Genomic DNA, 72089 nt, shown 5'->3' with positions numbered 1-72089 from the left:
GGCCCATGCTCAATCCACTGAGCCACACCAGCCAGGGCTATTTGTATGTTTTCTATGTCCATTTTTATGTTTCCTATCTCTTTGCTGAAGTTCTCACTAAGTTCATCAACTCTTCTCCTAAGTTTATTGAACACCTTTATAACCAGTGTTTTGAACTCTGTTTTTAGTAGATTGCTTGCCTCCATTTTGTTTAGTTCTTTTTCTGGAGTTTTAATCTGTTCTTTCATTTGGGACATGGGTTTTTGTTTGTTCTTTGTTAATCTCTTCTCATTTTTGCTGCTTCCCTGTGTATGTTTCTATGTATTAGGTAGAGCTGCTACATATCCTGGGTTTGGTAGAGTGGCCTAATGTAGTAGGTGTCCTCCAGGGTCCAGTGGCACAGCCTCCCCATTCATCTGAGCTGGGGACTCCAGGTACGTCCCACCATGCCCCACTCCATTGGCTGTGTACATCCTCTTGCTGTAGTTGAGCCTTGATTGCTGTTGGCATGTTAATGAGAGAGATTGACTCCCAGGACAATCAGCTGCAAAGACTGGCTGTGACCACTGTGGAGGATCAGCTGTGCAGGGGCCCACCCCATGGAGCATCACTTACTTCAGCAGGACTCTGGTGTCTGCTGAGTCTGCCCTTTGAGTTTCTTGCTTGTGGAGGTGGTTGGGTGGTGGTGCTTCAACATGGTCTGAACTTGTCCACTGAGTGGCTCTGGTACCTCTCAGAACGTGCATGCCAAGGTCAGCCACCACCTGTGTTCTGCCTGGGGGCCAGCAAGCATGAGCTACAAAACAATCTGCAGCTGCCTACTACTTGTACTGGGCTTGGAAGTACCCAGCAGAGGCCAAGCTGCAAACCAAGGCCAGCTGCCTCTAGTTCTGAGCCTGGGGCCACTTAACAGTAGTTACAGGGCACACTGAGACCAGATGCTGACTGTTTGAGAGATTTTTAGGAAAGGCAGAAGGGTGAGCCAAGAAGGTCATTCATATGGAAAAGCCACTGGAAATAGCTTGGGTGGGACCACAATTTTGTAGGGCTGGATCTGAGGGAATCACCAGGGCAGGGTGAATAGTGATAGCCAAGTTGATGGGGATTCAGATATGGCACTGAGCTACACCAGCCAGGGAGGACTAAATGTTCCCTTTTTTTTCCTTCTTGATGAATGCATACATTTTCTTAAGTCTTTGAGAATATTGTTGGTCTTGTAAAGTTGTTTTCTTCTGTGTGCATTACTTCCTTTTCATTTGAGTTTGTTTATTGACTGTTTTATCCTTAGAGGCCTTTTACTAATGTCTTGGCCAGAGCCAGTGCTACAGTGAGGCAAACAGGACCCCTAAGGAGGCACTCAGTTTTCAGACTGACGCAGGTGCAAGGTCAGCACCTGAGAGTTAGTATGTCCTTGAATTTTGCTCCCTGGCCACCTCATTCGCCTCACTCTAGTCCCAGTCCTGAGTATTGATCCCTATTTGGGGCTGAGACAGTGAAATGCTGACTGGAAGCTCTGTGGCATGGGTGGAGCCTGTGCACTGCTTCAATCTAGAATGATTGGCGCAGGACACAGACATTTCATTATGGCCTCTCCTCATGAAGAATACCTTAGTTTGGGTTCCCTTAAATGTAGAAACTGAGAAAAGTATTTGAGAGCCAGTAGTTTATTTGGGAGTTGATCCTGGGAATTTGGAGTGAGGGAGCTGAGAGAGTGATACAAGGGGAAAAAGCCAATATAACAGTGTATTATTGAGGTTACTCCTGTGGGAACCCTGGTCCTCCTTAGAATCATTCAGAGGCCACACAAAATTGACCAGTGAAGAACAGGAAGCTAGAGCATTTCAACACCAGCTCCCTGTGGAAGGAACTCTGGCCTGCAGAATCCTCCTGTCTGCCGCGGATGAGAAATAAGTCATCCCGGACACAATCTTGCTGTTCTTGAGGGAAAGGGGGTGGCAATTCCCTCTAATGGAGAACGCCCTGAGCCCTTCTCCCGAATGGCTTTCATTGGGAATGGTATGAGTAGGTGTACACAGCATACCTGCATAGTTCATCAATCAATGTCAGAAGGCTATAGTCATACAAAAACAGGTATTATCTATAGATAACAATTGAAGGAATACAGAGATTTGTCATAGATCAGGGTCTGTTAGTCATGCTGACGCCAGAGGGTCTTTAAGAGGTGTTTCATGAGATAAGGCATTTATACTCCTCTGCCTTGTACTTAAACATCCTGTTTATATCACCAGGGCTACACAAAACAAAGCACAGCAAGCTTCAAAGGATACAATGTATTTATCAGGCCTGATTCCCACAGGAACCCTTGGTGTTAAGAGTCAGGTCATGCCTGCCACCTGCGTTTTTACCTGGTTTTCCAGGGAGACTTACTAGCCCCTTTCAGGGCTGCTCTCATGGGGCTGCAGTCTTGGAAACCACACAGAGTGGTCCCCAACAGCTCCCATCTCCCCATCAGTTAAGGGTTAACCCTAGGGTGTTAATTGACCACATTCATAGGCTGCTCTTAAAAGTAAGCCAGGTAGGCTCCTACAGTGTTTTATTCAATTCAGGCTGATAAAATACCATACACTGAGAAGTTTTTCAACAACAGAAATTTATTTCTCACATTGCTGGAGGCTAGAAGTCCAAGATCATGGCACTACAAGGTTGGGTGTCTGGTGATGACTCACTCCCTGGTTCACAGACCGCTGTGGTTTTTTTTGTTTTTGTTTTTTTGTTTTGTTTTGTTTTGTTTTGTTTTGCTGTGTCCTCACATGGCAGAATAGGCAAGGGATCTTTCTGGAGGCTCTTTCATGAGCACACTAGTCCTATTCACGAAGGCTGCACCCTCTTTACTTAATTATCTCCCTAAGGCCCCACCTTCTAATACCATCACCTTAGGGGTTAAGTTTCAACATATGAATTTGAGGTGGGAAGGACACAAATGTTTAGACCATAGCGCACAGTATTAGATACAGCCTTGAAACTGAAAGCAGAAAGAGATCTAATGTTTCCTGAAGGTCAAATGATGCCAACACGAGGTCAGTCTGATCTTGTATCAAATGGTGCACTTATGCAAGCTGAAATCAAATGTGGCTCAAGGGGAAGGGACAAGAGGCACCTAGAGTAAAATCCAATCTCCTGTCTGGGGGATGTAAACCAGGTTGCCAGCATTCTGGGTGCACAGTGAGAAGAGGAGGCTGGGTGTGAAGGTGGTGGAATTAATCATTCTGATTTGGGTTTGGCAAATAACTCCCATCAGCTACATTGTGTTATCAAGAACAGATCTTCCTTAATTCATCCCCACCCCATACTGATGCCTGCTTTAACCCTTTTGGGCCCAGGCACCTAGTGCTAGGGACCGCCTGTCCACACGCAGGTCCCCTCATGGCCAGCTGAAATTTGCTGAGGTTTGTGTCCCGCATGTAGGTGCAGAGGGTGGTGAGCATCAAGGAGGCGCCCTTGCACTCCCCTAACTAGTCTCCCTGTCCAGGTATCCAGTGCATCAGGGCACAGAATTTTAAAGACCCTTGGGAGGTCACCCTTGGGTCTGAGCATTTAGCCCTTCTCCCTCAGACTCAGCCCAGGCAAACCCTGGTTGTGACCCTTAATGCACCGCCCTGCCATGTGCCATCCCCACAGCCATTGGGAGGGACCTTTGAGTGGGGCTACTCAGAGATCAGAGGTCGTAGGGACCTACACCAGCTCTGCATTTTGGAGGATGCTGGAACCCCTGGGCACCTGTGGGTTGTCCCAGCTCACCCATGTGGTCCATGCAGGTGCCCTGTGATTAAATCTTGAGACCTCTTGGAGTCTGTTTTTGTCTCTTACTGGCTGTGCTGGGCCAGGGAGGCTCTTCCCTCCCCCCCCCCACCTGCTTCCACAGCCAATAAAATCAGAGGACTGTTAGTGGCAGATCACAATGCCCGTGAGTAGCTGAAGAATGCAGCTAGCTTTCAGAATTAATATCTCTATGAGTTTGACTGCTCACATAAATAATATAACTCATATAAGTGGAATCACACAGTATTTGTCCTGTGATTGGCTTCTTTCACTTAGCATGTCCTCAAGGTTCATCCATGTTGTAGCATGTCAGAATTTCCTTCCTTGTCAGGCTGAATAATATTCCATTGTATAGATAGATCATGTTTGTATTCATTCATCTGTCAATGGACATTTGGGTTGTATCCACCTTTTGGCTATTGTGAATAATGCTGCAATGAACACTGGTGTACAAGTACCAACTTGAATCTGTGCTTTTCATTCTTTTTGTGCCCATACCCAGAACTGGCATTGCTGGATCATATGGTAATTCTATGCTTAATTTTTCTGAGGAACCGCCATGTGGTTTTCAACAGCAACTGTACCATTTTACAAAAAAAGCACAAAGGTTCCAATTTCTCTGTATCCTTGCCAACACTTATTTTCTGTTTTTTTTTTTTTTAGAGTAGCCACCCTAATGGCTGTGACATAAATTTATTTTTAAGTATAATTTGATTTCACTATGGTAAACACAAAGCCATTTTCACTTGCCACAAATTAAAGGAAACTGAAAATAAACACATAGTCCTAAAAATTTTAAGTTTTCCTATTTATGGTCTAATCATCCCCTCACCTACCGCCAATACTGCTCATACATTACTGCACTAGGAGTGTGACTATAACAGGTTCTCTGTTCCCTTCACCTGCTGTGTCCCTTCTCATCCTCACTTTTTAAGGTCCTGAAGCTTAATTGCACATCAGACCTATGCTACAAGAAGTGATAAATCACTACTGGCAAGAAGGAGTGTCCCACTTATCAATAGATGCATAAAAGCCACCCCAAAACTTAGTCTCTTAAAACAACAACAGTTATTTACTTTGCTTAGGAATCTGATCTGGCAGGGATGACTTGTGATATTTGGGGACTCAGCTGGGATGGCCCGAACTGCCAGGGACTGGGACAGTTAGGAGTTGCCCGACATCTTTCTCTCCTTAGTGGAGTCTCAGGGCCTCTCTGTGGCAACTCTCCATGGTTTCTCCAGCACAAGTCTCTCAGAGTAGCTGGACTCCTAATTGGAAGCTCAGGGCTCCAAGACACCCAAGTAGAAGCAGCAAGGCCACTTCTGCCACAAGGGGCAGCAAGTCACCTAGGCCAGCCCAGATTTGAGGGGAAAGGACCTCATAGCCCAGTGGAAGGAATGTCAAAGAATCTGTGGCCACCTTTAATCCACCAAAGGGAGACTTATTTGTTTTGCAGGAGCTCCACTCTGAAGAACACGAGTATCCTAGGCAAATAGAACATCCCAATTTGAGTGTGAGGAGCAGGATGAAACCGTGACTTGGGGCAGAGCGAGGTAGATAGGAAAATGGGAGGCTGATAGATTGAGAGTTCTTGTTTTTTCCTGGTTGCCCCTGTGAGGCCAATTTTCACAAGCTGAGGGCTGAAAACAATTATCAAGCAGCAGTCTGCCCTGTCTTTTGGACTTGCAGTTTATTCATGATTGCCTTTGAACTCTTTCTGGTCCTGAGCTGAGCCTGTGTGCCTTTCCAGTCTTTGTGGGATGTAACAGTGCTATTTTACACACCCATGGTGTGAAATAAATGGATGCAATATCTGAATCTTGTGACAGGCTGGACTGTGGCTTTAATGACTCATGTGCTAGAGAGTGTGTGGGAGCCAGATGCAGTCAAGCAGGCAAGACTTCCCGGAGCTCTAGAAGGAGCATGTTCAGTTCCAAATGACAGAGCATGGAATTGCAATATAGTGCTGTTTTTATTTTATAAATATTCTGTCATCTATTAGGAGCCACTTCAACTTGGCTGTGACAACAGCCCCTTTGGTATTCTTCAGATGAGTAGGTGACAATATATTTCATCATGGGACACTTTTGAAGGTAAAAGAGGATGCTACTGATAGTAATGACAATAAAATAGGCCTAAACCAGGACCGTCCCCAGAACAGAACTTCAGATATTTTTATCCCTGAGCCATTTTCACAATCAGTCCCTTCAACAAGCCGGGGTTGAGCATCCCCTCTGCTGTGACAGGCACCCGGGGGTGGTAGGCTCCATGCAGGAGGTGGAGAAGGGGACACTGGTTCTTGCCCTTATGCAGCTTCCTACTGAATTATAGGAGGCACCGCTGAAAAAATTCATATTTACTGTGAGTGAGTGCCTGGATGTGGGTGTTGCAGGAGTTCAAGGGACATTCTGCATGGTTGGAGGCAGTGGAAGAAGTCCTCTGGAGAAGGAAGCACTTAGAATGAGTCTCAAAGTTGCAATAGGCTGGGACAGGGAGAGGACAGCCTAGGCAGGAGTTCCTGTGGGTCTTTGCTTCAGCTAACATGTTCTGGTCAGTGACATATGCATTATGTATGCAGGTAAACGTCTGGGAAGCACATAGGCAAAGGACAGGAATATGGAGCAGACCAGCGAAAGCTGAACCAACAAATCAAGGATAATGGGGGAGTGCTGGAAGAACTGTGCCTGGAGCACTTCCTGGAAGCACTTTATTTTCCTTCAAAGTTAAGTTTCATCTCAGGGACCTTGATTTAGGTATGACATCCTCTTCATGAGGCTATTTCAAAAATGGAGCATGTCAAATTCCCAGCCACTCCAACCTTTCGATAGTTACTTTTTCCAATCTGGCCTGCCTCAAATCTAGATTTCTATGAAAGATCATGTGATTCCTCTGCTCAAGAATTTTCAAAGACTCCCCCTTGTTTATAGTATAGACTCTCTCTGGTCCTTAGCCTAGCATAAAGTCTCGCATGATCTGGAAGGCAGCACTGTTTCAGTTGCAAGTGACAGAAGCACATGCCAATCAAGAATGTAAACCTGAGAGCAGGATTATTGTCTCTTTTCTCCACAGCTCTATTTCCAGACCCTAAAATGACGCCTGGCATCAGAAGGCACTCAATAAGTATTTGTTAAATGAATAAATGAAACGAGCTTAAAGAAAAAGGGACAATACATACATGCCCTTGTAACTAAGAGACATAGGACCGTAGCTGATCTCAGAACTACCCGGGTCCAGAGATTCACGCATCGTCATTCCTCTATCTATATCTCTATTTCTATCTCTAGCTCTAGTTCTATCACTCTCTGTCTCACTCTCCTTCCCTCCCATGTGCTTCTGTGTGCATGCTGTTGTCATTCTCTCTTGCTGAAGCTGGCTTTCCTCCAGGTGATGGACATGGTAGAGCCAGTGCATGAAGGCAAAGCCGCGTACAGCTCCAGGCTTAAACTGCAGAAGAAAGGCTGTCTCCATTAATGATTTAAAAAAATTCCCAGGGAAGTACTCTCATTGGTTAGGCTAGGGTCATATGAGATTTCTCTACCACAATTAATGTGGAAAGGGGCATGGGAGACCATTGCCCTGACCTAGGTCATGTGTCTGGTGGGAGGCTCAAGCAGTGTACTGTGATTGGGGCCAAGGAGGAGCAGTTCACCAAAGGAAAGAGCTGTTATCAGAAGTTGAGGTCATTGGTACTGGCAGGAAAAACAAATTAACCTCCAAATATCTAGAGACTAGTGCATAAATACTCCCTCAGAAGGAGAGTTGGGTGGGAGTTCTGGGACAGCCCACAGGGCCTACAACAAGCTTAAAATGTCTTTGAGGTCCCAGTTTTATCTTTTTGAATCTGTGCTTGTTTTAACAGAAAAGTAATGCTTTGAAGAACTCACTATTGAATCAAATCTGTGCCCTAGGAAGTTGTGCCATTAAGTATTCTGTGGGTTTTTTTTTTTTTTTTTTTGCACCTCTTTGGACACTGTCTTGTATCCTACAAGGTCTGTATAGCCCACCTTGAGAAGCCAGACTTGACCTTAACTATTTTCTCCAGGCCTATTTCCTGACTGCCCTGGAGTCATGCTACATCCATTCTCCCCTCTCTGGATTGTCCTCCCTTGCCCTCTCTGCCTCTTCTGGCCCTGCGCACCTTCAAGGTGCTCACCCAGTCCCACATCCTTTATAGTGTCTTCCTGGGTCACTCCCTCTGTCTTTTAGACATAGCACATTATGGTGGAAAGGGCCCTTAAGATCAAGGTTCAAGTTCTAACTTTGTCACCAGTTCTCTGCATGATCTCTCTGCAAGTTATTTCCTCTCTCTGTAATTCAGCTTCCTTTTCTGTGAAATGAGGGACTTCATTGACCCTGTTAGTTAACAAAGGGCAGCTTCCAGCGCCTTCTGTGCTTGCCCAGGTGCTCCCCATTGCCCCATCCCATCTTGGCGATCTTTCAACTAGGAGGATCATTCTCTGTATTAGCCAAATTCTAGGACACTCTCTTGGTTTAGAAATCCAGGGGCTAGAGGTTTTTTTTGTTGTTGTTTGTTTTTTTTGTTTTTACTGGTAAATGTAAAGAATTTAATGTTACTTTATATTAGGGATCCCTCCCTCCCTCTCTCTCTCATTTAGGAAGAGGGCCCTCCCACACTCTTCCCCTTTCCCTAGTCTTTTTCTAGCAGGGACCAGAGTGAAGCCTAGGAAAGGAAGGACACTAGATAATATGGCTAAGCCAGCGTGTTCTCTGTGTGATCCCATCTGGCTCAGAAGAAGGTCAAAGCCCCAGCTGACTCCTGCTCTGTACCTGGTAGCAAAGGATATTCCTGTGTTCAAGGCTACTCTGGCTCAGTATCACCTTAGCCTCCTCTTCTCTCCTGTCTCCTGTCTTCTCCCCTCCCAATAAGTAGCACAGAGCTAGGCACCCAGAAAATGTGTTCTGATTGATAGAATGTGGCAGAGAAAATTGCTTATGAAAGATTTAAAGAGGAGCACAGAATTCACAAAAGGACAAGTTTGATTTTATGATTATTCATTCTCAAGCAGAACAAGGAAGGGCATGGCATCAGGAAATTGGAAGAATGTTCTCAAAAGTATATTTTTGCTTCAAAACTTCAGCTTCTGCTTCTAGGAATAGAATAGACATATACTATGAAGTGATATCTAGTGGTATGGACTTGCTACAGAGTACAAATAATTATCTGGGGGAAAATGTTTCCCCAGAGTGATTCCAAAAGGATGGGAGGGAACCTAGGTTCTCTTCTAATGTTGTGTCTCCAATGGAATACTTCTAGGCCAGGGGTGTCATACTCATTTTCACCAGGGGTCACATCAGCCTTGTGGTTGCCTTCAAAGGGCCGAATGTAATTTTAGCACTGTATAAATGTAACTACTCTTTAACAGTTAAGTGAGAGCTTGGCACTGCCACCGGGTAGAAACAAGGTGCGGGGCCTGGATAAAACAAGGTGGAGGGCTGGATTTGGCCCATGGGCCTTGTGTTTGCCACCTGTGGGCTAGGCTGTAAAAAAGAAATTTTTACCCTTTGCAACAGTGTGGATATACCTGGAGTACATTATGCTAACTAAAATAAGCCAGTTGGGGAAAGACCCAGCATATACCATATGATTTCACTCATATGTGGAATCTAATGAACAAACTGCACTAACAAGGAAAATAGGGACTGACTCATAGATGGAGAGCAGGATGACAGCTAGTGTGGGGGGTGGGGAAAGTTAGGGGGTGGGAGGGATTCAGCAAAATGGAAACAGGACTCATGAACATGGACAACAGTGTGGTGATTGCTGGGGGAGGGGGTATAAGGTGACTAAAAGGTAATATAAAAAAATACAATAAAGCCCTGGATGGTGTGGCTCAGTGGATTGAGTACCGGCCTGAGAACCAAAGTGTCACCAGTTTGATTCCCAGTCAAGGCACAAGCCTGGGTTGTGGACCAGGTCCCCAATAGGGGGTGCAGGAGAGGCAACCACACATTGATGTTACTCTCCCTCCCTTCCCCTCTCTGTAAAAATAAATAAATAAAATCTTTAAAAATACAATAGAGATTATACTAATCTACGAAGATACTAATGTGCTGTTGCTGCTCAAGTCAGTGCAACCAAGAAACGTTCAAAGCCTTGGTCGGTGCCTTGTCAGGCCGTGGGCCTGCTGTGTTTCCAAATGGTTGTATGTTTCTTAACAGAACATGGAAAGCCTAAATTCGGGAGTCAGATGTATTCTCCAACACCAGGGTTGTCATGGAGTTCAGCAGAATTGGTAGGAAAAGACAGGGGACTTCATCTGCAACTGTAGAAAGTTAGCTAAATGGAATGAGACTTTTGGTAAGTTGTTTTCCTGACTCAGGCATGTCCCAAACTGGCTACTGTGTCTTGAGGCCCTGGGCAAGCATCCAAGTCCTGCCGTCCTAAATTGCTCCTACAGGAAAAGGAGCCTGTTTCAACTCTCTGTACTTCTTAAAGTGTTACTTTGATTGGACAGGAGATAGCAAGGAGTCTGTTTAGAAATATTGCTATTATTACTCTGTCATGGTTATATTTTTAAATTATACTTTCTTTTTGCTTTGCCAAGAGCAAATGATAACACAGATTTGCACTGCAGAGCCAACCAAAGCTGTGTAGGGTTTGCCCAGACAGGTTTGAAAATGTATTCTAGGCCCATTGCTGCCTAAACAGAAAGCCTCTCCCCACCTCCCCATCCCCAGGTCAGGGGTCCATGCTTTTTATTAAAAAAAAACCCAAAACTCTTTTAAAACATAAAATAAGTTTTATTATCACTATAAAAGTAATACATTTTGTTGTTTATACCAATATTACTTGGAAAATACATAAAAGTATAAAAAGAAAACCAGATATCATCTATAATACCAGAACACAGAAATAACAACTATTAAATTTTGGCATATTTCTTCCTAGCCTTTTTTTTTTAATAAATATTGATACAAAACTATAGATGCAAAATGTTCCCAATACACTTATATCACATATTCAGGAACATATTGCAAAAATAATTTTGTACCTTACTTTTATCACTTTGTCATATCACAAACCCACAAATAACAATTATAAGATTTTTGGTTTATTCCCTCCAGCCTTTTATGTGTATACTGATACAAAACCATGCATGCAAAATGCTCCCAATATATTTATACTGCATATTAGGAACATATCGCAAAAATAGTTTAGCATCTTTCTTTTCATAGACTTTTGATGTAGACTTCCTCCTAGCTGTCTTCCCATATTATTGATACAAAACTATGAATGCAAAATGTTCCCAATACATTTATATTAGATATTAGGAACACATCGCAAAAATAGTTTAGCATCTCTCTTTGATCACTTAATATTCCACAGCTTAGAAATAACCACTATTAAAGTTTTGGTATACATCCTCCCAGCCTTTCATCTGTATGTTGAAACACAGCTGCATGCAGAATGCTCCCTAGATACTTAGATTGCTTAATGGGAACAGTGCAAAAATTTTGCACTTTATATTTTTATTGTTGTTCAAGTACAGTTGTTTCCATTTTCCCCGCACCACCCCCCCACCCCATCCATCCTCACCTCCCACCCTCGATCCTACCCCCTCTTTTAAAATCAGCAAATATTTCATGAGGAGCACATTCTTATGTCACTTATTAAAGGCACCATATTTTATTAACCCAATCCTTTGTTGTTGGTCATTCAGGATGTTCCTAATTTCCATCCTTAAAAATACTGAAATGAACATTTTTATGTATTCTTTTTCTGTGATGTTTTGTTCATGTAGTTTTAATGTTTTTTTCCTCACCACTTAAATGAACCCAACATATTAAAGATGACCCTGTGCCTTCAATACTTATGGCTAATGTTTTTCCAGTTGTTGTTTGCCTGAACATAAATTCTTTGTTTTAACATTCTAGCATGAATATAAAATCCTGTGCCTTATGTAAGTTTCAGTTCATTAAAAAGAAACTTAAAATAATAGTGAAGGACACAAACGGTGACCCCCCCCACCTCCCATTAAACTATGAAAATACAACTCGTGTTCCCCTCCTCCCACCACGGTGACCATTTTCTTCCTTGCTCAGGGCCCATTTTTCTCCCGATCTTGTCATTTGATTGGTCTTGTAATACTTACCAGTTATTCTGCTATGAAGATAAGTGGCTCCCAGACCTTTCAGTTATCAATCTGTCACAAGTGCACAGTGGTATCTCGTGACATGATGATCCCCGAGATGTCTGAGGTCTGTGCATCCTTGACCCATGGTTTCCATGTTGCCCATGACTCCTAAAGACTTTTTAGAGAATCATGTTTCACAGTGTTACAAAAAACATGGCATAACAAAAACACGTAGAAAAGAAAGGAAAACTTCAGCTCAAATCCCATCACGTTAAGCAACCAGTATGTTTATTGCATGTCCTTTCCTGTTTTCAGTGGTGTCCATGTGATTTTATGTCTCTGATTTTTAAAAGTTGATTATCATAAACATTTTACAGGTTTCTATATAGTCTTTATAAATATTATTTGCAACGACCGAAAAAGTTTCCATTGAGTAAGTTAACCTTTATGGTTGAACATTCCATTTGGTTGAAACTATAGAAAGTACCAAATATGGGCCAGAGATTTTAAATGGAGTTAAATCATGCTTTTGGGGTGGGAGGGGACTTGTGCATGTGTACTTGTACACAGCTAGGTATTTTACAGTCACTACTTAGTCATCCTGGGGCCAAACTTGAGACTCCCCCAGGAAGTGTACAGTGTATAGGCAAAAGCCCGTTATAAAACTAATCAGTTTCACATTGAATTTTTCTAACCAAACTAATTCACCTCCATTTCCTGCTCTAGTCACTAATGTGCAGTCCCTCCGACACAAGGTCTGGAGGAAGAGGCCTCAAACAAATCGTTAAACTCCAGAAGTCCCACTTTTCTTGTCTATGTTGTTTATTTTGACTGCGTTATCCTATTTATCTCTTGAAGTTGTTGCCAGTAGAAAATATGAAAGCATTTGTAAAAGCAAGATGTTGGAATTATGATTTTCATTATTGTGGTTTTTGTGACCAGGCCTTTAAAACGTCTGCTCTTGGGATACCAGTGTGGTCTAGGGAGGAGGTAGGGGTGGGGATGGGGAACAGGTGAGGAAGCTGCATTGGGGGAATCACACTTCAAAACAATCAAGACTCTCAGCACCTTGGTTCTCTGCTCCCAGGGCCACCTCCCAAACTCCCACCACTGCTTAATTTATAGAGCTCCGCACCGAGTGATCAAGGGAAATGGAAGTCTTCTCTCGGGGCTTCTCCCTAACGGATAAATTTACAGTCCTCACAGGGGTCTAAGCCGTTTTGAATGTGCCAAAGAGATCAGTTGTGGAGCAGGGGGAGGGAGGCAAAGCCGGCAGATAGGTGAAATATTAGGAAAGAGCTAGCAGATCTTTGTTCATTTTTTGAGCAGTAACTAATGGGCGGGGATGAGAGGTGTAGGATGGCAGAGAGATACACATTTGCTATAACTGGTGTATATATACTGTTTTTCCATTAAGAGTAATGTAAGTGTTCTAAATACGAATGCAAATATAAAGTTCCAGGGTTACGGGATGACTACATTGCAGGGCAATGGGAAAATGGAGCTCTAAAAATGTCTGCCAACTTGGATATATCCCCTGACTCAAGCCTTTAATTCCTATTGATAACCTTCCATCAATCTCCCCAAAATGCATTTGGAATCTATTTTTATTTTCATGTTGCACAGTCTCTCAGGAAAGGTGCCTAAAAGTTAACTCCCAACTCCCACCTGTGTAGGATCAGCTACTCTCCCAGTGTTGCCCTGAGCTGTGTAGTTCAGGATGGGGGCGGGGGGGGGTGGGGAACACGGAACACATCCAGCTCCCTGCTGCCCGGTCTGCCTTGATGACTTGACAGGTATGGTGTTTTAAAACAATCCGCAAAATAATTTGCACTGCAGAGTCCTTATTAGGTTTTTTTAATTGGACAGTTGCCCTTATGAACGGAAATGAAAAGCAGCATACAGTCATTCAATCTCCCAGCACTGGAGTATATCCAACTGTTTTCCTGTTTTGTTTGGGTTCCACTTTAGTCCTTGTCTGTATGCACACATAAATTTTTACAGAGTTGCAACAACTGCCTTTTTTGTGGCCCTGGTTATTGGCATCTAGTTTTCCAAGTAACATTGACACACATCTGTTCAAATCAATTGACGTTCCCATCATGACTGACTCATTTGGCGGGAAGAACAAGTTTACGTGCCAATTGGAACAAAGAAGCATGGGTATGGGAGAGCAGCAGGGAGAAATGGTGGGATAGGGTTATTTCGACATATAGATCATAAAACATTTTCCAATAACATTTTTAAAGGATTTATAATATTACAGTGAGTGATTGATTATATTGTACTCTGTTCTGTGGGACAATTGGGTGGTTTTCAATATCTAGTGAGTTAAAATGCATATAAATTATAGACTTTGAGAGATCATTGTATTGTCTTGAAACAGGAGTCTTCTGTGTCCAGATCCAGGTCAAGAGTGTTGATGTAGTGTTCCTTTGTTGGAAAAAAAGAGTCAGTACTCCTAACTGGAGGTGCTGGATGCCTTAAAAGTATTTCTATGATTACATTAAAACTTATGTTCAATGCTAGCTTATGAAAGCAACCTGTATATCTTGTCCCACAACTTGTAGAAGTGTCAAGTTTTAAATTTAGAACTAAACCAAGCTTTTCCTAGTTTAAGGGCCACACCTGTCTAATAAATGTAACACAATGCTGTATGCAGTTAGCGTTCTCACTAACAAATAACATGTGTTGGGAGAAAAAACACTGAGAAAACAATGCAAAGGTGCCTCTGTGAAGATGGTAATATTGGATCATTTAATCAGCTGACTGTAAATTGACTCCCTTTACACAAGTCTCTCACACATTATGATGCACATTTAGCAATGTTGAAAAACAATTTAAAAAATACCTTAGAGAGTTGTTAAAGAGAATTTATAGTCTGGAACGAATTGCCATATTCTTAATTGACACAGAAATGTTTGGCTGAAATATTGCTTTATTCGCATTTTTGTCCTTGGAGGAAAATCTAGGCACAGTGCAACTTCGATCTCGTGAATAATGGTGCAAACTGACTATTTTAAGTCCGAAAAGGGCACCGCGCAGTCAGAGGGCCGTTTGGTCGCCCTCAATCTCGATGCCTCTTGGGGGCCCTGGGCAAAGGGCCGCTGAACTGGAAGGCAACGCCCCCTTGTCAGGATCACTTGGTCCTCGTCCTCAGCCCCTCAGTCCCCAACCCGCCGGGTCTCTCACCTGGGTCCTGCAGGCGCCCACTGGAAGGAGCTCGATGGCGCAGGCCAGGTCCTCCCGGAGGGCTGGGTGCCACCGGGTCTCCTCCTGGGTTGAGGGGGCCGGTACAGAGCAGGGAGAAAGGGAGAAGGGAAGCTGGTGAGAAGCAGGAGGGCAGCGTCGAGATGCCTCCCCACTTCCAAGTGCGGGGGCGGGAACCTGTTCTCCAGCTGGGCCTGGGGATCGCGGGCCTGAGGGAACGTGGGGCAGCCCGAGAGGTCGGGAGCCCACTCCAGGGCTTCCCGGCCTGGGGATCGCGGTTCTGCGGAGGGGTGACGGCAGCGGCAGGAAGCCATGCTTGGCCAAGTTGTCTGGGTCCTGGCGCCCCTGGGAGTCTGAGGGTCCGCGGCGGCCGGAAGGGCCCCAAACCGTCCTGCGACTGCCCCCGCCGCAAAGGAGTCTGGGAGAGCGGGCGTTTCGGGCGGCTGATCCCAACTCCCACCCAGCTCCAGGCCCCTGAAACCTCCTCCTCCCTAGACGGGAGCCATTCTGGGGGACCTGCTCCCGGCCCTCGGTAGGATCAGTTCCAGGCAGCCCATCTACACCAGAGGGGGCTTTCTGTTTTGTTTCTTTTAAGAGAACAAAGTGTGGACATGTTCCACACCTCCCTTTGTCTGCCAACAGTCCTTTACCTCCCGGTTCACCAGGTCAAAAATAAATATCTAAGACTTAGATTCTAAGTGATTTTCACAGGCAAAGGGCGCCCTTAGCCAGAATATGAGCCCTGTCTTTCCTAGGCTGACGGTCAAGCTCCTTAGCCTACTGGGACCCCAAGTGAGAAGAAGGACGTGGCTTTAGAGGTCGACAGATGTGCAACAGTGATTAGTAACAGTATCCAAAAGCTTGGACGTAACGAAGGGCCCCTCAGTGATCATCTGACATGCTGTCATTTTCTCCAGAACTGTCAAGCGAGTGCCTTGTACTTCTGCGAGCCTTGAAACACAACTTTCAGAGTGAAATTCCGCGACCATTTTGGGAGAGACAGCAACAGCAGCTACAAATGCAGGGCCTCATTCAGGGGCCACCCTCTCAAGTCCCCGCTCTCGCTGCAGGCCTCAGATCAGGCAGGTCAGCCACTTCCCACGGCTCCTGAAAGTCACTGGCTTGCATGGGCCCTCAACTCACAGCATCCTCCGCTGCTCGAGCTCGAGGGCAGTCCCTCGAAATACAGCTAGAAGGAAGGGAGACGAAGGGGACACAATCCTTCATCTTTCTTGGACTCCAAAATGCTTTCCAGGCGCAGGACGTGAGGCCGTGTACCAGGAGCTACGGAACGGCCTGCGCACTGCTTGCAGGGCGTCACCCCTTGCTGTCCCCTTTACTCTTTTCCTATCCCCCCGCCCCCATTTAGTTGTTGGGCTCTGAGGTAGTCTTTCTTCGTTTTTGTCGTGTGGGAGGCATTCTAAGTGTTCAGGAAGGGAATTTTTTCAATCGCTTAAGTTTTCCTTGGGCAGGGAATGGGGGCTAAAATGAAGCACCTTTCACTTATATCTATTTACATATTCAAAGACCGGCAAACGTTTGATGGAGGACAAGCGCGCAGCTCCTCAGGCGGACACCGCAGGCGCTGCACTGGGACTTACCTGGTGGGTGGACTCGTGCGGGAGTCCCAGCCTTGCCCGGGCAGCAGAAACAACACTCCAGATTACCTATCACCCACTGCAGTACTGTTCCCGCTGCTAGGGCACGGCTGAGTGCAGGCACGGCGTCCGTCTTGGCGCGCCCCACCCCTCCAGTCCCCAAGCCCCAGCAGAGCGACCTCTCCCCAAATCTGCTGCTGCCTCCTAGGAGGAGAAGGGTGAGGACTGAAGAGAAAGAGAGACCCGAAGCCCCCCACCCACCCACCTACCTGCTGCTGAGTTGGCTTTGGGAGTGGACGCCTCACAGGAACACACGTCCAGCAGAACCCCACCTTCCAAATTCCCCGCAAGGGGGTATAGCAGCGCCTCACGTTTTGAACAATGTAAAGCACTTCAAAACATGAATTGCTGCTGTATCCCCTCGGAGTCAACGAAGGGGGATCGCTCTGGGGTGCCTGCAGGTTGAAAAGACACCGTGACTGCAAGGAAGCCCCATCCTACCCCACCCACTGGCCAGAAATAAAGCAAAACTTGCGATGAAGACACTTCGTTCCAAATAGACGTACTTTTTAGACGTCACCATTAGATTTCCTGGATTGGTATGTAGAGTGGAGGGGGTGACTCTCAATTTCTTTTCCCCACCCCCGAGGATTAATCTTGGAAAAGTATACAGGTGAAAACAAGACAGGTAGGAGATAGGAATTAGGGCGGTAAAATAATCTTACCTCTGAAAGTAATAATAAAGTAAATTGAGGCAGTTTGACAATATCTGGATTACTCTTGCCAGCTTCAAAGTCTTGGCGAAAGTTCCTCCTGATGCACATTAGAAATCCTAACTCTCATTGAATATCCCCATTAAAAAAAATGGTTTCATTTATTGACTTATAGGAGATTATCAAAACATCTCTGGCAGCTTCAGCTGATTCTAACATATAGGATAGCGGGGGAATATAGAGCCCTCCATCCAAGCATCAGAATCCCCTTTAACCAGCCACTACTTTATTCTTACAGCAAATACCCTGCTTTGAGTTATTTTTAAAGGTGTCAAAGAATAAGAGATAACCGTCATTAGATGAAATACTGGCTCTTTACATGTGAAACTGGTCACTCAAACTTATCTATAAATAATTTATACTTTTCAATGTCACCTATGAAAACATCAATCAACCCATTTAAATGCTTCATGTCAAATTACTCCTTCCTTTCTTAAGCAGCTCCACACAAACTCTTTCACATCCTGAAATGGCTGGCACTGTGCATATTCCTTAATGAATAACTCATTAGATACCACTTTTCCTTTTTAAAATGGACACACATTAGCAGTAAGTTACACACATCCTCCCCCACTGTTTAAACGAAATAGTCAATTAAGCACAGAAGAAACTACCCAGTAACCCTCAATCACAAACCTGAAAGTTAAAACAACAAAAGAGGCACCACACTCTAATTAATGGCCTTGAAAGTTGAAATAAATTTCAATAGAAATAATAGACACTTAAAGTAGCCAAGTCTGCTTAGTGTTTTGGTTCATTTAAAAGTTATATCGTTTTTTTCAAAGTGATGTTGTGTCCTACTTGTAAGTAAATATCCTGTGCAGAGTATTTAATGAGATTAAATGCAAAATTCATCACACCAGTTTCAGACCCAGTGTTGCCAAATACACTATTTCTGTAATGGTAAACAAAGTTATTAATAATAATAATTCCACTCCCTAAATTGAGAAATACAATTAAGTGTATGTAAACTCCTTCTTGTTTTGGCCATGCTATTTACAACTTTTACATTGACTTTTGGGATTAATGTTGAAAACGTCCTTGGTTGCCCTTAAAAAGAAAAAAAAAAACATGTTTAGCAAATGTGCAATTACACTTTCAAACTCCACAACCATCTCCCATTTAAATATTTAAGTTCCACACAAATATGTGAACTATTACATCAGATGTTAAAGTCATCCCTAATTTAACATTTCCTTGGTTGACTACTTAAAAAAACAAAAGTTCATTCCAAATAGCAATGGTGTCAAAGGCGACGGTCCCTTCCAATTGCTCTGTAAACTGCTCACTGGAATCGAATTCATTTGTACCCTTCACTTAACCCTTTTCTTCTCTCCCAGTGACAGTACAACGACTTACATTTGTAAAAAGCCACCTCACAATCCTATTCTACGGATTTCCCCTTAGATTGAAATATACTTACGAAAAGAGATGACAAAGAGGCATTTTGTCACTTTAGGAGAGGGTCAGCGGCTAATACAATAGACAAAGAATCGATACTTTCGAGTTGCCCATTGTCCCACCCCCATTCCAAACTGAACTGGGTTTGGCCAAATCATGTAAGAGCCAAAGAATACAACTCTTCCTCCGTTCATACTTTACAACGTTTTGTCCTAATTTTGCAGATGCTTTCTTTCCCTCATCCCAAACAGACGATGTATCTTCCCTGGACGCATTCGTGCCAAACTTTCCTAATGTCAACTTTCCTACAGAGAAGATTAAACAACCTTGAAAGTTTTAATTGGTAAAAAGACAATGAAAAATTAATCACACATTCATTTTGAAGACATATTTTACTGCTTGCAAAGAAGAGCTATGAAAAGTTCATTAACAGCCTGTGAAAACCAGTCGCACCCGACCCTGGATCAGTTACTGCTCCTTACTCAGTTTTCCCTTCCCTTCCCTCAATGTTAGCTCTTTTCCCAGCCCGTTTCCTAAGAATTTTCCCGGCTGTACTTCTGTGCTAAACACTTTCAAGGTCCCCAAACGTGCTTTACAACCCCAAAGCAACACAAAACTTTTTCATCATTGTCACCAGATTTTTTTCATTCTGCCATAACCTACGTTACCGGGGTGGGGGGAATGCCAACCGACAAGTCCCTTTAAAAAAATCGGGTGTCACCTCTCGATCCACTCGAAAATGGCGCCGAAATCGAAGAACTTCTTAAATTTCATTGTCAGCTTTTTGCAAAGGTTTCTGGGATTTTCCTGCGAAGCTGCTTGCTGCGTCTGAGAGCTAGCGAACGAGCAAGCAAGCCAGAGACAGAGGGAGGAAGGAAGGGTGGGGTCGGGGGTGCACAGACAGCGAGACATAGGGCTCGAGTGAGGAGCGGAGCAGGGCAGGGACTTAGAAGGCAGCGAGGTCTCGAGGCGCGAGGGGCTGGGCACCAGCAACAGGGACCAAGAGCCGGGAGCAGAGAGCCGGGAGCCGGGGAGGAAGCACAGCGGGCGCGCTCTAGGGCTGGCTTCAGCCGAAGCTCGGAGAGCAGCGTGGCGGAGTTGGAGCGGCGCGGAAGGCTGGAGCTGTGCGCACCCAGGGAGGCGAGTGGGGCAGCCAGCGGAGAGGCTCCGGGAGCGGCCCTAGAAAAAGCCGGCTCCGGGGGCGTGGCTACACGGAGCCACAGTTCTCCCCGCCCGCTCCTCGCCTTGCTTCTCCCAAACTCGGGGAGGGAAAGGGGAAGGGAGGAGGGGAAGAGAGGGAGCTGTAGGGAAGGGGGGTTGTGCAGGCGCTCGACGCCACTGCCTTGGCCTGCAGCTGAGAAGGGCCGAGAAGGGTCCTGCGCGCCCAGAATAGCCCATCCAGAGCCAAATAGCTGGGGTTCAGGGAGAAAGAAGAGAGAATGGAAAACGGCAAAGCCAAGGGCACAAGGTAGTGCAGCGCTCACTCAGAGACCCACAAACTCGCCCACCGGTGCCCTCGCCGTGCCATTTGAGAAGCCAGGAGGGCGTAAGGTAGCTGAGCAAAGACCCTAGCCCTGATCTTCCTGGGGATGTCTGAAATTCTTTGAGGAGGACGTGAGAGGGGGGAGGACTGCCTGGCTGTAGCGTTCTCCCCAAGCGTTTGAGTCCAGACTTGTCGGGACTCCCTTGTCCCCGCTACCCTGCCAAGCTCTCAGGGACAGAGAGGCCCCTGGGACCAGGCGATCCCTGTACGTGTTGGCCATCTGCTTTGGGGAACATAGCAGAGAGGCACGGAACAGTTGTCTACACAAAGTCCCAGTCCAAGGAGGGAAACTAGTTTCAAGACTGAAGTGGGGAAACAGGAGGGAAAGGAGCCCTTAGTGTGGATGTTAGACGCTTTTACGGCCTGACACCATTTTCTTAACGTGTGAGAATGGCATTGACGGCAGGTAGGAGGTTGTGCTTATAGTTAGAAGATGCATGCTGAAATATAAAGGTGAAATGTCTCGATGTCCCCAGTTTTCAAATGATGCAGCTACCACATGCACACATTCTGAGTGGTGGGGGGAAGCAGATGTTGCAATATGTTAGTTGTTACACGCAGTTTGGGGTCAGGGGTAAATGGACATTCCTTGTACTGTTCTTTAAAATTTCTTGTCTATTTCCTGTATATTTGCTAAATATCATAATAAAAATTGCGCCTGAACGCTGTCTAAGGATATGAATGCGGCTGCTTCTCTCTCCCTGTCCCGGGTGGAACAAATCTGCAAGCAAGCAGGGCTCAAACTGAGTGGGTGCTGGACGGGAAGACCAATGGGTAGAGCTGAACTGCAGCGACCACAGCCCTGGGCACTGAACCCAGGCCCGAAGTGGCCTGGGGGGGTCTTCGAGGCAAGTAGGCAGCCAGGCGCACAACGCTGCCTAGACGCTGCCGAGTGGACCTAGGAGGGGGCTGCCCTGGTGGCCCGCATCCAACCCGGTCCGACTCAGCTGGCTCCATGGTGCCAGCCGCCTGCACCGTGGACGAGCGAGTGGTGGGCCGCGGGGAGCTGAGCGGCACGCCTGACGCCGCGACCGAGGCCGGCGTCCCCCACTCTGCCCGTGGGAGGTCGAGGCTGTCGTGGCATGAGCCCTGCGCGCGGGGTGCTGTAGAACCGTGCGTAGGCTCTGGGGGGAGCGGAGAATTTAGGTGCCGAAAGTAGCGACACACACACACACACACACACACACACACACACACACACGTGTGCGCGCGCGCGCACATACACACTAAATCAGTATATAAAAATAAAACCACGGATTTCCCCGTGTTCAGCGCTGGAGTTTCTTGAGCTACTTAACTATTGCATGCATTTTACTGTAATGTTTCTGTAGATCTGATGCAAAATCTTAATTTCTTTGCAAAGGCGATGTCGCAGACCCAAGGCATTGCAAGTATTGCATGGCCTTTCGCTGGCGTCTTCGCCTTTTTAAAAAAGACGTGGGTGGTGGGGGAGGGACGGTAAAGCCTTCCAGGGTCTGCAAAGCTATATTTAAAATGTAACCGACAAGTTTACAGACGAAGAATTTGATTCAGGAAAAGTTTTAAAACTGCAGGAAGGGTTTTAAAACTTGCACGGCTTCGGTGGGCGCTGAAAACTTATTCCTAAAAGACAATTTCCCTGTTAGTCTTCAAAACTCTTCGTGGACAGGGGTGAAAGTTTGCCGTGCTGTGAGACGTGACTGAACAAGCTTCTAAATCCTCGGATAGATTATTTATAAAGCTCCAGTGTCCTTGGGGTGAAAGACTTTTCTGAGCTTTTAAGGCTCGGCTTCGTGAGTAAATTAGCTTGAGTTCATTTAACTGCATGTAAGCATTCATTTCCCTATCTGGATTTGCAGAAGAGCAAATGATTCCAGTTCTATAACATAAAAAGTCGAGTTTGTGGCACGTCCTCTAAAGAAAATTGCAACAGCTTTCTTTATTAAACTGTTTTTGCTACATCAGCAAATTAGAGAGCCAGTTTAATATTGATGAATTCTTTGAGGGTGAGTAATATGGCTACAGGCCGCAGAAAGTGAGGGAGGGCAGGCTTAAGTATTTACTCAAGTGAACAATCTTTAAATATTTTTGAACTACGGTGTCTCAAGGATTTTTTTTTTTTTAGGTTTTCTTACGACTTCTGAAGAAAACTTTGATTCTGCGAATGACTTCTCATTTTAGTAAGGCCTTTCCCAACTTGATAAAACTCTTGCAGGATTAAATTGCCCTAAAAACTACTTAGAAAGTCATTCTAGAACCGGCCACAGCTCACCAGCAGGGTGTCAGGCAACTTCTCACAGGGCAGCAGGAAACCTGGACAGGAAATGGACACCATTCATTGTGTTTTTTTTTTTTTTTTTCATTTCTGAAGTGCTGTTTCAAAGTGGGTATTTTTAGTAAAATAGCACATATTTTTCAGTTTTTGCTCATGAAACATTCAAAAATTACCTCAATGAGAAGTAATTATAGTCAGTTAAGGGAGGAGAGTTTAGCAATAGCTTTGAAGGATCTGAAGGCTCAGCTGAGAAAAAAACAGCTTTAGACGATAGTTAGCAAGGAAGTTATGTATAACAAGGTATTTGGAATAATTTTTGGAAACCATTTTCTGAAAAGCAATTGTGAATGAATCTTCGGAAATAGATACTAAGGAAAAGAGGTGAATTGAAAATTCTGCTTTCAACTTTAAAGCAAATTTCCAGAAATAAGCATTTTTAGTTTAAATAGAAAGGCCTTTTATGATTATGTATTTCATGAAGACCTTGAGTTAAGGAAACAAGACTTTCTTCATGTTGCAAATATCCAGAAGTCTTCAAAGAGATGAAATGAGAATAGAATTAGAGATTTAACAGAAAGAAACAACTGGAAACATGTTATGAAGCTTCTACTGTATTATTTGTAAAGGCTTTTTTTCAGGGTTCAAGAAAAGTCTAGTAGTGGGCAGTAATATTATAATGCTTGCTCTACTGTCAGATTCAACAGAAAAGATAGTTCCCTTTGGTAATTTTTATTTTACTTTATGCAATTAGTTTTGATAAAAATAATTCTTTGCAAAACTTGGGAATTTGGGAAAATTTTCAAGTCTTAACTTCTCCTACCCCCCCCCAAGATCTCACCAGGAAAAAAGAATGAATTAGTATATTTTTCCTTTCTACCAACGAGGACCTTAGTAAGCCCTTGATGGCTGTTACTTTTGATTTTAAGGTCTCTTTTCTCTCCTCACAGACGCAGAATCACTGTCTTCAATGCTGCTAGGATTTCTTCTTTAAACGCCACATGTTTTTCTTGTTGGGTGTGTAGTATCACAGTCTTAATTATTTCTGGATTTCTACCCATTAAATCAAAGACTGTGTCAGATGGCAGAAATGATTAGAACTTTGCTCAAAGCAAGGCCACAGTAAAAGGGCGTATGGTGGTTTCAGTCTCTACACTGTGTTGGCCCTTCAGTGTCACGGTCTCGTAAGCAAGCATGACTCATTGTCCTTCGCAGAGTGTAAACTGACAGAGCAGATTGTGATCACAGGGTCATGGGGATGGAAAACCTATCTCCTGTGTACAAGAACAGGAGTTTAAGTGTAGTTCTAGGTTAGGTTTGGTGATTTGCTTTTACCATACACATTATGATCATCAGTTTCTAACTCTAATACTTCTAGCATTTTCCTTGAGCCTTGCCTAATTATGAAAAAAAAAAGAAAAACCCCAGTATAAATCAATGTTAACTTGTCAGATGTAATCATGTTCAGCAGGCTAAAAGTACATTTGGATAGTTGGTTGCTTCATTTATATCAAATATTTTTTTAAAGTCCCAAAGTGACCAGCACCAAGGAGGTCCTGTAACAAGCACAGAGCCTTGCCAAGTCCGAATGAGATCAGTTTTAGGATCACGCTACATAAAGAGAAAATGCTCCTGGGAGCAAATAATATCTTGCTGGGTAGCAAGAGGAGGAGGAAACAGGAAGTAGAAGGGTGTTAAGGGTGCTATCTTTGTTTAAAACCAAGATGTGATTTTCAAACCATGAAACACTTTGTTGAAATAGGGAAGGAGGAAAAGTCAATATGTATAACTGAAGCGTTTACATTAGTTGTTAACACTGCAGTATCCAGAACTCACTCACAGCTCTCCTTCTTGTTCCCAAACACAACTCTTTGCATTTTTAAAAATACGACTTCATAGGTAGAGTTTCTCGGACTGGTAGAAAAATGTCATTTCTTTTACCTCCTGTCTCTTAAAATAATTCTTAGGTTTAAAATCAGGTGGGATTTTACAATAGCTAATGACCAGAGCAGCCCCATCCATTGGCAAGAAATGAAGATGCAGATCTGGACCTAGTTTTCAAAGTTTATATTTGCTCTAAACTCAGGGCTCAGCTGCTTCTTTAGCTCAGAATTTCCAGGAATGCCTAGGCCACAGGCAGGGACTACTGAAAACGAGAGTTACGTGGAGAGTGAGGGTGAGGCTGAGGGTGAGAGAGAGAAAAAAGGATAAAAGTATTAAAAGAAAACCAAGTCTTCCCATCCATTTCTAATATCTGTCCCCCAGTTCAGATCTTCAACTTGCTACCACTAACTCATCAAGGTGACCTTCTCAGGCTCCTTTCTCATCTTTCCACTGAGTTTTACCCCTTTCCCAGTGGTCTCTAAGTTCTGCTCTGTAAACACAATTCTGATCATATTAGTCCTTGTCACAAAATCACACAACTAAAAGCTGAACTCTTGCATATGGCTTTCAAGGCGCTCTCCAACCTGACTTTAATCTGCCCTCCAGTTGTACCCCCCACCCTCCATCCACACTTTCTTTATGCCTCCATGTAGGAGATGTTTGTTCCTCCCTTTTATTCACCCCCAGCCCAAATGCCACCTACTCCTCAAAGACTTCTCAGATAACCTCAGAGTTGGAATTAACTACCTCTGACCTGTTCTGTCAGAGCACTCTCATACAGCTAGTTATTCTGAGTCTGCTCCTAGCAGACAGTAAGCTCCCAGAGGGTAGGGACATGTCTGTGTAATAACTTGCATAGGTTGGCATCTAATACGTTTCTGTCAAATAAATGCATATTTGAGAACGGAAAAAACAAAATAGAGGGAGTTAAAAGGTGTTGTGTTGGTAGTAAAGACTATGACCAATATCCTCAACAGTTTGCTTAGGTGCCCTTCGGTGCTGTTGCTGCAAAGATTGTCTAACCCCGAGCTGACACGGTGGCTTAACAAGTTGGTTAGGGACCAACATTTGCAACAACATCCCCTGTAATAATATGGAATTAGTTTACTTTTACATTAGCTACTCAGTGCTATGAACCCTCTCCTGAAAAAACTATCATCACCATTTTGTGCTTTAAAGTATCAAGCCATTCCTTGAAGGGAAGGTGGAATGGGGAAAACTATGTTCAAAGCCCTGTGATAAAGACAAGCTGAAAGGAGATAGAGCTAGCCAGACAAAGGCTATCTGTTCAGGAATTAGTTGGAGGTTGAGCTGAACAAAGAGGTTCCATCCAATCTGAAACAAGTAGATTATGCGGAGGGGTGGGAGTAGGCAGAGGAGTTTTGACTTTAGTTGTAGAATGGTGTAGCAACTTTAAAGGTCCTTGAGAAGGGGCATGATGTAATGGAAAAAATGTTTGCAAGAGATTCACTTGGCTTATATGGCAACTCTCTGAACTATGAGCTTCAGTAAACCTACTAAGATATGAATAATTGGAATACCCTATTCTCTATGCCACACAAGAGTGAGTTTTCTTACTAGGGTAGAGAAAGAATGGAAAAATACTACTTATTGAATGCCTACTGTGTATCAGGCGAAGGGCTATACTTTTTTTCAACTGCTATTCTCTCTCTCTCTCTCTGTCCTCTGCCTCTCCCTTCCTCCTTCTGACTATCACACCGAACATGCACACACCAAAATAGCTCCCCCCACTAGAGCGTGATTGGACTTTAAAGTTAATCAGTTTCCTGTTAAACTACTTGTACAAATATTTTAAAATACTAGTAAGCATCAGGCAAAAAAATTCATCAAAAGAATCCAGAAACTTAACATCATATGCTGATTTGATGGAATAGAGGACTGAAAATACATACCTGGACTGAGGCTAACTGTTTTTTGGGTGGTGGCAGGGTTTCAAACTGGAGAATGTTATTTTTCATGGGCAGCTTTAAAAATTGTCATTAAATATTTTCATGAAGTTAAAACAACATTGAAAGTAACTTGGGCAACTTAAGTATTCCTTGTAGTTGCTATAACCCAAATATCACAACATATTTAGAGTAAGGTTCATCTGAATATAAGCAGAAGAATGTGATTTCTCCACCTTAGTGGAGCAAAAATTAAGCAGATGAAATATGAAATGAAAATGAGAATTAATTTGTAGTTGGGACATTAAAGAGGCAGATTTTTGCAGAGGTTATTTTATTTTGATTGCAGACTATAAATTATAACAGGGAGTTGGTGTGGGAACGACGTTGGGGCTTACTTTTGGGTCAATTTGTTCCTAACTTGACCCACCCTTGGTAGTGGGAAAGGCTGGGATTTTTCTAACCTCAAAAAACCAGTCTCCCTGCTGCTTCAGGATTTGTCTCTTCTCTCCCCACACTGGCTTTTTTAGTACTTTTGTCATGTAAAACACAGCGTAGAAAACAGACTAAATATTCTATGGGCATTACTTGAACAATAAACTTTTCTTTTAAAGATGTGTGCAGACTTATAACCCCAAAGAATTATTGACAGAAATAAATAGGTATTTGGCTAAAAGTCAAAACTTTTGAAGTAACTTTAAAAGGTGAATAATTTACATTAGCACAGTGTTTAAATAATAGGGTGTGTGTGACAAAGTTAAAATAATATTGAAAATAAGTTAGGCAATTTAAATATTCCTCTTAGTAATTGTAGAATATAAGTGCCTTCAAGTGGTATATTTCTAGACAGCTGGTGGGGATATTTTATGTTTCTTTATGTTTGAAAACTGATATTAGCATTTACTTCCCTGGCTTAGAGCAATTCCCCCTTGCCTGTCGGAGAGCATCTACAAATGAATGTTGATAAAGCTATGTAGGGAAGGACAAGCCTGCCACTTCACTTCCGGAAACCTGTTTATGAACCCTCCTACGATCCCACCACCTGCTCAGACCCAGTTAGCCTTTCTCAGCTATTGCTGTTTAATAATTCTGTGAGCTACTTAGATTTCATGCATTACCCTTCAGGAATTTTACCAATGGCCAAGCTATATAGTTGTAGATTGGATAGGAACAAAGCAAAAAATGGAAGTATTAAATGATGGGGAGCAATGTGTTAATATTTATATATAAATCAATAAGTAAAACTTCCTGACTGTTTTCCTTAGAAGCTGGATAATAATGGCATATAAAGTTTACATAAAATGTATATGCATACACACAAGCACACACACATATATGATACAGATTGCTCTATGTTCCCATACCCAATCTGAATAACATTAGAATATTCTTACCTGATCAGAATTACACTACACTAGAGGACTATTGAGTTCATACCATCACTAATGAGTCACATTAGAAACAACATTAGAACCTCTATCCAATATCATCATTTACATTATTTGATTTAACTTTTATACTTTTTTTCCTTTGTATTTGAGTGTTTGCATCAATATCCTCTTATAAAAATAAATGGAAGCTTCCTTTGGAATGCTTTTCACCAGTCAGTCAGTCCTGTAACTTGCAGCTTGCAGGGCTTGTTTTCTCTGGAGAAGGAAAATAGAACTAACTGAGGTAAGTGTGTGGCAGTGGCATCTCGTGTATTTTTCTACCCAGTCTGTGCCCTACCATTAATTTTATTTACATAGATACATTGAGAAATGTTGTATTTGTAGAGTTTGCCAGTGTGATCAGATTGAAGTTCCCCACTACGATGGTCCTCCTCTCCCAGTATTCTCACCCTTAGGTAATTCTTTCCCCTTTGTGGGCTGGACCTAGAGACTCACTTCTAAAAAACAGATAGCAGAAGTGATAAGTTGTCATTTCTGAGATTCTGTTAGAAAAAGCCTGTGGCTTCTAACTTAGATTGTCCATTCCCTTTCCTTCCCTTCCCTTCCCCTCCTTTTACCTCCCCTTCCTCTCTCTCTCTTTTTTTATCATCATCATCATCATCATCACCATCATCTCTCATATCATGAGGACACTCAGACAACCTATGGGGAGGCCCACAGAGATCCTCTGAGGCTTCCTGCTGAGAGCCCCTCGAGTGAGTATTGAGATGACTGTGGCCATAGCCACAGCTTTACTGTACCTCCTGAGAGACCTTGAGGCACTCGGCTAAGTCATACAGAAAATATGGATAATAAAAGATTGTTGTTTTAGTGTAATTTTTCAGCAGTAGATAACTAATACAGAAGGTCTTGTAATTATATAACCAATATAAATTTATAAGCTGAAATCTGACCAAACTATTTGTGTTGTGCTGAAAAAGTTGTAGAAAATTGCAAGATTGAAAGTCCCTGCTTCTCTCTCTCTTTCTCTCTCCCTGTCTCTCTCCACACTTTCCTCTTTTTCTTTCTTTTTTAAATAAAGATTTAATTAATTTATTTTTAGAAAGAGGAGAAGGGAGGGAGAAAGAAAGGGAGAGAAACATCAATGTGTGGTTACCTCTCACAAGCCTCCCACCAGGAACCTGGCCTGCAACCCAGGCCTGTGCCCTGACTGGGAATTGAACCAGTGACCCTTTGGTCTGCAGGCTGGCCCTCAATCCACTGAGCCACACCAGCCAGCTTTTTCTCTTTCTTTTTGGGAATAAACAATTATGATTACAATTTAAACAGGATATCATCAAGATCAATCATAGTGATTAACACTAATTTGAATTAAAGAAAAGAGAAAAAATTAAAGGATGTTTCTTTGAAAGTTAGCCTTCCCTTTATAATAAACACTTGTCCTTTGATAATGTATTTTGTACATGTGTATGTGTGTATATATGTGTGTGTACAGCACTGTGTTTAGTTTACTGCTTGACCAGGCTTTTCTTATTGGTAGAAGAATGGAAAAATGGAAGGATGGTAATAGTTACATGCATCTTCAAAATGGTCTATTGATTAAAATTAGGGATAAAAGACTTTTGCTGTGAACATTTACATATATACTTTTACATAGTGTTCTAAAAAAAACTTGTTTGCTGTTTTCAGGTTATAGGAATAAGATTTAAGTGTTATTTTGAGTCTCCTTTTAAGGGTGACTCTTTTGATGGCAATAAAGTATTTCTTATTGTTATCACACATATAAGCAACACTATGTGGTAGGCTTTCATAAATCATGTCATCTTAAAATGGAATGAATGTTACTATAATAAAGGAGGAAAATACTCTTTTACAGTGGCATTTCAAAGGTAAATAAATTAGCCAATTCAAAATGCAGTATTTTCTTAAGGCATTTTTATCTTCCCATTTTTAAAAAAGATTTTATTTATTTACTTATTTTAAAATATATTTTATTGATTATGCTATTACAGTTGTCCCACTTCCCCTCTTTTATTCCCCTCTGCCCTGCATACCCCCTCCCACCCACATTTCCCCCGTCAGTTCATGTCCGTGGGTGGTATATATAAGTTCTTTGGCTTCTACATTTCCTATACTATTCTTACCCTCCCCCTGTCTATTTTCTACCTACCATTTATGCTTCTTATTTCCTGTACCTTTTCCCCCATGCCCCCTTCCACTCACCCACTGATAACCTCCCATGTGATCTACATTTCTGTGATTCTGTTCCTGTTCTAGTTGTTTGCTTAGTTTGTTTTTCTTTTTGTGTTTTTTTAGGTTCGGTTGTTAATAGCTGTGGGTTTGTTGTCATTTTACTGTTCATATTTTTTATCTTCTTTTTCTTAGATAAGTCCCTGCATTTCATATAACAAGGGCTTGGTGATGATGAACTTCTTTAACTTGACTTTATTTGAGAAGCACTTTATCTTCCCTTACATTCTAAATGAAAGCTTTGCTGGATACAGTACTCTTGGATGTAGGTCCTTGCCTTTCATGACTTCAAATACTTCTTTCCAGCCCCATCTTGCATGCAAGATTTCTTTGGAGAAATCAGCTGATAGTCTAATGGGAACTCCTTTGTAGGTAACTGTCCCCCTTTCTCTTGCTGCTTTTAAGATGCTCTCCTTATCTTTAATCTTGGGTAAGTAATTATGATGTGCCTTGTTGTGTTCCTCCTTGGATCCAACTTCTTGGGACTCTCTGAGCTTACTGAACTTCCTGAAAGTCGATTTCCTTTGCCAGATTGGGGAAGTTCTCCATCATTTGTGCAAATAAGTTTTCAATTTCTTGCTCTTCCTCCTCTCCTTCTGGGACCCCTATGATTCGGATGTTGGAACCTTTAAAGATGTCCTGGAGGTTCCTAAGCCTCTCCTCATTTTTTTGAATTCTTGTTTCTTCATTCTGTTCTGGTTGAATGTTTATTTCTTCCTTGTGCTCCAAACCATTGATTTGAGTCCCAGTTTCCTTCCCATCACTGCTGGTTCCCTGTACATTTTCCTTTATTTCACTTTTCACAGCCTTCAATTTTTCCTTTATTTTGGGATCATATCCAACCAATTCTGTGAGCATCCAGATTACCAGTGTTTTGAACTGTGCATCTGATAGGTTGGCTATCTTTTCATCGCTTAATTGTATTTTTTCTGGAGCTTTGATCTGTTCTTTCATTTGGGCCATTTTTTCTTTGTCTTGGTGCACCTATTACTTAGGTGTTCACCAGGGCGGGGCAACCCACATCTATACATTGTGACTCTGTATGTAGGGGAGGGGTCTGAGAGGGAACACTGCCGCTTTCTCTGCTCTCTGCTGGTTTTCAGTTACTTCCCCCACTACCCACAATAAAACTGGGCCCTTCTGGTGCTGATTCCCAGGTGGGTGGGTTTGTGTGTGTTCTAGGACTGTGTGGGTCTCTCCAACGAACTCTCCTGTGAGGCTGGGAGGTTCTCCTGCTGCCACCTCAACCTCCACAGGTGTTTTCAGTAAGAGGCTTTGAGGCTTTATTTCCCTGTGCTGGAGCCCTGGGTTGTGCAGTCTATTTTGCTCCCCAGTTGTTCCCACCAGTTCATCTGCACACAAATGTGGGACCACCCAGTCCACAAGCTGCTGCATTGCCCAGTCTGCTAGCCAACCCTTTGCCATGAGTCCTTTTCACTCCGGCTGCCCGTCTCCCCACCTCCTACCAGTCTGGATGAATGTTTCTTCTTTAACTCCTCGGTTGTCAGACTTCCATACAGTTCAATTTTCTGTCAGTTCTGGTTGTGTTTTGTTTTTAAATTTGTTGTTGTCCTTCTTTTGGTTGTGTGAGGAGTCACAATGTGTCTACCTACACCTCCATCTTAGCTAGAAGTCCATTTATTTATTTTTTCAAAATATTTTATTTATTTATTTTTAGAGAGAGGAAGGGAGAAAGAGAGGGAGAGAAACATCAGTGTGTGGTTGCCTCTCATGCACCCCCTATTGGGGACCTGGCCCGTAACCCAGGCATGTGCCCTGACTGGGAATCAAACCAGCGACCCGTTGGTTCACAGGCCGGCACTCAATCCTGAGTCACATCAGCCAGGACACTCATTTTTATCTCTTCCTACACTTCTACTCCTTCCCCCACCTGCTTTCTTCATCTCCTCCCACCTACTTTTAGAGAAATAACGCCCTAAGTGTCCTCCCTCCAACACAGTACACTTCTCTACCCTGTTCCCAGTGTTTATGCTCACAAAGAATGCTATTCTTCCTTTCTCTGCTTAGCCAAATCCTCCCTATCTTCTAGGAGTGGGGTCATCACCTACCTTTAGTGGGAAATATTCCTGGATCTTCCAACCCAACTGGAAGTTTCCATACACTGGGAGGGAGCGTTGAATATAGGGGGAAAGTGGACTTTGGGGCTAGACAAACCTAGATTAGAATCCCAGTGATGTTATTAACTATACAGCCTCAATTTCTCTGAGCTTCAGTTTCTTCATAAAAATGAGTAAATATTTTTATCTTGTAGAGTTGTTGTGACTATTAAATGAGATTATGTATATAATGTGTCTGGCGCATGGTAATGACTATTACTACCATGTAGCTCTTGAGTCTCCTCTGTGCCTGACACATTACACCTCAGGGGTGTCTTTATGATTATTGCCCCTTGCAGTTATGAAATTCACAACTTGCATATGGTACTCCAGGTCTAATATGTTTAGTATTGATTGTTTGCTAAGTTATTTATATGTGTTTTAGTGCTTAATAATCTGTGAGCTTCTGAAGAGAGGATGGGGAAGTGAGGTGCTAGTTCTTGTGTACGACTACCTTTCTAGCCCCATTTTCACCACCATCAACTGTGCCCTCATTGTGTTGGAGTAAGCTACTTGTAGTTTCTCTGATGGTCACAGCCCAGATCCTCATGTCTTTGTATAAGCCCATTCCCTGAGCTGGAATAGGCTCTAGGTCTTCAGGCTTCTTTACTTGTCTCCTCCTGATTAGACTGCATTAGTCTTATTTCCCATTGCATGCTTAGCATTTAACATAATGCCTGGCACATAGGACAAACTCAACAAACATTTGTTAAGTGAATATACTATTTTCAGGGATTATTATCTGGTTTTCCTCAAAAAGGAGCAGAAAAATTTAAACTGAACAACTGTGTTTCTTCAACTACCATGACCACAACAGAGTGAAGGTTTGTGTCCACTTCAAGATTCATGTGTTGAAATCATCACCCTCATGGTATTAGGAGGTAGGTCTTTGGGAGGTGATTAGGTCATGAGGGTGAGGCCCTCATGAATGGGATTAGCACCTTTATAAAAGGGTTTTCAGTGAGCTCTCTAGTTACATTTCCATAACCAGAGAATAGCAGTTTGTAACCCAGAAGATTGGCCTTACCAGAAGAACCTGACCATACTGGTACCCTGATCTAGAATGTCCAACCCCTAAAGCCATGAGAATAAATTTCTGATTTTTATAAACTATTCAGTCTATGGTACTTTGTTATAGCAGCCCAAATGACTAAGATAATGACTGAATTTCTAATGTCTACTCATCTACTGAAACACTTTGTGTGTATATCATCATGTACATTGTGCTAACATTGTCTGTTTCTTAACAGGAGTGTGGTCTTGGGCAAGTTTCTTAATCATTCTGTGCCTTAGGTTCCTTATTTGTAAAATGGATGTAATAAGAGTACTTTTCTCAGGGTTGTACTGAGGATTAAATGAGATGCTGGAATGTTCCCTCTCAGATCATACTAGGGCTGGCTCCTTCCTCACATTCAAGACTCATTTCAAATGACAAGACCTCAGAAGCCTTCCATGACTCTCCAACCCACTTTCCAATTTCTTTAATATCACTCTGTTTTAAGTTCTTCATGACATTTGTTGCTATCAAAATTACTGTTTACTTGTTTACTGGTTGTGTGACCTCAATTTTTCTGAGCCTTAGTTTCTGTTCACTATCATATACTCAGTGCCTAGAGTGGCACTCAGTGCCTCATTGATTCAGCACTCAATGAATATTTGTTGAATAAATTTATTTACCCTTCCCCATCCAAGTCTTTGAAAAAACTAATAGATTGCCAAACTTGGGCGAAAATATTCTAAACACATAAGTTGAGGCACAAAACTCCTTTCAAAATATTATCAGTCTGTGACTAAAGTATAAGATCCAGCCTTTGGCCTCAGGAGCTTACCATCTAGTTAGTGCAATGTGATTTGAATTATTCTTAGAACCATTGGTGGCTTATAAATCACTAATGCAACCTTTGTCTCCAGTGGATAAAAAAGTGATATGGCCATAGATCAAACTAAGACGATATATAGCAAAGAACTACTTTAAATGCTGCAGAGTATACGTGAAATGAAGATACAGGGGGAGGGACCTTAAAAGAGAGTTAAGTTATCCTAGAAAAAAATGACCAGGCGCTGTTTGAAAGGCACTTGGAACAGTAAAAGCTTTATATTTATGTTTATATTTATAAAATAAAAAATACCAAACTGATATTTTTATGCCATCAGAACTTTATTTGTGCTTTTAAAAAAGATATAAAATATATAAAAAAAAAACTGTATTCACAAAGTTAACACGGGCTGTCCTTTCTCAGAAGCCCTCATGAGAGGGTCACAAGGACACGTTTTCCTGATATTAGTAAATATTATATACTAATTTTAGAAGGAGAATCAACAGGAGATCCCAAACTGGGTTCACATGGACTCAAGCAGATCATCTGAGCAAAGAGACCAATCCTCAGAAATATACACAAAGAAAGATGGCTGTGCAGAATGGCCCTCTAGAGCCCCTGCTTGGTGATGTTGGGCCTGCATATGCTCTCTTTCATTGAAGATACAAGATGGATAATCACAGCTGGGCCTTTGTCTGGACTGTGACCATGTGAATGCCTCATAGCCTATCTCACCATCCTGGGTTGTGGTTCCTATCTTGCTGGTTTCTTTCACAGAATAGGGAGTAGTGAGCCATGGGAAGTGCTGGGGGGCAGTGCATGACACTGGGATCATGTATTTAGATGAGGTAGACTTTGAAGCATAGTGTATCTCAGTGGTGTACATAACCATATCTTGAGAGAGAGCCCTGGCCCTGATGTCACATTCTGTAACGCAGTAGGTAAACTTATAGATATATGTCTGAACATGGTTGGCAGGGCAACCCAGACCCAATTGTAACTCATGAAAGTGTACATGTATGTTGCTGTTCAACATGAAGTGGTGTACCGTAACCCTGAGCCAGTCTATAGAGCAGAGTACAGTCATTGGATTTTGTCCAGAACAGGGCAAAAACACAGAGGTGAGGATGACCATCCTTCCTATCAACTTGAAGACTTTCATCCCTGTAGCTGATCATGTAATGACTCTCAGGAAACAGGAAACTGTCTGATGAAGATTTCTAGGGTACACAAAAACACAGAAGGCAAATCATCTTATTTCCTATCAAAGGTTGAAATAGGGCCAATTTTTTAAAACAAAAGGCCATTCCTAAAGCATTAAAAAAAAGTTAAGAGAATAGACCTTACGTGTTTTCACCAAAAAAGGTAAATATGTGATGTGTTGATTAACTTGATGGAAGAATCCTTTCACAATGTATACATATGTCAAATCATCACGTTGTTCCCTTTAAATATCTTACAATTTTATTTGTCAATTATATTTCAATAAAACTGAAGAAAAGGAAAAAGAAAAAGAAAAACATTCTTGTGAAAGAGAACTGAATTTTAACTTCGTTGTTGGAACTCACATTTATGGATGACTACAATAGCTTCTTTAAATGGCTTTACCATGCTGTTTTGGTATAAGCCATATATAGCTCATATGTAGAATGAGAGTCTATACTTATCATGAGTAACATCCTTTTGTTTGTAACCCCAGCAAAAATAAATAAAAATAAATAAAAAAACAGTTTTCATGCTTAACATTAGATAAGGAAACAGAAGATACAGTTTAATTCAAGCTAATAGCACTTCCCTCCTTCAGGGCCTCAGTGCCCTCCCATATGCTGTACTAATGAACTCCTCCCTATTGTTTTCTTTTGGTTGGCAACAAATTTAATTAAATATACGCTTAAGAAGAAATTATGGTTTATTCCTGGCAACCAAACATTGGAATGTTGCTGAGTAGTGGCTCCCTTAAATTGATCAGCTGAAGTCTTCAAAAACTGTAGCAGTAGCATCATAAGTCATTATGACCAATAGATTCCTTGGTATATCAATTGGGATACCTTGTAAAATAGTGAAATTGCAGAAACAAAAATAGGGCTTTTTAATTTTATATTTTGATCCATATTATACATGAAAACTACTTAAATGTCCTGTATTAAAGAAAGACGGTCTTGGGTTTGTATTTTATACATTGATTGACAAGGTATTTTTTAAAATATCCTTTTGGCTATGGTTGGCACCTCATTGAGTCACATGCTTTGCTTTACATTCTTGTTTAATTTCTCTAGCTTTTCATTTCTTTTTTTTTTAAATAGGAAGCTCTATGGCCACTTCCTATTCCTATTGTCTTTTATTTCCTAAAGAGTGACAAGCAGAGCAGTGGGGAGGAAAATGAGTAATGCTAAGAACAAGTGTCTAAAAGACATCAGAAGGAGGTGACGAATGAAGAAGGAAGGAAGAGGAAAACATCAAATATTGTCCAATTTAGCTTTCATTTTAAAAGGGAAAATGACATAAATCAAATAGAAAAGGGTCTAAAATTTCAAAGATATTGTGTGTGTAGGGTTTTACTTTTGTTCCCTGCTGAGCTAAGTAACCCCCACATAAATGAATTCATTCCTTGACTAACACTTATTGAGTGACTACTATGTGCATAGCACTATGCTGAGAAGCTTCCCAAGGCATTTTTTCTTCTCCCTTTCCCCAGTTGCAAATAAGCAGCTCTTGCTCTTCATTTGATATTGATGAATTTGCTGCATTCTTTAATGGAAACCATGTCATGAGAGCCCACTAGAAAAGTGCACTGGCCTACACAAAATGCTTTGTTTCTAAGTAAGGCACTTGATCTTATTGGTACAGATTGGTCTCACTATCTCTCACTCTCATTAATACCCCCTCATTCTCTCTGAGGTGTTGGGGCATAAAGAGGAGTGTAAGGGTTCTACCAGGCTCCTTGCTTTCATTTTTGTTCATTCTGAAATGTCTGAGACTGCTCTTTTGTTTTACACAAAGCAAAACCAGAAGCAGTAACACACAAAAAACCTGAGCCTGTTACCTCTCCAAAAAATTAAACAAACAAGATAAAACAACAAAAACAAACCAAGTAAATTCTAATGACAGCTGGTCCTTGATGATGACTTAACAGTTAAATAAACAAAACACATGCCCCAGAATGATGCATGATATTTGCTGCGGTTTCTTTTGGAAGCTGAGACAATCACTTCATCACTACTGAACTATTATCTTGGTCTAAAGAAGATCACCTTATCCTGAGCATGCTTTAGGAGTGGCTTTCTCTTCCTCCCTCTCCTTCCTTCCTTCTGTCCTTAAAATCATCTCACATCTTGGGCCTATTTGCCTTGAACAAAAATCTCCCCTTTAAGTAGTTACTGCAATAAGCCAGGGAAACAATCCTTCCATTCCATTTTCTTTGTTCAAACCCAAAAACTGAGATCCAATTTTAAGGCTGTGTTTTTGGCCAGGAAGTTACACCATCCATTTTCTCTCCTTCCCTCAAGCATCTTTCCTATCCTCCTCCCTCCTCTTCCCTCTCATGGATAATCCAAACAGTTATAAAAAGCCCAGATTCTCTGAGAAAGAAGACAGTTGTCCCCCAGACAATAATTTTAGACTGCTTCATTAATGAACCTGCTAATACTTAGCTCAATGCCACACTTGGGGAACTGCTCCCTTTTGCTGAGTACAGGTCATCAAATCTGGGCAGCCTCCATTCCCTTCAGCCTGCAATTACCAAGGAAGGGTACAGTGTGTGTGTGTGTGTGTGTGTGTGTGTGTGTGTTGGAGGATGGTTATTAGTCATTCACAATGCAGTAAGAATTCAAGAAGCTGGGTTTTCTAACTTCTATAGGAAAATGGGCTGACAGAATGGGGTGTTGGACAGAGGAGAGAGAGGCTGATCTCTGAATACTGGGGGGAGAGAAAAAAGAAGGCTGAGGGCTAGATAGGGAAAGGGGTTCCTAAAAGAGCAGGTTTTGGGGGTTGCCAAAATGAAGGTAGTTTTAGTCATAATTGGGGCTGTTCATACATAACATCCTAAGAACTGTGGAGAGAATCCTATTTCAAGTTTCCAGAAATCTTCAGAGCTATGGGGAGTTGAGGACTGGGGAAGAAATAAATGCACAGGAAGGAATGCTCACCTTGGGACTACTGTCCAGCTTCTGGAGGAGGCGACTGGGCTGTCAGAAAGCAGGTCTCAGAATTTGCATTACCATAGCCCTATTTTGACTTGATTGAAAATTATCCCTGTGACATTCCAGAAGCAACGAACTTAGATACATTTGTATAACCAACTAGGGCTCAGCTATTGGTACATACCATCCTGAACTGAGCTATAGAGAGGCCAGCATTACCAAAGCTGCTAATGACACCTGGATGCAAAATGTTTGCTTTCCTAGCAGCTACAGAGTACAGTAGCTTTCTGTTTTTTCTAAATGTAGTTTATGCATATACATTTTCCATTAGTTCCTTTAACAGAGCTTTCCTCCTTCCCTCCCTCTCCCCCCCAAAAAACCTTAATAAGCCTAATTCTTAATAAATACTTTACTTTTTTTTTTAACAAATCATGAAACATTTTATGCTGGGAATATGAAATTTATTTCCTTTTTTTCAGTAGACAAAGGGAAAGATGTTTTATTTTTATTTGTCATCAGGGAAATACAAATTAAACCACAGGGTGATACCACTGATTACTCATTGGAATGCCTGAAATTAAAAAAGGAGGACTATATCAACTTTGTGGGAATGTAGAATTGGAATCCTCACATGTTATAGATGACCGTGTTGGAAAATGTATAAGGTCTGCCCAGAAAAAGTCCAGCCATTGTTAATAAAACAAGAACAGTTTGCACGATATTGATGTAACCTGGCAGCCAAGGACAGTGGACTGGAATGCACATGTGTGAACAATGATGACTTCACTGTATTGGTCAGTAGTGGCAGTAGACGCCATTGAGTGAGCATGTGTACTGTGTGGCCATCACATTTAAAATGACTGAGCAAGTAGAGCAATGAATCTGCATCAAATTTTGCGTTAAGCTTGAACATTCCTCCACGGAAACTATTCAAGTGATTCAGAAGGCTACAGCTACGGGCAACTGGTGATTGGCAGCTTCATCAGGACAATGTACCCACTCATGTATCACATCTTGTGCAGAGTATTTTGGCAAAACATCGAACCACCCAGGTGATTCAGTCCCCTTACAGCCCAGATTTGGTGCCCTTCGACTTCTGGCTTTTCCCCAAACTAAAAATCACCTTTGGAAGGGGAGAGATTTCAGACCATAGATGAGATTCAGGAAAATACAATGCAGCAGCTGACAGCAATTGGGAGAACTGTGTGCGGTCCCAAGGTGCCTACTTTGAAGGGGACTGAGATGTCATTGTCCTATGTACAATGTGTCTTGTATTTTGTATCTTCTTCAATAAATGTCTCTATTTTTCACATTTCATGGCTGGATACCTCCTGGACAGGCTTTGTATATATACCCAATAGAAAAGCACATATGTATAAAACAAAATATTTGTACAAATTGTTCATAACAATATTATTTCTAGTAACTCAACACTGGAAACTGTACACGTGCCCCAAAGCAGTAGAATGGAGAGATAAATTGTCACATATTAAAAAATGAAATAGAAGACCACAGCAATAAGAATGAATGCATCACTATTACATGCAACAATATGGAGAAATCTGAAAAATATGATGTTGAGTGAAAGGATCCAGACACAAAATAATGCATAATGTAAAGGTTCATATTCATAAAGTTCAAAAACAGGCAATGCTAATTTGTTATTTTATAAGTAATGGTAGATATTTGGGGGAGTGTAAACTCTGTTTTTTAATGTCTTACAGAAAAGAGATTGGATATTGGTTTAAACACAGAGCATTTTTCATCTCAGGAAGAAAAGAAAAACTCTTTTAAAAGAGATAAAAGCTGCAGTCTAAATTTGTTTTGTGATGTTGGTGAGTGAACTGAGAAGTGTAACACAAATCTCCTTGAAAGCAGACAGGATTTTTGCCTCCTCATCTCCTCTGATGTCGTCAGAGACATATGAATTCCTCACATGGGGAATGGGGAGGAGAATTAGCTAAACATTTCCACATCTGGTTTTGGAACAGTTTGGAAAAAGAACTCACTCCATAGGTTCCTGGAAGCTTTTGGGGTCGACAGTTATTTATTTTTAAAATTCAGTGTACTCATGACAGCATAGTTAGCATTTGTATATTGTTTTCCCAGAATCTTGTTGTCAAAACAAAAGGAAACAGGGGAAAAGGAAAGTCCAAGGCAGCATGCAATTATCTCAGGGAAATATAACTGTCAGGGTTTTGATTTGCAGCAAAGTTTGTTTGCTCTCTTGCAGCTGATTTGAAGAAAAATGAATCTGAGTTGGAATAAAGATTCTTTTACAAAACAAAACCAGAGAAAAGAATCTTAACACTTTGTGAACTTATTCGTTTGGAAATTCAAATAGTCACATTCTGACTTTGCCCTACCAACTATTTCAAGGTTTGTAAGTCTTTTTAAATTTAATTTCTTTTTCAAGCCCAATTTTAAAGAATTAGTCGGTTCACTGCTCTCAAAGAAAGTGAGGATTGTGATTATACTAATGATGTCAAAGTTATATTAAAGTGAGTCAAAAAATGAAATAACTGCCTTTGTAGAATTTATATTAATTCTAAAGAATCTGGATCTGGTTCAGTTTTCTAGCCTTGTGAAGCACAGTGTGAAAAGTAACTGCACATTATTCATCATTTTGTGTGGAAGAAGAATTATGAACTGCTAATGTTTAACAATATCCATTTTCTCAACAGAGTAAAACACTTTGACTCAACCTAGAAAAGACTTCATTGAAATTAAATGAAAAGTAGTCATTAAAAATATTTGTCTGATTCTAAAACTAACTGTAGAAAAATTGGGAGCTCTAAAAAATGAATACTTTGCAAACTCAAAATAACCATTGTTAATTTTTTTTTTTTGGTTTACACACTTCCATTTTTTGGGGGAGGGGGGGACATATATATATTCCAAAGTGATTTCTGGGAAAAAAAGCCAAGGCTTTCTTGAAAGCTGTTTTTAATATTTGACATTGAATTTGAAAGCAATCAAAGCATTATTCTTGTTTGGGCCATCTGGTTTTGTTCTTATAATCTGTTAAGCTATCAAGCATAGTTTAAATGTCATGGTTCATCTCATGCACAAATAAAGGTTGCAAAATAAATAAGAGTCCAAGCTTCTTGTAAGAGAGAGAAGTTTTCGTTGGATCACAAATTTGGTTTACTAAAAGGTAAGTAGTTTGATGTGAAATAAAACCATAATAAGGTTCCACAACAAGGGTAAATCATACCCTGACTGAAAATAAGTATTTCTAAATAAATACAGAAAGCTGGACTTAAGTGGAATTTGCAAATATCAGGTCATGGGAACTCCTTCCTTTTTGTGCAGAGAAGCTGAGTTAGTTTAATTTTAAAGTTGAACAAGGGGATGCTTTTCACAATTTCCATAAAATGTAAGAAAAATCCCAAATGCATGTCACTAGTTCAGTTTATATTTTAATTTAATAACTTATTTGAATTTGATTTTTCAGAAAACCACACCCTTTTCCACAAAACCCCATAGAACCTCCCCATTTTAAAAGATAAGGTAAATTTGTGTCTGAACCAAGCTCCCAACTCCACAGCAGCTCAGCTGCATTTTTAACCCATTAGGAGTCTCTGGAGTTCTTCCCATACTAGTTAAAGGCCTGTTTGCCAGAGAGCATTTCTGGGTGTTACCATCAGAATGCAGAAGGATGAATCAGACACTCCTACAAGGGCTTCGCCACTTCTTTGATATACCTGTTTAAATAAATGAGGGCTCTAGATAGCTTCCAAAAAAAGGTCAGGCACATTCTTCCCTCCCTTTCAAAGCTGGGATTTTTGCACCCTGTACAGTGTGGCTCAGTGGGTTGGGCATCCTCCTGCAAACTGAAAGGTCATGAGTTGGATTCCTGGTCAGGGCACATGCCTGGTTTGCAGGTTTGGTCCTCAGTCGGGGCACATACCAAAAGGCAACCAATCAATGTTTCTCCCTCACATTGGTGTTTCTCTCCCTTTCTTTCTTCTTTCCTTCTCCTCTCTCTAAAATCAATAAACATGTCCTTGGGTGAGGATAAAAAAAACTAGGATTTTTGGGCACAGGTTTTCTTAAAACAAGGTGTACATATATAGTTCCAGCTGAAGGATGGCTTAAGTCCAAATCAAACCACAGTTGACGCTTCAGGCTGTTTGGCTGATTTTTAACTAACTTGAGCAATATACATCTTTCCCCAACCCAAAACTACCTTATGTATGCCTCACGCAGAATGTGGCCATTTGCTGTATGTACACCCTAAAGGGGCCATTCACCATCTATAGGCTTGTGAGAGGGAGAAAAGTTTTAGAAAAGGTCCTTTTTGTAGGAAGGCAGCATATTGGAGTAGGTAAAGTTGCATTGTTCTGTGGCCAGGACATTGTAGGGAGAGTGAATGACACACACACACACATACACACAGACACTAAGGAGAAAGGAAAGCCCAAATCTGTTTCCTACTGTTCTGATCCCTACTATTTTTTCCCCATTCTTTTATCCTTGGACTGTAAATTCCTAAGGAAATACCTCTTGGAGTACTAGAATATCTGGCACATAGTAACTACTCAGTAAATATTTGTTGAATAAAAGAATAAAGGAATCAATGTCTCTGGTTATACACATGTACAAGATCAAGGGGGAGGGTGGAGGTGGGGGAGGGAGGTGGGTTCAGCTGGGGTGGGGTGGAGGGATGGGGAGAAAAGGCATACAACTGTAATTGAATAACAATAAAATTTTTTAAAAAGAAAGAATAAAGGAATCAATGAATGACTAGCAGAAATCACCACTTGCCCCTGTGCCTCCTTGTCCAGCCCCTAAGGGCCTGAATCTGGTTACTGGCTAATCCTCTCCCCCATTCCTTCCCCAAAATCCCAGTTGAAGACCTGGGGTAGCAGTAAAGTCTTTCTTGGTAGAGAGTTCAGGACCCTTGTTAGGGTGTCAGCAAGCCTACTTGCCCACCTGCGTGCCCACTCGGCTCACTGATGCCAAGGGCTCTGTGTCTGCCCAGGCCAGTGGTACCCACAGCCTTGTCAATTAGCTTAGCCAGTCACTCCAAATGGAGCCAGAACTCCTTGTACTAACCTCCAATTGCTGGTCACAATCCTCTTCTTTCTGTAAGCAACCAAACCAAATCTGTGGTTTCACCACAGATTCGTAGGCTATTCTCACTCTGATGGTCTCTCTCCATTTCTTTTGCACCTTTTATATAACAAAGGTTTGACTTTCAGTGTGATAGGTCATAGCAATATCAAAATACTTGAGGCAGAATGTTGGCTTGGCACCTTCATACAATTAGTACATGGTGAAAAATATATATATAATAAGTTGAAATTGTGTTTACCATATGCATGTTATAATATATAAATGTTATAAAATAAATATATTAAAAGGAATATAAAAGGCTCACTTATGATATTTATTATATCTGATAATATACACATATGTGATATATAATACTATTAAAAATATATACTAACAACAAAAAGTCAAGGTCTCCTCTCCACCAGCAAATCATCTTTTCCCCTTAACAAAAAATAAAGGGCTCTTTTCTGAAATTTTTTTCAAGGGTCAAGACTTTGAACTAACATAATTTGGCTGCAAAAAATGTATGTAGTTATGTATACATAATATACATATATAAATATCTATATTAAATATGTTGAATTGTGTCCCCCCAAATTTATATATTGAAGTCCTAACCCCTAGTACCTCAGAATGTCATCTTGGCATACAATCTTTAAAGAGATAATTAAGTTAAAATGAGGGCATTAGGGTGGACTAATCCAGTATGATTGGTGTCCTAACAAAAAGGGGAAATTTGGACACAGAGACACTCACCACACAGGGAGAAAACAGCTATGTGACTAGCTATGCATTTATAAGCCAAATAATGCCAGAAACTAGAAGAGGCAAAGAAGAATCATCTCCTACAACCTTTAGAGAGAGCATAACCCTGCTGACACCTTGCTTTTGGACTTCCAGGTTCCAGAATGGAGAGAATAAATTTCTGTTGTTTTCAGCCACCCAGTTTGTGGCCCTTTGTACAGCAGCCCTAGAAAACTAATAAATATATATTTCCCAACAAAGTGAATAGACACATATGCCTCCTTTCTGATATAAGAGCATGCAACTGTTAATGTTCTGACTCTATGTATTGCTATAACGTTAAATTCCATTTGGAATTACAAAGATGATGAGACAACAAGAAATGGAGACAAAATGTTAGAAAGAAAGGAGCCTGTCAAAAGGGTTATGGGTGTTGGTATTTGACGCCTACAGAAGAAATGGAATTAGGGAAATAGATTTTAGTGTGACAGCAGGAAGACTTTCCTAATTCCAAAAGTTGTCCCAAAAAAATGAACAAAGAAGGCTGGTGCAGAAGAGTTTCCCTGGTTCTCCATAGGCATTCAGGTAGAGAAGCTACATGGCCACTTGTCACAATGGGTAGAGAGGGAATTCCTGTTTTATGTGGGAAGCTAGATTAGAGGGTTTTTAAGTATATATATTATTGATTATACTATTACAATTGTCTTGATTTTTCCCCTTTTGTCCCCCTCCACCCAACACCCTTCACCCCCTCAGGCAATTCCCCCATTATTGTTCATGTCCACGGGTCATGCCTATAAGTTCTTTGGCTACTCCATTTCCTATACTGTACTTTACATCCCCATGGCCATTCTGTAACTACCTATTTGTACTTCTTAATCCCCTCACCACTTCACCCATTCTCCTCCTCCCCCCTGCCATCTAGCTACCTCCTGGTAAGTAACTCCTTTTCTCTTGCTTTTAAGAGTCTCTCTTTATCTTTAACCTTTGGCCTTTTAATAATGTGTCTTGGAGTGGGCCTCTTTGCATCCATCATAATTGGGACTTTCTGCATTTCTTGGACTTGCATGTCTATTTCCTTCACCAAATTAGGGAAGTTTTCTTTCACCATTTTTTCAGATAGATTTCCAATTTCTTGCTCTTTCTCTTCTCTTTCTAGCACCCCGATGAAGCAAATGCAGGACCTCTTGAAGTTGTCCCAGAGGCTGTTTATACTATCCTCATTTTGGGGGGGATTCTTTTTTCTTCTTGTTCTGTGTGGTTGTTTTTTGCTTCCTTATGTTCCAAATCATTGATTTGATTCTCAGCTTCATCTATTCTACTGTTGTTTCCCGATAAACTGTTCTTTATTTCAATTAGTGTATCCTTAGTTTCTGACTGGGTCTTTTTTATGCTGCTGAGGTCCTCACTAAGTTCCTTGAGCATCCTTATAGTCAGTGTTTTGAACTCTGCATCTGATAGATTGCTTATTTCCATTTTGTTTAGCTCTTTTTCTGGAGTTTTGTTCTGTTCTTTCATTTGGGTCATGTTTCTTTGTCTCCTCGTCTTGGCAGCCTCCCTGTGTTTGTTTCTATGTATTAGGTAGAGCTGCTTTGACTCTGTGTCTTGGTAGTGTGGCCTAATGTAGTAGGTGTCCTGTAGGGTCCTGTGGCACAGCCCCCCATAACCCAACCTAGGTCCTTGAGGTGTGCCCTTCCTGTGGGCTGAGTACACCCTTCTCTTGTAGTTGAACCTTGATTGCTGTTGACAGGTCACTGGGTGGTATTTACACAGGCCAGTTAGCTACAAGGACTGGCTGTGACCACTGACCGCCAACCTCTGCCCTCCATGGAGGATTAGCTGTGTGGGGGCAGGGTGGTAGTGCTCCAACACAGTCTGTTGCTGTCCATTGGATGTGTAGGCTCTGGGGTTTCCTGGGTGGTGCAGGCCCAGGTCAGCCCCCACCTGTGTTTTGCCTGGGCTCACCCTGCTTGAGCTGTAAAGCAATCTGAGATGGCTGCCACTTGTGCTGAGCTTGGAGATTCCCAGGCAAAGCCAAGCTGTGACTCTAATCAGGCTGCAACCAGGGCTCACTGAAGCCAGCCGTTGCACGTTTGATAGGATTTAAGAGCCCAAACCAGCCATTCTTATGGAAAAGCAGCTTAGGTGGGTCTGTAAATTGGGTGGGGCAGAGCATCTGGGGATCTCCAAGGTGGGTCACACAGTGTTAACCAGGTTGATGGAGTCTCAGATACGGTACTAGCCTGCCAGCTCTGTGGGGGGAAGGCTCAGCAAAGGGACAATAGCCTTTGCTCATTCCAATGCCAGACACTTCAGTCTCTCTCTGTATACCTTTGGTGCCCTTCAAGCTGACACCCCAGTGCCAGAGCTCAGAGGGAGTGAGTCTGAGTAGGTGTGTCTGTGTGTGGGTTCTTTAAGAGGAACTGCTTGGGGCTCCAGTAGCTTCCCCCACTGACTCAGTCCCTGCTGGTTTTCACAGCCATAAGTTGTGGGGATTTACCTTCCTGGTGCTGGAATCCTGGTCTGGGGGGCCTGGAGTGGGTCTGGGACTCCTTGTTCCCAAAATATCCCTCCTGAATTTTTACCCACGTGGGTGTGGGGCCAGCCCATTCTGCGCCTGTGCCCCTCCTACCAGTCTGAATGTATGTGGTTTCTTTAATTCCGTATTTGTCAGATTTCCATTCAACTCAATTTCTGATGTTCCCGAGTGATGGTTGTTGTATATTTTAGTTGTAATTTTGATGTGGTTGTGTGAAGAGGCAAGCCATGTCTGCCTACGTTGCCATCTTGACTGGAAGCCTAGATTAGAGGGTTTTAAAGGTTCTATCACAGAATGCCTTGTGTGTCTGTGTGTTCACATGCATGTGTTGCTAATATATCATATTTCATAATGTGCTCATGGTGGTGTATTATAATGTGTTCATAATTAGCACATATATAAGAACTCAGGCATGGAAGGAGAACACATCCACATTATGCACACATGCAGAAGTTATTTATATAGGTCTTCCTAATATGTTCAAGATTATATAATACTGCCTAATATGGACCTAAACCTCAGCCAGGTTTTTGTTGTGACTGGAACTTAGAGATAATGGTGGCAATTACAAGGGTAAGGAGGCAGGGGAGAAGAGAGGGTGAGTCATGAAATAGAGGAAAATACTGGTTTCCCTTGCTATCTGAAAGTAGAGCATTACAATGAAACCTTTGGTAAGCCTAAATAGCCAAAGAAAAGAAGCAATTATCTTAGGATACATCTTGCTAACGAATGCACAAAATGAATCAGTATGAAGTACAGATGCTCACAGAGTTCAAAAGCTATGGCGCTTGATGCTCACATGCTTAGTGTGGTTCCTGGGGAAGGAGTTTGGCAGAGCCACTTTTACTGCTTGGGTGTGTGCTCCAATACAAATGCTGAATGCTATTTTTGCTTTTTGCCTTTTTTTTCCCTGTGAAAGCAAAAATCCTCTTCAGATTTCTTAAGTTTAGGGAAAACAGATACTAATATAGTCTTTGATAAAAATGAACTGAGAGAAAGCAAACCTTCAAAAAGCAGGGGGTTACCTGTACTCAGAATGGGGCTTACTGCCTGGCTTTAAAAGATGGGGGTGGGTGACATGGCCTTTTTAAGCAGCATGATCTTTGGAAGCCCTGCAGTGGGGAGTTCTCTTTACAAACTTCTTGCACTGAATTGAAAAGGCTGGGGCTTTGTTGCTTATGGAGGCCCAAGCACAGCTATATGAAGAGTGCTCAAAAGTATACACATTTTCTATGTAATGTGGAAACGAGTAGTTAATAATGACTTTTCCCCCTTATTTTTATGTTTCTTTGCAATGTTGTAAGCAATTGCAGAATCCAAGGATTTTTAAGTTCATTTCAACATATATGGGTCACATATGACAACAAATATCAAAAATAAGGCATTTTCTTTTAATTTGGATATCTTTATTTATACAGAGATCCCCCCTAATAGGGTATACTTTCGCTTATTACCTCCCTTGATCCTTGAAGTACTCCCATAAAGTCCATGAAGACAGGCATCACATGTTAAAGCTCTGGAAATAAGGGCCCAGCAGGGCAGAAAGCCTTGGCCAAGATCAAGGTTGGATAAGTCATTTTGGGCCTCAGGCCTTCTCACCAGCTTGCAATGACTTCTGTCCCCTTTTACAATGTATACAAAAATTGCAAGACATTATTTTGAGTTAATCATTGTGGAAGGAAGGGAAAGTCTGAAGTAGCTTGACCTATGGGCTACTGCTCCAAGATACATGGAAAATTCTGTTTCATTGTCTAATGGCAGAGTTATTTAGGAGGGGGAGCAGGAGTGATTCTCAAACTCAGCCAAGGAAACTGAACAAACGAAAGTACAGAGGGCCTCTAGCAGCAACTTCCCACAGCTGGGAAAAGTTGAGAGAATCTTTAAGTTGGCAAATAGCAGTGAAGGGCAGGGACCAAGATTTTTAGAATATCCCCAGATTTGAAAAAGATAACAGAAAGAATAAAGTATTCACAGACCAGAGAGGGCAGACACAATAAGACACCAGTTGAATGTGTAGTATATGCTTTTCCTGTCCATTCTGGCTTTTTAAAGTTTTCTAAATTTTTCTCTGAAGTTATGGGAACAAAGAAGCTGAACCTACCCATTAGACAAGGCCACTCATCATGGGCAGCTGCCTGACTCTAGAAACTGAAATTCCCCTGGAGAAGGAAGAAGGGAAATGAACATTATTGAGAACTGTGCTAAGGGGCTTTATGTGTAACATCTCATTTAATCCTCACTGTAACCCTGTGTAGTAGGTATGGTTATTAATGGCCCTATTTCACAGAAGATCTGAAAGGTTAGGAAACTCACTAAAGACACAAAGCTAGTAAGTGGCAAGACAGGATTGGAAGCATCTGCCATGTTCATGGAGATTCCATAGTTTTTTCTCTAGTGAATGTTAATGCTAAGAAAGTAAACACAGGGAAGGCATTTAAAAAAGAAGACATAAAAAAGAGGCACAGATTGTTTATGGGGGTCAGAGTCTAGGGTGATAGGGAGTTGGGGAAATTAATAGCTTTTCAGGCAGGGAAAATAGAGAAAAAAGAGGCAATAAATGAAAGACAGAAATTCAGAGGCACTTAGAGAAGATTATTCTAGATCACTGTTTATATTTTATCACTCCTTATATTTTAGACTTCTTGAGAGCAAACAGTCATTCCTGATTTCAGTGCAACACATTTATTCCATGAGCTGCATGCATACCCATAACATAATGAAACTCAGGACACGTTGTATATTCAGTCCTTCCCAATCTATTTTGACAAGGGAAATGTGTATGGCTTCTGTACAAAGCCACCAAATATGGCAACCCCGAACTATGAAGAGTGGCCTGTAAGCTCACCCAATAAATCTTTCTGAATGGAAAAGGGGTCCAATGCATTCTCAGACTCTTATATTTGTTACAGAAGTGGTGAATTACATATTTCTAATTTCACCCCAAGGACAGAGATTGTGTCTCTCTCTGATTTCGTTATCTTTAAAAACAAAGCTGGGCTTCATTTACCAAGCCTGGATATTTGTGGAACTCCAAACAGAGCTTAGATGGGAGTGAGGGTGGGAAGAGATAGCCAAATGGTAGAATCACTAGGTGACTTTTCATTAGTACCATGTTCTAAACAACCAGAGCTAAGAGGCTCTTGTGAACTGAAAAAAATGGGCTCAGTTAAAAAACAAAATAGGCCACTTAGTGAGCATAAAGAAAGCAGCAGGGCTGGGCACTCTTCATTCCTGGTCAAAGTCAGTAGCTCAAGATGCTGGGGAAAGGAATTGAGGTTATTTCCCCCCAAAATGCCATCTGGCGTTCTTTCAGACTCTTTATGAAGAATCTAACATTGTTTGAGCTATGCTCTGGCACATAATAAGAGTTGAACAACTGTGGTGCCCACCTGTTAGAAATCAAGACTAGGGTATTAAAACCAGCAGTGCCGACCCATTAGAAGGGCCTGACCATTTTGAATGGAAAGCGAGCCTCTCCTAAACCCGGGGATTAGAGTGTTCACATTGAGGCACTAACTGAAGCAGGTGCTCATTCTATGAGTTGTTTAGAGTAATTTTTCTGACTTCACAGAGGTAGGATCTGAAATAGAGTAAGTCCTTAAAGGGCATGACCCCAGACAGGGGATTGGGACATAAGGAAGATATTCCTTGTTTTATATGATTCCTTAGAACATGGAAAGAGAAACTCTTAGCACAAAATGGCTGCTACAGAACTAGGGGAAAGAGATGCTTAAGGAAATAGGAAAGACTGACTTTACCAAGGTATTATGGTCATTCGGAACACACCCCTCACCAGTAATACAGGTTTAAATTCTGAGTCTTTGAGTAAGCAACACTTCCAAAAGGGATACTTTATCATTATTTATAAAATGAACTGATTTTCAGGGGGGCGGACTTCTCTTGCACCTTCCTTTTAGAGATTTTGCTTGTGGGAGATTGTAGAAAATACCCTGGGGGTATTTTTGTATATTTTATTGATTATGCTATTACATTTGTCCCATTTTTCCCTCCCCTTTGTGCCGCTCAGCCCTGCACCCTCCTCCCACCAGCATTCCTTTCCCCTTAGTTCATGTCCATGGGTCATATGTATAAGTTCTTTGGCTTCTCCATTTCCTATACTATTCTTAACCTCTTCCTGTCTATCTTGTACCTACCAATTATACTTCCTATTCCCTGTACATTTTCCCCCATCCCCCTCTCCCACTCACCCACTGATAACCTTCCATGTGATCTACATTTCTGTGATTCTGTTCCTGTTCTAGTTGTTTGCTTAGTTTGTTTTTCTTTTTGTGTTTTTTTAGGTTCGGTTGTTAATAGCTGTGGGATTGTTGTCATTTTACTGTTCATATTTTTTATCTTCTTTTTCTTAGATAAGTCCCTGCATTTCATATAACAAGGGCTTGGTGATGATGAACTTCTTTAACTTGACCTTATCTGAGAAGCACTTTATCTTCCCTTCCATTCTAAATGATAGCTTTGCTGGATACAGTACTCTTGGATGTAGGTCCTTGCCTTTCATGACTTCGAATACTTCTTTCCAGCCCCATCTTGCCTGCAAGATTTCTTTTGAGAAATCAGCTGATATCCTTATGGGAACTCCTTTGTAGGTAACTGTCTCCTTTTCTCTTGCTGCTTTTAAGATGCTCTCCTTCTCCTTAATCTTGGGTAATGTAATTACGATGTGCCTTGGTGTGTGCTTCCTTGGGTCCAAATTCTTTGGGACTCTCTGAGTTTCCTAGACTTCCTGGAAATCTATTTCCTTTGCCACATTGGGGAAGTTCTCCTTCACTCTTTTTTCAAGTAAGTTTTCAATTTCTTGCTCTTCCTCTTCTCCTTCTGGCACCCCTATGATTTCGATGTTGGAATGTTTCAAGTTGTCTTGGAGGTTCCTAAGACTCTCCTCATTTTTTTGAATTCTTATTTCTTCATTCTGTTCTGGTTGAATATTTATTTCTTCCTTCTGTTCCAAGTTGTTGATTTGAGGCCCAGTTTCCTTCCCTTCACTGTTGGTTCCCTGTGTATTTTTCTTTATTTCACTTTCCATAGCCCTCACTTCTTCCTCTATTTTGGGACCATACTGTCCCATTTCTGTGAGCATCCTGATTACCAGTGTTTTGAACTGTGCACCTGATAGGTTGTCTATCTCCTTGTTGCTTAGTTCTTTTTCTGGAGTTTTGATCAGTTTATAAATTTGGGCCATGTTTCTTTGTCTTGGTGTACCTGGTATGTTGTAAGGGGCGGAGCCTTAGTTATTCACTAGAGTGGGGTAACCCAGGTCACTGCGTTGTGGCACTGTATGTGGGGGAGGGGTCGGAGAGGAAACAATGCTGCTTCCTAGCTTGCTTGGCTCTTGCCCCACTTTCCATCACTTCCCTTGCTTCCCACAAGTGGATTATGCACTTTCAGGTCCTGATTCCTTGGGTGGGTGGCCATGTGTACATTCTAGGACCCTGTGGATCTCTCCAATGAATTCTCCTGTGAGGCTGGGAGTTTCTCCCAGTGCCACAACCTGACAAGTTTTTATAGCCAGAGGTTTTGAGGCTTTAGTTTCCTACTCTGGCACCCGGGTATTGTAGTCTGTCTCACTCCCCAGTTTTTCCTTCTGGTTTATCTGCATGCAAATGTGGGACTGCCAGCTGCTACCTCGCCTGGCCAGTCCTCCAGCTGCTGCTTTGCTGCACCTCCTCTCCTGCTCTGGTTGCCTCTCTCCTTCCCTCCTACCAGTCTGGATGAATGCTTCTTCTTTAACTCCCTGGTTGTCAGACTTCCATGCAGATCGATTTTCTGGCAGTTCTGATTGTTTTTTGTTTTTAAATTTGTTGTTGTCCTTGTTTTGGTTGTGTGAGTAGGAAAAGTGTATCCATCTACACCCCTATCTTGGCTGGAAGCCTGGGGGTATTTTTTTAATATCAAGTTTTAAGTAGCATTTATTATTACTAAATACAAGAGTTTATGGTTTTACTCTGTCTTCTTCTTAGGATTCCACGAACCTATAAGGGTAACTGGAAATTTGGTGCTAGTAATATCCTTGGGACTTCCAGATTTGGCTAATTGGATATTGGGGATAAATGGTCTTGGTGGGAAGGTTGTGGAGGAGACAATGACTTAGGTCACATTATGGAACAGAAGTAGGTGAGATTTATATGGACACACTTCTATGACAGAAAAGGGGTAAGTAGAAAGTCTGAGCAAAGACTCTTCAAAATAATGACATGCCGGAAGGCTTAAGGAAGGATATCCTAGTATCTGAGTGGCTTTGATGTGTCTGAGAGACCTGGAATGAAACTTTATTGCTTTTACTAGCTGTCTAACCTTGGGCATGTTAATTTCCAAGCATTACTTTCCTCATTTGTAAAATGAGCATAATAATGATGATGGTGATAATACTTTGTAGGGCTCTTGTGATGGTTAAATGACACCATGAGTGTAAAACTGTACAGTTCCTGCCTGACACATAAGTTCTTAGTAAATGTTAGATATCATTAAAACTATTATTGCTCAATAGTAGAAACTAAAGTAAACCACATTAAAACAGCATTCATAGCACCTTTGAGAAGTTTCTAATCTATTTTGTGCTTACATTTGAACCGTATCTGAAGGTTTTTGTAATGCTTGGGCATTGGAAATATATAGATCCAACCTTGAATTGAGGCTCTGTCACCTCCTAGCTGTCTGACCTTGGGCAAGTTACTTTTCCCTCCTGGCCTCAGTTTCCTCAAATAAAACAGGGCCAGTTATAATAACTATCTCATAGGATTGAAAGAGGTATAAGAAAGTACACATACAGAGCCTGGCACAGAACAAGTACCTGATAAATGGGAACTATAGAATAGGCTTGTGCAGACAGCCTGGCTGCAGGGTTTCTTGCACCCCACCTCCCTCCACCCTCTTGTTAGTCCCAACTAGAGTCCCATCAATCTGCCACTCTTAGGGGCTTGTGGAAATTCCTGGCACAGATGTCTCCTACAGGGACAAATTTTGGATACCCATCCACCCCTGTTACCACTGAATTATGGGGAAAGAGAGAAGGAGAGAAGACCCATTGAGAGGGAGAGGAGAAAACAAACGTCTTCTGTGTACTCCTGCCCTGGCTAGCCCAGGCTTATGCCTGAAATAGGTGTTCGGTAAATACTTGAGGAATGTATGTACAAATGAATGAAAAAAAAGAGTTGGCGGACAGACATCTAGGAAGGGAGAAAAAGACATGAGAGCTGTGGCAAACATTTCCTGACTATGCCTCCACAACATCTCTCTATCTCAGCAGTCTCCCTTGGCCATGGATTTTGGCCAATCCCAGTTCTCTCCTTCCCTTTGCACAGGTTACAGGCATTACCCTTCAAACCTCTTCAAGATACCCAGACAGAAGATTGGAGGTTGATCAGGCTCCCCAGTTTGTGTTCAGAGCCCTTGAATCTCTCAGCTGTGGGCATAAAACATTCTAATGCTGGTCTCAGAAATCTCCTCAAGGGATATCCAGATAAAATCCCATTCATCATTGTGAGATTTCCTTCTTGTCCTGAGACCAGGCAGGGTGGCAGATGATGGATCTACTAGTTCACTTCCATTTTTCATTTCACAATCTAAGCACTATGCCTATCAGGTTTTGCCATGAATGATGTGCAAAAGAGTGGGGACACCTGTACACACAGGTGGATCAACATGAACATTGAACAGGCATGCTAACTGTGGAAGGGACTAAGGCTGAGGATTATGCTTTTAATGGTCAATATTTTAAAACCTTATGTGCCGTGGTTTCTCAGTGCCTTTCATAAACTCAACTTCTGTTCTGACATTTGTTTTCAATAAGGTTTCCTCCCATAAAAATACCACTTAAGGACACACAAGCAGAATGTGCATTTGGCTTTTCCTAGGTGTTAAATATTTTATTTGATGTGCTGATTTTCAAACTACATTGCTGGAAAATTAATATATACTTAATTGCCTGTGTGACAACCTCTCACCACAGAAGCAACAGTGATTCAGATCCTGAATCCCTGATTCTTTACCTCTTGCTCCCTCTGAGCTCCCAGACTCAATTTCACACCCAATCTCCTGTTTTCCACAAATTCTGCAAATGACCAGGCAAAACATCTCCAAAAGAGGAATAAAAATACAACAAAGAATTGGAAAGGGAATATGAGGAATCCACATTATATGATGTGATTAAATTTTTTTAAATATACATTTTAAAGAGAACTGTTAAGCCTCTCCTTTCATTTGTTATTTTTTTACTTTATGTTTCTATTGAAGTTATTGGGGTGACAATGGTTAATAAAATTATACAGGTTTCAGGTGTATACTTCTACAATACATCATCTGTATACCGTATTTTGTGTTCACCATCCAAAGTCAAATCTCCTTTCCTCACCATTTATCCCCTCTTTACCCTCTTCTACCTCCTCCCACCCCCCTTCCTTCTTTTAATCACCATACTGTTGTCTGTGTCTATGAGTTTCTTTTACTGCTTAATCCCTTAACCTTTTTCAACCAACCCCACAACCCCCCTCATCTCTGACAGATGTCAGTCTGTTCTCTATGAGTCTGTCCCCATTTTCCTTGTTAGTTCAGTTTGTTCATTAGATTCCACATATGAGTGAAATCATATGGTACTTGTCTTTCTCTGACCGGCTTATAGCCAGCCCTTTCTAACACGTGTAACCTCTTGATTGGTTCCACATTCACATCATTTCTGGCTTGATCTGTTTTGTGGGATCTGACTCAGCAGGCTTTTGTTTTATCTTATTCCACACATGCTGAGAGGGAGGGGTATCTATAAGTTGCCCTTTTATTGTTAAAATAAAAATAAATATTGGTGAAAACCAGATATGATTTCCAATGTTAGCAATTCCAGCAAGTGGGATAGTGAATGAGCCCCAGGGAGTGTGTGGAGGGAACCCTGAGGTGCGGGTAATTTTGGCCAGATGACAGCTGGCTGGGCAGCTGGTGGAGAGCAGCTGCAGGAGGGAGACTACTTCAATGGAGGGTTGAATTTAAAGTTGTACTTCTGTACAGAACTGTTCAAGTTGACCTGACCCTGGTTGAATTCTATACCTCGGTATATGTTACCAGCTTATGCTTTGTCATCAGATGCACAAGAGATGGGAGACTAAATAAAGGGCACAAAGAAGGACCCTTGCCTACTTCTGGCATCACAACATTATTGGGGAGATTTGAGGACTCAAAGGTGACAATTTCTATGTGGCCTCCTTCCCCTAAATGTGATATTTTGATGGAACTTAGCATTGAGAATGTAGCATCAACAGGGCTTTCATTTAAAGTTTAAAATGCCCTTTCATAACTGTTGGAAAGGAGGTTTGTATACAGAGAGTATCTAGGATTTGCCCATTTCTGTTAAAATTTTTTTTCCTGACTGTAAATCCTGTGCTCTGTAAATAATTTTTGGGTCCAAGAAGACCAAAAACTCACATTTTCATACCCTACTGCCTGCTCTGCTTCTGGAGCCCCCAGCAACAGGAGGAGGGGAAAGGCATCTGCAAGGGGGGGGGGTGACAAATGGATCCACACATACATATTTAGTAAACAAGCTCATCATCTTCTAAATTTTAAAATTCACCACGAGCAAATACAAGTGCAGTCTTCATTTAAAAAAGTGTACTGAATTCCTCCTTAAAGTGTTGGTAATTTCAGGAGGGTAAGAGCAGCATTCCACCCAGGTGCACAGGACAGCATGCCTGTGAATTTGGGAGCAAAGTCTCAGCTGTTAGACCTTAGGGGCCACAAAGCAAACTATGAGTTAGGCTACCAAAAGGAAAGTGGCGGGGGTAGGAAAGAGACCCTTGCTCCCAGGCACCTTGTTTCCAATGGCACAAAGGTCATCATGCCACTTTCTCCTTCTCCTCCTCTTTTTCCTCCTTTGTGCCCTCCTTTCTCCTTTTCTTCTTCCTCCTCACATCTAATATGTATTGAGCATTGTATGTGTATGCCCAGCATTGCACTTACGGCTTCACCAGCATTGCCTCATTTCATCTTCACAACATTCTGAGGTAGGCACTGTTATCATCCTCATGTTAGTTAGAGAGGAGAAACTGAAACCCAATGAGTTTAGATGACTTCAGCCTGCGGATCATGCCCTAGCAAGCAACCAGGACTGAGACTGATCCTCTACCCAAAGAAGCCAGAAATACTCTCATGAAGCCTCCCCTTTTGGATCCTGTTAGGACACAGTTGCTCCATGTGAGCTAGCACTTAAATCTCTCAGTTCTCCCGAACAATTTCATGAACAGAGGGCCCAGGCATGGTTCAGAAAATTGCAAAGGGTGAGAGGGTAGCACCGATAAGATGCTTTCCAATTTCCCTTTTTCTACCACTTCATTCAAGTGCTACTTACAGTGATGGCCTGTGCCATATTTTTTGGGCTCTGTTAGGTTACTTATGAGACCCACTAGGTTTCAGCGTGGCAAACAGGGTGGGGGGGGGCTTGCAAATTAAAACCAATGTAGTGTGCTTTCGTTCTCCTTTCTTAATCTCCAAGTAATAAAAAGGGGGCAAGTTTCATGTGGAATAAAGCAACTGTCAAGATAATTCTTGTTTCTGTGAACTGGTACAGTATTTCCCTTGCTTAAACAATGTAGTTAAGCCCAGGAAAATACACTTTATAAGGTTCTGGTACTTGTATTCTTTTTCAGAGTACTTTCATGCACATAGGAAAGGGTTACAAAATGCCCTTGAGTAGAATTTTCTTGGTTATGATTTGATTAGCCACGCCCAGCTTTAGCTATTTTGCTGGAAATTCCTCTCATTTGAAAATTCAGTAATTTTTCATGTTGCACAGTTTTTTCCTATAATCTTCTCCCCTGTTCTCTGTGTACTGAAATTAGAGCCTCTTTGCAGTGGAGGCTAAGGTGAATTCAGGAACCTATCAGTGTTTGGTGATTGCCACTTGCTGGTGGGGAAAGGACCACTCCCAGAGGTAGAGAGCTTGGAAATAAAATAAGAGTGGAGTGGATGCAGGCCCAGGATGGGTGTAGAGTGCGGACAGTGCAAGAAAAGGATTTGGTCAGAATATGATAAGCCAGGGCAGAGGGGAGCATGAAGAATCCCCAAAGCCACAGAAAGCATAGGCTGCAGGAAAGGAGGAAAAACTTGGGATATATTTAATAAAGAGCAGAAGTTCTGCTGTCAGATGGCTGCGAGGAGAGCACTGTTCACTGTGATCTGGGGATTGAATGTGGAACTCAACCAGCAAGAACCTTGTTTCCCCTAAGGGATTGGGGTGAGCGCATGGTGGGGAGACTATGTGGCTTAGGGCTCAATCATGGCATATTGAGAAGAAAAGGCAAGCTTATGTGTTAAAGTCTAAACCACTTAGATTTGCCCCTGAAATGTCCTGACATGTAACATCTGCACCCCCCCCCTCAATTCCTCCCACTGGAAGAATCTGTGCTTCCTTACTGGCAGGTGAGGAGGGCTTCAATGTGAGTGACAGGGAATGGGAAACCTAGAGAATCATGAGGAACAGTGTTTGGGTCCTAAGTTCGAAGTCTAAAGGAGAGTCTCCTCAAATCTTCTGTGCCAACTCAGTCTTTCCTTTGGGGAAAATAAATATAGATAACGGAAACCATAATTATTTTTTTAATTAAAATTATTTATTTTTAGAGAGAGGGAGAGAAACATCCATGTGTGGTTGCCTCTCACATGCTTCCTGCTGGGGACCTGGTCTGCAACCCAGGTATGTGTCCTGACTAGGAAGGAATCAAACTGGCGACCCTTTGGTTTACAGGCCGGCACTCAATCCACTGAGCTACGCCAGCCAGGATTGGAAACCATAATTATTGATAATTACTGGTCCTTAATTAGCCTGAGTAAGCAGCAGCAGCACTGTAAGCTAACATTAACCCCTGTGCTCTACTAGATGATTTGAAGGGATCCTTGGTTGGAGGAAAGAAACCACACATTGGTGGACAAATGAGTGCTGATGTCCACATTTTCATATGTGGCACATCCAGGGCTTGGGATTCCATGCCTTTAAGAATGTACAATAGGATCCCCAAACTCAAAGCATAGGAAACCATTGTTTTATTATCCTTAGTCCATGTAGTTGAACAGTGCTATTTACTCCAGAGCATCTCCATATCTATTTAGTCTTATCCAATATAGTAAGTGGGATAAGTAATGTTATTGCTATTTTGTAAGAGAGTAAATAAATACAATTTTTTTCTTTAATATGATTTTAAGTAACTATATTTAATTCAATCAGGGACTTGCTATTTCCATTCATACAACAAATACATACTGAGCACCTTTTTTAGACCAGAACTATGTTTGGTGCAAGGAATATGCAAAAGTGAACTAAGTCAGGGTTCCTACATTCATAGATAGAATCTACAGTCCCAAGTGGGAGACACACTAAATAGATAAACTCATGAATCATTATTTAACATTCAATTGTTAATCTCAAAAACATGTCATTATACTTGTGATAAATGACACCAAGGTTAGTTTCAACTGTAATGAGAGTGTATAACACAGGTATCTAACCTAGTCTTGGGGCCTGGCAAGGCTTTTCTGAAGAAGAGACATTTCTATATCAGTTCTTACACTCAGAATTAGGGCTGCAGATAGAGAAGGTAGTAAGCACATATCAACGGAATGGCCAAGGCCAAAGTTACCCAGCTGGAGCACAGATCAGCACAATCTTCTCCCTGCAATACCGTTGGTTTTATCTTCCTCTCTTCCCTGATAGTCTTTTCCCTGTGTTGCTACCAACCATCACCATTCCCCTCACCTGAGCTGTGCTCAGGTGAATCTTTATGTATCATCTTTGAAAATGAATCAATAGAAGCAGAAATCTCATAGCATGAAAATTCTCTCATCTTGGATGTGTGTTTGTTGTATGTGTATGCATGCTGTAGATGTGGGATAACAATGATATTTAACAAAATATTGCCTTAGAGATTGCCAGTAAATTGAAATCACCTAGAATGCTTCTTTTGACCAATTTGTCTTTTGAATCCGAGGGAACTAAATCTAGAATGGTGGAGAGATGGAGAGTGAGGGGTGAAAATCTTTATGCAAACAATTTTGCCATGCAAGATAATACCCTTGAAATCCATCCAAATTGTTGTCCAGTCTTTTTTTTATCATGCCACAGTCCATTCCTTTTCGTTGTACTACAGTTTAACTATTCACCTATCAAGGACATTTTGATAGGTGAGTAGTTAATATAAATATTAACTATTAAATATTTTACTATATTTATATTGAGTGAGTTGTGGTAGTTTGTGTTTTTCAAGGAATTGGTCCATTTCATCTAAGTTGTTAAATGAATGTGTGTAGAGTTGTTCATAGTATTCCCTTATTATCCTTTTGATGTCTAAACATTCTATGGTGATATCTCCTGCTTTGTTCCTGATATTGGTAATTTGTTTCTTATCTCTCCTTTTTCTTTGTCTGTCTTTCTAGAGATCTGTCAATTCTATTGATCTTTACAAAGGAACAACTTTTTGTTTCACTGACTTTCTTTATTTTCCCATTTTCAATTTCATTGATTTCTGCTCTTTACAACTTCCTTCCTGCTCCTTGCTTTGTGTTTATTTTGCTCTTCTTTTCCTAGATTCTTGAATTGGGAGCTTAGATTACTGATTGGAGAACATTCCTCATTTCTAATGTATGTATTCAATGCTATAAATTTCTCTCTACACATGGCTTTTGCTATGTCCCACAAAGTTTGAAATGTTGTATTTTTCTTTTCATCTCAGTTCAAGGTATTTTTTTATTTGTCTTGAGATTTCCTGTTTGGCCTACAAATTATTTAGAAGTGTGTTATTTAGTTTCCAAGTGTTTGGAAAATTTCCTGTTATCTTTCTGTTATTGATTTCTAATTTGATTCCATTATGGTTAGAAACATACTGTGTATAGTTTTAATTCTTCTAAATCTGTTGAAGTTTGTTTTATGGCTCAGGATATAATCTATCTTGGCATATATTCCATGGGTACATGAAAAGAATGTGTATACTTCTTGTTTTGGGTGGTGTGTTCTATAAATGTTGACTAGATCCTGTTGGTTGATGGTGATGTTGAGTTCTGTATTTTGCTGGTTTTGTGTCTCATGGTTCTATCAATTGTTGAGACAAGGGTGCTCAAATCTCCAACTGTAATCAGGGATTTGTTTATTTTTCCTTTCAGTTCTATTACTTTTTGATTCATATATTTTGCTTCAAAAACAGCTCATTTCTTTGGCCAACATACATTTGAGATTGTTTTGTCCCCTTGGTGGATTGACCCTTTTATCATTATGTTATTATCATATATCAAATGTACCTCTCTGTCTCTGGTAATTTTCTTTGCTCTGAGGCCTATATGATATTAATATTGACACTCATGCTTTCTGTTTGTTAATGTGTTTGCAAGATATATCTCATTCCAATCTTTTACTTTTAATCCCCCTATATCATTATATTTGAAGTGAGTTTCTTGTAGAGTACATATAATTGGGTCATGTTTTTCTTGTCCCCTCCACCATTCTCAAACTTCTAATTAGTGTATTTAGATCATTTACATTTAATGTAATTATTGATATATTAGGGTTCAGACTTGCCATTTTATTTTTTGTTTTCTGCTTTTCATTTCTTTCTTTTCTTTCTTTTTTTTTTTTTTCCTCTTGTTGGTTACTTGAATATTTTTTTAAATACCATTTTGATTTATTTGTTTTGGCTTTAAGTGTACATCTTTATGTAGATTTTTGGTGGTTACTCTAAGGTATTACACTGTATATGCAAAACTTATCACAGTCTATTGATGTTGCTATTTTACTAGTTCAGGTGAAGTATGGAAACCTGACTTTCTTTATTTTCCCATTTTCATTTTTTTTATTTTTATTGTTATTCAATTACAGTTGTATGCCTTTTCTCCCCATCCCTCCACCCCACCCCAGCTGAACCCACCTCCGTCCCCCACCTCCATCCTCCCCCTTGGTTTTGTCCATGTGTCCTTATTTTCCCATTTTCAATTTCATTGATTTCTGCTCTTTACAATTTCCTTTGTTTATGTCCCTTTACCCTGCTCAGTTTATTAATATAATTGTCTTAAATGTTTCATTTACATACATTAGAACCATATCAGACTCTTATAATTTTTTGCATCAACCATCAAACATAATTTTGAAGACTCACGAGGGGAAGGAACATCTATTGGATTTATTCATGATTTTTCTTATTGTGTTCATTCTTCCTAGACTTCTTATTTTATTTTATTTTTTTAGAGAACTTCCTTTATCTGTTCTTTTAAAGTAGGTGTGATGGTGACAGATTCTCTTAGTTTTTCTCACGTAAGAATGCCTTGAGAGGAGATCCAAGATGGCAGAGGAGTAAGTGGAAGCTACACTAACCTCCTCTCAGGACCAATGTGGAATTACAACTAAATTGTAGAGAAATCATCCAGAATAACCAACTGAATACTAGCTGGAGAGAAGCCTTATGACCAAAGACAGACAGAAGAAATGACTTCACCACAACAAGACTGGTAGGCAGTGTGCAGGAGGCACAAGAGATTTGGCTGGGCTCCCACAGGTGGCAGCAGAAGTTCCAGAGGGATATTTCAGTGGCTGGGGGGTTCCCTCTGAGACATGTGGAGTCTAAACCCCAAGCTGGGCTTCCAGGCTGGGTTCCCTAGCCTACAGCATCAGAGCCAGAAAGAAACCCAGATAATATCCAGCTGTGAAAAGCAGTGGGGTTTCAGTCTGCCAGGGAAGATGGCTGGAGATGCAGAGAGCCTCTTAAAGGGCCAATGCACAAAATTTCATTTGTAGCATCTTACTTTGGTCTCTGGCAGAGGGAAGGCAGAGTGGACTAGAGATGCTTGAGGAGAGTCTGGGGCTGGTGGCTCTGGGGAGAGAATGGAAGGAACAGCTACCAGGATCCCTATGCTGAGTCATTCTGCATACTGCAGAGGCAATTGTTCTTGGGGAAAACACTCTTCTCTAAGTGGCATCAGTCTGAGGGGAAGTAATAGCCCTGCCAGCAGGATTTCCTTTGCCTCACCTTGTGGGGCCTAAGCCAGACTGCTGATCACAGCTCGATTAGATTAACAAGCCTATCTGTTTAATGGCTGATTAGTTTTACTTTAAGATATAAAATAAAAAGAAGCAGCCAAAATAGGGAGTAAAAGAAACAGACCCCCAAATGAAAGAACAAGAGAATTCTCCAGAAGAGCTAGATGAAATGGAGGCAAGCAATTTATCACATAGAGATATCAGATACTCAACAGCATAAAAAAACATAAAAACCATAAAAAAGGACCAGTTAGAAATAAAGAATGCAATATCTGAAATAAATAATACACTGGAAGGAATAATCAGCAGGTGAGATGAAGCAGAGGATCTAATCAGTGATTTGGAAGACAAGGTGGAAAAAACACCCAGGCAGAGCAGCAGAAAGAAAAAAGAATTTTAAAAAATGAGGACAGTCCTGGCTGGTGTGGCTCAGTGGATTGAGCACTGGACTGCAAACCAAAGGGTTGCCAGTTGGATTCCCAGTCAGGGCACTTGCTGGGGTTGCAGGCCAGCTCTCCAGTAGGGGGCTCTCAATTGGCAACAACACATTAATGTTTCTCTCCCTCTCTTTCTCCTTCCCTTCCCCTCTCTAAAAATTAATAAAAAAAATCTTTTAAAAAATGAGGAGAGCATAAGAAACATTTTAGACAACATGAAACATAACAACACTCATATCATGGGAATGCCAGAAGGAGAAGAGAGTGAGCAATGGATTGAGAACCTATTTGAAGAAATAATGACTGAAAACTTCCCTAATCTGGTGAAAGAATAAGACACACAAGTCTAGAAAGCTCAGAGTCCCAAACAAGTTCGACCCAAAGAGATCTACACTGAGACACATCATAATTAAAATGACAAGCATTCACAACAAGGAGAGAATCCTAAAAGCCATAAGAGAAAAACAGGTGGTTACCTACAAGGGAGTACCAATAAGACTGGCATCTGATTACACATCAGAAACTTTTCAGGCTAGAAGAAGTGGTGTGAAATATTCAAAGTGATTACAAACATGGACCTACAACCAAGGCTACTTACCCAGCAAGACTATCATTTAAAATTGAAGGGAAATAAGTAGCTTCCCAGACAAGGAAAAGCTAAAGAACTTTGTTCAAACCAGTACTGCAACAAATGTTAAAGGGCTTGCTTTAAGAAGATGAAGAAAAAGAGAAAGAAATATAAAACAGAGGAAAACAGTCTGACAATAAAATGGTAGTACATACATATCTATCAATAATCACCTTAAATGTAAACGGCTTAAATGCACCAACCAAAAGACATATGGTAGCTGAATGGATAAGAAAAAAAGACCTATATATAGGGTGCCTTCAAGAGACCCACCTCAGATTAAAATACACACACAGACTAAAAGTAAAGGGATGGAAAAAGATATTTAATGCAAATGGAAAGGAAAGAAAGCTAGGGTAGCAGTACTTATATCCAAATAAAATAGACTTTAAAACCAAGGCTATAATAAGAGACAAAGGAGGACACTACATAACAATAAAGGGAACAATCCAACAAGAGGATATAACACTAGTAAACATTTATGCACCAAACATAGGGACACCTAAATACGTGAAGCAAATCTTGATGGACATAAAGAGAGAGATTGACAGAAATACAGTCATAGTTGGAGTCTTTACCAGCCCTTTGACTTCAGTGAATAGACCTTCTACACAGAAAATCAGCAAGGAAACAGTGGCCTGAAATGACACACTAGAGTAAATGGATTTAATTGATATCTTCAGAACATTTCACCCCAAAGCAGCAGAATATACATACTTTTCAAGTGCACATGGAACATTTTCTAGGATAGACCACATGTTAGGACACAAAACAATTCTCAATAAATTTAAAGAGATTGAAAGCATATCAAGCATCTTCTCTGACCACAATGCTATAAAACTACAAATCAATCACAAGAACACTGAAAAACACACAAAGACATGGAAGTGAAACATGTTATTAAACAATGAATGGATCAACAATGAGATCAAGGAAGAAATCAAAAGGTACCTTAAAACAAGTGAAAATGAGGACACAACAATCCAAAATCTGTGGGACACTGTGACAGCAATCCTAAGAAGGAAAGTCATAGCATTACAGGCTCATGTCAAAAAACAAGAAAAAGCTCAAATAAACCATTTAACTTTACACTTAAATTAACTTGAAAAAGAACAACAAACAAAGCCCAAAGTGAGTAGAAGGAAGAAAATAATATAGATCAAAGCACAAATAAATGAAATAGAGCCTAAAGGAATGATACAAAAGATCAATGAATCCAAGAGCTTGTTCTCTGAAAAGATAAACAAGATTGACAAATCTTTAACCAGACTCATCAAGAAAAAAAGACAGAAGACCCGAATAAATAAAATCAGAATTGAAACAGGAAAAATAACAACTGACACCAAAGAAACACAAAGGATTGTAAGAAAATGTTATGAACAACTATATGCCAACTATCTGGACAACCTGAACAAAATGGATAAATTCCTAGAAATATACAATCTCTAAAATGAAATCAGGAGGAATCAGAGAATCTGAATAGACAGATTACACCTAATGACATTGAAGCAGTATTAAAAAAAACAAAACTCCCCAAACACAAATGCCCTGGACCAGATGGCTTCACAGGTGAATTTTACCAAACATTCTGAGAGAACTAATAACTCTGCTTCTCAAACTATTTCATAAAATTCAAGAGATGGGAAGGCTCCCAAATTCATTTTTCAGGACAGCATTATCCTAATTCCAAAATCAGGTAAAGACACTACAAAGAAAGAAAATTATAGGCTGATATCCCTGATGAATGTAGGTGCTAAAATCCTCAACTAAATATTAACAAACAGAATACAGCAATGCATCAAAAAGATCATACACCATGAGCAAGTGGGATTTATTCTGGGACTGCAAAGTTGGTACAACACTCACAAATCAATAAATGTGATTCACCACATAAACAAAATGTAGGATAAAAACCACATGATCATATCAATAGATGCAGAGAAACCTTTTGATAAAACCCAGCATGCATTTATGATAAAAACTCTCAGCAAAGTGGGAATAGAGGGAACATGCCTAAATATAATAAAGGTCATATATGACAAACCCACTGTCAGCATCATGATCAACAAGCAAATACTACAAGTGGTCCCCTTAAGATTGGCAACACGACAGGCATACTGGCTTTCACCACTCTTATTCAGCATTGTACTGGAAGTTCTAGCCACAGCAATCAGACAAGAAGAAATAAAAGGAATCCAAATTGGAAATGAATAAGTAAAACTGTCTTTATCTGTAGAAGACATGATACCGTACATAGAGAACCCCAAAGATTACACCAAGAAACTACTAGGACTGATAAATGAATTCAGGAAAGTACTAGGATACAAAATTAATATCCAGAAATCAGTTGTAATTTTATATGCCAATAACAAACTAATAGAAACGGCAAATAAGAAAACAATCTCATTTACAATTGCTTAAAAAAAAAACACCCTAGGAATAAGCCTAACCAAGGATGCAAAAGACATGTACATGGAAAATTATAAGACACTGAAGAAAGAAACTGATGAAGATTTGTAAGTAGAAGCACATACCGTGCTCATGGATAGGAAGAGTTAACATCATTAAAATGTCCATACTTCCCAAAGCAACCTATAGATTCAACACAGTTCCTATCAAGATTTCAATGACATGTTTCACAGACATAGAATAAATATTGAAAAAATTATATGGAACCACAAAAGCCCCCGCATACCAAGAGCAATCCTGAGAAAGAAGAACAAAGTTGGAGGAATCATGCTACCTAATATCGAACTATACTATAAGGCCATAGCAATCAAAACAGCCTGGTACTGGCATAAAAACAGACACATATGTCAATGGAACAGAAAAGAGAGCCCAGAAATAAACTCACACGTTTACAGTCAACTAAAATTCTACTGAAGAAGCAAGCACATACAATGGGCTTAAGATAAATGGTATTGGGAAAATTGGACAGATATGTGCAGAAAAATGAAATGACCACCTTCTTACACTGCACACAAGAATAAATTCAAAATGGATTAAAGGCTTAAATGTTAGACCTGAAACCATAAAAATCCTAGAAGAAAACATAGGCAGCAAAATCTTGGATATTGCTCATAAAATTTTTATTGGATATATCTCCCCAGGCAAGGGAAACAGAAAAAAAAATTAAACAAATAGAACTACATCAAACTAAATCATTTTTGCAAAGCAAAGGAAAATATCAATGAAATAAAAATACAACCCACAGAATGGGAGAACATATTCGCTGATGTATCTGATAAGGGGTTAATATCCAAAATTTATAAAGAACTTAATAAAACTCAGCATACAAAAAAAAAAAAACCCAGCCAATTATTTTTATTGTTGGTCAATTACAGTTGTCCCCATTTTCCCCCACCCTACCCACCCCCACCTCCTACATTCAATCCTTCCCCCTGTGTTGTCTTTGTCCATGGGTCCTTTATACATGTTCCTTGATGAACCTTCCCCTTCTTTGCCCCATTGTCCTTGTCCTCAAATGGTTGTTTCCCTTTTCATTTTGCTGATATTTTCTTTAGCCGTGCAGAAGCTTTTTAATTTGATGAAGTCCCATTTGTTTATTTTTTCCTTTATGTCCCTTGCTCTAGGGGACATATCAGTGAAAATATTGCTGCGTGGAATATCTGAGATTTTCCTGCCTATGTTCCCCTCTAGGACTTTTATGGTATCACAAGTTATATTTAAGTCTTTTATCCATCTTGAGTTATTTTTGTGTGTGGTGTAAGTTGGTGATTGAGTTTCATTTTTTTGCATGTAGCTGTACAGATCTCCCAACACCACTTGCTGAAGAGGCTATTTTTCCTCCATTTTATGCTCCTGCCCCCTTTGTCAAATATTAATTGACCATAGAGACATGGGTTTACTTTTGGGCTCTCTATTCTGTACCATTTATCTATGTGTCTGTTCTTATGCCAGTACCAGACTGTCTTGATACCATGGCCTTTTAATACAGTTTGGTATCAGGTATTGTGATGCCTCCTACTTTGGTCTTTCTCACAATTGCTGAGGCTGTTCAGGGTCATTTATGTTTCCATATAAAGTTTTGAAATGTTTGTTCTCTATCTGTGAAATATGTCATCGGTATTTTAACAGGGATTTCATTGAATCTATAAATACTTTGGGTAATATGGACATTTTGATGATGTTAATTTTTCCAATCCATGAACACAGTATATTCTTCCATTTATTTGTGTCTTCCTTAATTTCTTTCTTCAGTGTTGTACAGTTTTCTGAATATAGGTCTTTTACCTCCTTGGTTAGCTTTATTCCTAGGTACTTTATTTTTCTTGTTATGTCAAATGGGATTTTTCCCCTGATTTCTGTTTCTGATATTTCATTGTTGGTGCATAAAAATCCCTTCAATTTCCAAATATTGACTTTGTACCCCATTGTTTTGCCAAATTCACTTATTAGGATGAGTAGTTAAATAATCCAATTAAAAAATGGCCAAAGGACCTGAACAGACACTTTTTAAGGAGGACATACAGAGGGCCCATAAACATATGAAAGGATGCTCAATATCACTAGCGATCAGAGAAATGCAAATTAATACCACAATGAGATACCACCTCGCATGGGTCAGAATGGTCATCATTAACAAACCAACACATAACAAGTGCTGGCGAAGTTGTGGAGAAAAGGAAACCCTCGTATACCATTGGTGAAATGCAGACTGGTGCAGCCACTGTGGAAAACACTATGGAATTTCCTCAAAAAATAGAACTGCCTTTTGATCCAGTGATTCCACCACTGGGGGTATATATACCCTAAGAATCCTGAGACATGAATTCAAAAGAACCTATGCACCCCAATGTTCATACCATTATTTACAATAAGCAAGTGCTGGAAACAGCCTAAGTGCCTATCAGTAAATGAATGGATCAAAAAACAGTGGGACATTTACACAATGGAATACTACACAGCAGAAAAAAAAGAAGGAACTCCTACCCTTCGCATCGACATGGATGGAACTGGAGAGCATTATGCTAAGTGACATAAGCCAGGCAGTGAAAGACAAATACCATATGATCTCACCTATAAGTGGAACCTAGTCAACAAAACAAACCAACAAACAAAAAACAACCAAAGACATGGAAAATAAAGAAAGAACTGACAGTGACCAGAGCAGAGGGGTACAAGGAGGGGGGAGTAGGAGAAGGGTCATGTCAAGAAACATGTACAAAGAACCCATGGTCAAGGACAATGAGGTGGGGATTGTTTTTAGGAGCAAGGGTTGGACGGGGCAGGGGACAAAAATTGGAGAAAAATGGGGACAACTATAACTTAACAACAATAAAAAAGATTAAGCTTACAAAAAAATGCCTTGATATTTCCCTTTCATTCCTGAAGAATATTTTTGTAGGATATAGGATTCTAGGTTGGCAGTTCTTTTCTTTCAGCGCTTGAAAAATGTACAAACTCCTTATTCAAAACATTGTTTCCCGGTAAGTAGAATCTTTTTTCCTCTGTTTGCTGTCAAGACTTTTTCCTTTGTCTTTAGTTTTCAGAAGATTGACTATGATGTGTCTTATTGTGAATGTCTTTGTGTCTATCCTGTTTGTGGTTTTTCAGCTCTTTGAATATTCAGGTTTGTATCTTTTCCCAAATTTGGAAATTTATGTCATTATTTTTTCCAAATACTCTTCAGCCCCATTCTCTTTCTCCTCTCTTCCTGGGACTCCAATGATACGAATAATATATCTTCTGTTATAGTCCCATAGGTCCCTGAGGCTCTTTTCACTTTTTTCCCGTCTATTTTCTCTCTGTGTAATTTCTATTGTTATATTTTCAAGTTCATTAATCCTTCTATCTTTTCTGTACATTCTTTTTTTGAGCTCATCCATTGAGTTTTTCAGTTCTTAAATTTCCATTTGTTTCTTCTTTATATCTTCCTATTTGTTTGGTGAGATGTTGTGTTTCTTTGCTGAGATTTACTATTATTTTTATTTATTTCAAGTATGTTGGGAATTGCTTATTGGGACATTTTTGTGATAGCTGCATTAAAATCTCTGTCAGATAATTCTAATATCTCTGTTATCTTGGTTTTGGCATCTGTTGATTGTCTTTTTTTTCCATTTAGTTTGAAATTTTCCTCATTCTTGGTATGATGGGTGATTTTCAGTTGAATACTGTTCCTTTTGGGTATCATAATGAGACACTGGCTTTTACTTATACCTCCTGTTTTAGCTTTTTGTTTTGTTTTGTTTTGAGACACTGCTCTGGCAGGGGAATGGGGGGTGCTTGGGATAGAAGGTCAGGCTCCCCACTTGGCCTTTGCTGTCATGGGACAGAATTGGGGGGCAGTTACAGTTTTGCCTATAGTATTTGGCTATAGTATATCAGTAATTATCCAAAAGTTTTCTATCTTGCTAGGCTGTCTTTTTCCTGGTCCTTTGGTTAGAGAGAGCAGGCTTCTTTTTTTGTCTGCTCCCATTGTTGTTTTCTGAATTACTGGCTTCTCCAGCAGCAAGTCTGGAATATGTGAGACAAAAAGAAAACCCAGAAAACTCACCACCATGTCATTCTTTGGTTCCTGAGGTCCTTAGCCAGTCTGTCTTCTTTCTTCCAAGTTTCTTGGTCTTCTTGCATTGTTTTATATATAATGTCCAGAATTTTAGTTGCACTTAGTGAAAGGAATAGGAAAAAGTATATCTACTCCATCTTCTTGGAGGTAGAAATCTCCAGTTGACTTATTGGATCACACATCTATTATTTAAATCTCATCAATTATCTCTTAAGGTGTAGAGTTAAAAAGTCACGTTTTAATATGCTGTCTTCATTGAGCGAATGGATCATACCCATGTAGTCCATGAGATGTTGAAGAAGAACCATAGATTAAGGCAATCCCAGAGTTCTCCAGCTGCTGAGCTGGTGACAGATTCCTAAAATCCGTTCTGCTCTTGAACAAATCAGTCTTCAATGTGTGCCCAGAACTCAATGGACATTTAAGAGGCTATGGAGAAAGCCATAGCCTTAACTCCCAGGGTATTTAATGTCTATCTGGGGGAGACAAAACAAATGAATTCCCATCTCAGTGCCTGGCATGTAGTACACACTCAATACATACTTGTTGCATTAATGAATGTTGCTGAACAAATGTTAACGGATCTTGAATGACAGGTGCTAAACTGAATTGTGTGGTGCAGAGTGGAACTACTGTATGAAGCCAGAAAAGAGGCAGAAGTGTGGGCTAGTGAAAAAAGGATTTCTTAAGGAGGATTTCTTATGGGTTATCTTGTAGACTGAGTAGGAACTGAAGGTATTTTTTAAAATTGAGGTTAATTGATATATAACACTATATTAATCTCAGATGTACAACATAATTATTGGTATTTTTATATATTGCAGAATGATCACCAAGATAAGTCTAGTTAACATCTGTCACCTTATATAACATTATATCATTTTTTCTTGTGATGAAAACTTATAAGTTCTACTTTCTTAGCAACTTTCAAATACAGTTGATCCTTTTTAAAAAAATTTATTTATTTTTATTCAGTTACAATTGTCTGCATTTTCTCCCCTTCCCTCCACCCCACCCCAGCCAGTTCCACCTCCCTCCCCCACCTCTACCCTCCCCCTTGATTTTGTCCTTGTGTCCTTTATAGTAGCTCCTATAGACCCCTCTCCCCACTATCCCCTCCCCAGTCCCCTGTGGCTATTGTTACAATGTTCTTAATTTCAATGTCTCTGGTTATATTTTGTTTGCTTTTTTCTTTTGTTGATTATGTTCCAGTTAAAGGTGAGATCATATGGTATTTTTCCCTCACCACCTGGCTTATTTCACTTAGCATAATGCTGCCTACAAGAGACCCACCTCAGGACAGAAGACTTACACAGACTGAAACTGAAGGGCTGGAAACAAATATTCCAAGCAAATGGATGGGAAAAAAAAGCAGGGGTAGCAATACTCATATCAGACAAAATAGACTTCAAAAAAAGGGCCATAAAGAGAGACCCAGATGGTCACTTCATAATACTCAAAGGAAGAATCCACCAATAAGACATAAACATTGTAAATATATATGTTCCCAACATAGGAGCACCCAACTACATCAAGAAAATCTTGGAGGACTTCAAGAAAGATATTGACAGCAACACAATTACAGTAGGGGATTTTAATAGTCCACTGTCAAAGATGGACAGATCTTCTAAACAAAATACCAACAAAGATATTGTAGCATTGAACAAGGCCTTGGATGAAATGGACTTAACTGATACAGTTGATCCTTGAACAACATAGGTTTGAACTGCTTAGTTCCACTTTTATGTGGATTATTTATCTTTTTAGTGTCATTTGGTTTATTATTCTTTGCATAGTATTTTTTATTCTTATTTTTTCAATTACAGTTTACATTCCACATTATTTTGTATTAGTTTCAGGTGCACAGCATAGTGGTTAGACAAAGAACAACATAAAAAACAAATAAAACAGACTCATAGACACAGAGAACAGACTGATGGTTTCCAGAGGGAAGAAGGGGTTTGGGGGACTGGGTGACAAAGGTGAAAGGATTGAGAGGTATGGAT

General features: G+C 40.9%; 1 protein-coding gene across 1 annotated transcript; it reads right to left on the bottom strand.

Moving 5' to 3' along the window:
* Positions 1 to 34520: 34520 nt before the first annotated feature.
* On the bottom strand, positions 34521 to 35159 carry PLAC1 (placenta enriched 1). Its single transcript, XM_024566763.1, has one exon. The coding sequence runs from the start codon at positions 35157 to 35159 to the stop codon at positions 34521 to 34523; it is 639 nt and encodes a 212-aa protein (XP_024422531.1).
* Between the last annotated feature and the right edge of the window lie 36930 nt (positions 35160 to 72089).

The sequence above is a fragment of the Desmodus rotundus genome, chromosome X (assembly GCF_022682495.2).
Source record: "Desmodus rotundus isolate HL8 chromosome X, HLdesRot8A.1, whole genome shotgun sequence".
NCBI classification, from domain to species: Eukaryota; Metazoa; Chordata; class Mammalia; order Chiroptera; family Phyllostomidae; genus Desmodus; species Desmodus rotundus.
This window is presented reverse-complemented; position numbering and strand designations above follow the sequence as displayed.

What these genes read in the sequence shown, in the direction of transcription:
- PLAC1 (XM_024566763.1), bottom strand. Translation starts at nt 35,159, where the DNA reads ATGAAAGTCTTCAAGTTGATAGGAAGGATGGTCATCCTCACCTCTGTG.